The sequence below is a fragment of the Delphinus delphis genome, chromosome 13 (assembly GCF_949987515.2).
Source record: "Delphinus delphis chromosome 13, mDelDel1.2, whole genome shotgun sequence".
Lineage (NCBI taxonomy): Eukaryota > Metazoa > Chordata > Mammalia > Artiodactyla > Delphinidae > Delphinus > Delphinus delphis.
Window position 1 is genome coordinate 334,478 of NC_082695.1, and position 63,176 is coordinate 397,653.

The window sequence follows — 63,176 nt, forward strand, 5'->3', positions numbered from 1 at the left end:
AACGTACCTATACTACTACTTTGATTTTATAAATTACTTTTCTCTATGATCAAAACTGGAGCACATTGAGGGGTTGGGGGGAGCGCAGGCTACATCCCACCGTCTGAACCGGGAGCCCCAGGCAGCCGCAAAGAGGTTGGCACCAGTAAACCTCACCCCTGTTCATCAGGGAGGCGTGCCGCGGAGCCCTCTGGGAAATGTAGTTCTAAAGCGAACGGGGCTCCGGGAAATGTAGTTCTGCGCGGACACTCCCGCGGCCCGGCCGTGTCCGCCTCGGCGCCGTGGGCCAAAGGGGTAAGGGTGTGGGGGGCGGGGACGGGACGGGGGGGCTGCGGGCTGGCGGTGGCCTCAGCGTCCGACCGGGGCCGCGGTGACCCCGGCGCGGACCGGCTCGGGGCTAAGCCGGCGTGCGCACGAACCGGCTCCCGGAGCCGGGTGCGGGGAAGGCGCGAGAGGACGGCCCTGCCGCGCAGGCGCCGATTCCGGTCCAGGTCGGGGGGCGCTGTGGGGGAGGGGCGTGGGGCGGCAGAGGGGAGGGGCCGCGGGGGCCGCGGGGCGGCCGGGCAGCGGGGAGGCGGGAGGGAGGGCGACGGTGGGGAAACGCCTGGGGGACAGGGGTCTGGAGGGGCGGGTGTGGGCGGCAGTGATGTGGGAAGCAGGAGGGAGATTTGGGGGGCAGGGCAGGGCCTCCCGTGGTGGTGGGAGAGGAGGGGCTGTGCGGGGAGACGGTGGGGCTGATGAAGCTGGGGACACTTGGCGGGCGAGGTAGTGGAATGTCTGTGAAAATCAGTAATTCGGGGCCAGGGAGGGGTGAGTGGTTGTGAAGCCGGCGGAGGGAATTAAGTGGATGGTGGAGGCCTCTGGGAGGGGCCTTTGGGGGGACCTTAGCCTCGGGGGCTGGAGGCAGCAGGCCCTGGGGGTGAGGGAGCCCGGAGGCTCCCCTCGGGAGTGAGTGGAGGGCTGTGCGGGGCCGGCGTGTGCCCTGGGGATGTGGGTTCGGGTCTGTGTGCAGCAATAGTTAAGGCTCTAGCCATCCATGATTTGCGTGCTTTTGGCTTGGCGACGGGGCGCGAAGGGATGAACGACGGGGCTCTGTGGGCGCGTGGGGGGCATGTAGAGGCCCCGGAGTGGTTGCACTGAGGAATTCGTCGGCAGGAGGGGCCGCTGGTTGCTGCAGTGTTGGACTGTACCTGAGCCGTGTGCTCCTGGGAAGATCCCCCCCTCCTCGGGTTCCGGGAAACAGCTGGCTGCAAAGAACCCCCTTCCCACATGATGCCCTTGTTTACCTGTGACAAGGCCGTAGGTAAATATGACGCAGCCCCTCTCATCTTTTGCCTCATCAATGATTAGCTGAACTGTTTGTTCTCACTGATCAGAACGCTTAGAAACCAAATTTGGTTCAGCTTCTCTCCTTCCTGCAGTTCCCTGAACTCTGGGCAGTAGACTTGAGCAGCTGCAGCCCGCCACTGCGCCCAGAACTGGCCGACCTCCGGTGAGATGTCCTCTCGTCTGCTGTCTGGTCCCCCGCCCTTTGATCCAGCTTCCCCACACTCTGCGGAGATGCTGTGCCTCTTAGGGCCGCAGCGTCCTTCCTCTTCCAGCATCCCTCCCCCCCACCCAAGAATAAATCCTCGGAGTAAAACATTTCTTTGCTACGTCTGTGTTTGGTTTGACTTGACAGTTTGATGGTAGCTTTTTCGGTGGAGGGCAGTGACCGGGGCGGCCCGTGTTTGGGGACCTTGTGGCTGAGGTATCTGGTCGGAGGCCGCGTGTCAGTGGCTGGGGTCTGCACACAGGTTGACGAGTGGCCTGTTGGGGGCTGTGAGGGGGAAGTGGGGGTGGTAGTTGGCGCCGTTGGAGGGGCCGGGGGTGTTTGTGAGGAGCTGGGGGCCCTCGCAGGGTGATGAGCTCCGGGGGCGTCTGAGTGGCGGGTGAGCATGGCGTGGGCTGGAGAGTGGGTATCTGGAGGTGAGTGGCTGGCAGCCCCGTGTGATGAGGGCCTGGTTTAGGGGGCGGGTGGTGGCGGGCTCTGTGAAGGTGAGTGGGTGGGCACTGCGAGAGGGAGGGGTTGGAGTTCTCTGGGGGTCCTTTGGGACTCAACATTTGGGGTTCCACTGACTCAGTGTCTAGTCAGTGGATAGACCGTGGAGGTTACCGAGTGGGGTTTGGAGGAGCCAGTGGTGGGGTTTCTTGGCCTTGGCATTGAGAAGCCTGTGGAGGTCAGACGGCTCTGGGGTCATAATCAACCAGGTGGTCCGTAAGGCGGCCTGTGGCTGGTGCGCAGGGCTGAGTGACGGAGAGCCCGCCGTGACCGGGAGTCAGGGGTTCTGTGGGTGTCTGATCGTGGGTTGGCTGTGGAGAGACTTTGGGGTTCTTTGATTCACACACTTCTGTGGATTGGTTTTGTCACTGGTGGTTGGTGATGGGGGGGGCCTTGCTAGAGGAGCCGATGGGGACTCACAGTGTGTGTAATTGACGGCCCAGACCCCCTGGGGGGGCATTGGGCACATGGGCTTTATGGAGTCGATGGTTGTGTGTCCTGGAGACTCGTGTGTCCAGTGATCTGGGGGCTGCGGGTTCTCGGGGGATCAGTCAGTGTGATTGAGGCGGTCTTTGGAACCGCATTTGAGGGGCTTTGGGTGTTGGTGATTGCGGGGCCTTTAAGGGTGGTGTTTTGGGGTTTGGGTGAGTCCTTCGTTGGCCCAGGCAAGACAACGTGGTGACTTCCGTTCAGTAACCGTGTTGTCCTTTGCTCTTTGGCCCCTCTCACCCGGCGTGTGCACGGCTGTGTTGGTCAGTGATGGCTCCTTTTACTTGAACATTGCCTTGTTGAAAAGTACTCAGAGACCCCACCAGCTAGGAGTCCCCCCCACCCGCTTGCTCCAGCCCTTTGTGTCGATGCTCGTTGCCGGGCGTGGCTGGCCTGTAGCCTTCCAGGGCCGGCCCCGCCTCCTCAGAGCTCGGCTCAAAGTCATCTGCAAGGAGTGCCCTCCACCCACCCACTCCTCTGGCGCATCTGAAGTTTCTTCTGCGCGCTCTCACAGTCTGAAATTATTTTACTTACTTGTGTGTCTGTTTCCCATCCTAAAGAGCAGGGACTGTCTGTCCTGTTTAGTGGTCTCCCCCACGTGCCCGGAACAGGGCCTGGTAGTAAGAGGCCTTCAGCAAATTGCTGCTTTCCTGGCCCGTAAATGAGACTGTGAGTGTGTGTCTAGGTCTGCATTAGTGTGTGAGTGGGATCTGACGTGGATGTGAGAGCACAGTGCAGGAGTACGTTGGGGTCCTGGGGGAGGAACCAGGGTGACCGTTTGGGGTGTTAGTACAGTTGGCACGTCCCCTTTTCCAGAGGAGAAGCTACAGAAGGTCTCCTGTGCATCAACCCAAAAGGGGTCCAGACAAGATAGAAGCTTCCAGGGCAGGTGGGCCTGTGTCTCAGGGGGCCTCAGGTTTGGAAAGCAGTGACTCTGGGCTCACTTTTCACTGGGCCTCCTAGACCATCGGGACCTGCCCGTGCCCAGGAGCTCCCTGTGCATCTCGGGAAGAGGCGCTTCTCCCTTGGGTGTCGCTCTCTGCTCTCCCAGGACGTTTTTCGTGAGAGACCTGTTCTCGTGCACCACACTGTTCACTGGTCTCAGGAGAGTCCGGTTTCACTCAGGGAATCTGACCTTTGTGTCTGCTGCCCCCCACGCGTGGGCAGAACACATGCCATCCTTCTCCATTCCCACTTGTAGAGGTCTTCCTGCCCTGGACGCCCTCGCTCTGCCCTCTGCTACTGTTTCATGTCAAATTTCAGAATCCAGCCTGTCTGTCCAGATGGGCTGGTTCTTGACTCTCTGAAGGATCTTCAGCACCTGGGGAGCACTGGGACCTGCCCTCCCTCCCTGGCCTGTGTCCTCCCTCGGTTCGTTAAAGGACGAAGAGGGAGATGTTTAAGGCCCTCGAGAGACGGTGCCAGGAGCTGGTCCGTGGTCCGCCTGGCGTTGAGTAGCATTCCTGGGTTTCCTTTCCTCTTTCCCTTGCTGACCGAGGGTGTGGGGCTCCCGAGCGGGTGGTCTGATTCCAGCCCTCAGCCCAGCTCTAGGGGTGGGCAGGAAGGGCCTCAAAGGGGCCAGTGTTCTCTCCACTCTTGTTAGCTGCCCGGGAGCAAAACCTGGCAGTCTGCTAACACCAGGGCGTAACTTGCTTCCCTCATTTGTGGAGGACGAGTCCAGCCATCTCTCTTTGTTCCACTGGGACCCTGAGGATACCTCCCTCCTCTCCCCCCATTCTTTGTTAGAACAAGGGGCTCCTGCTCTAGATCTCCTGTAGCTATTACGTTCTCTCCTTGCTCAGCTTACTTCGCGGAAAGGTGCCCACTGGCCATCCACCATGTCGGCCTTCCTCTCAGCCTGTCCGCCTGTGGGGACCAAGCCGGGAGAACAAATTGCCACAGGTCTGGACCGCAGCGCTAGGCATCTCGGATGGGAGGTGGAGTTTGTCCCTCGGGCCCCCAGGCTTACCGGTAACTGTATTTTTGGATATTTCCTTTCAGGTGTACCCTCATGAAGGAAGTCACATCCCTGTGTGACCCTGCTGTGAGCCCGTGGAGTCCTTGACCCTGATCCGGTATCCGGCTGGTGTAAGTGCCTGGTTCACTCCACAGCGGTGGAGACATTGAAAGTGTAAGTATTTGTGTGCATGAAGGCGTCGTGTTTTTTGTGACTGTGCTGATCTTAACTATTGGTTCATCTGTTCTGATAATTCTGCCTCAGGTGATCTCTGTAATGCAGTTTGTGATCTTTTAAAAAGTTTTTAAAATAGTGGTTGTACTCATTTATTTGGTTATTTGGCTCGTTGGGGAAATAATTTCAACCAGTCTCTGCCAATCCAGAAGACTTTTCCACAAAAGTAGAAGAGAAAGAATAGGTGGTGGTTGTTTCTTAATTTTTTTTTTAATTAAAAAAAAATTTTTTTAGCTGCACGCGTGGCATGCAGTTTCTTAGTTCCCTGACCAGGGATCGAACCCGTGCCCCCTGCAGTGAAAGCATGGAGTCTTAACCACTGGACCACCAGGGAAGTCCCTTAGAATAGTTTTATTATTGAATAAAAATTGAACCAGAATTTGATGCCCACCTCAGGCAGTCTGCTAAAGACATTGTGAGAGACAGGAAGAGATCGTGCCCTTTTCTGTAGCTGGGCAGGTACAAGCCATTATACACACGATCTCAAGATAAGTGATCATTTGTCACATGTAGTCCCTCCTAACCTTGCCTGGTAGTGGGGGTGGCTACTGTGTTGGCTACTTGCCTTCATCCAAAGGAAAAATACACTTGTCATACCTTTATGATGGGGGGTAATTTTACAATTTGGAGCCAGGTGCCAAAGTCAGGCTGGTTAGGCTCCTGTCCTCCCAGAGACCCAGAGAGAGGGCTGTACCTTCCTGGATGATTTTGGAGACGGCTCCCAGGTCCTTAAGAAAGGCATTCTTGAGTTGTTAAACTTAGTTTTAGGAAAGATTAACCTACATCCCAAAAGGGCAGAGAAAGACTTTGTAATTCTCTAGAGTAAATACTCTTTGAATAAGGTTCTGGGGAGTCTTTTTCTTTTTAATTTGTATTTGCCCTCACAGGCTCTGAGCTGTATCCCCCTAGAGGTGTTATCTGCTTTCCTACTCTGATAATTGCATTAGGGAAGGGCTGAGGCCAGGCCTTCAAAGTAAAGGGAAGGCAAGGGGCTCCAGGGCCAGCAGTGTGGACCTTAGAGCCACTGGATAGCCCCGTACCCACCACTTGTCTGAGCAGTTCCTCCGATCAGGGATCAGAGACCCTTAGGAAGAAGCAGGTGTGGAGCAGTTTCCTTGGGGTCCATGGGGTGGTGGGAGACAAGTGCCTGAAGGCAGCTGGGCCCTTGCCGTTTCTGTGATTCCTAAACTCAGCAGGGACTTTGAGCTGCCTTCTACTGTGGCCTAGGCTGTTCTGCTGATTTCCGAGGGAAGGGAAGGCAGTATTTGCGCCAATGTGAGCTGAGAAAGAAAGAACTGAAAAGATTTCCTTAGACCTCTCTTCTCGCTGCATCTGCTCTGGGCTGTAGCGCGGCCGGCTCAGCCAGAAACCCACACCCGAGCGTCAGCTTCACCACGGCCTCCATCTCCCCCGGGGTCTCTCCTCTTCTTTTGGCCATTTCTTTTAGTTCCTCTGATCTATGCTTTCCTTTTGCTCCAGGGCTGATTTTGGAGTAGAGAGCCAGCACCCCAGGCCATTGCCTGTTCCCTGTCCTGCCTAGAAGTGAGTGGCGTTTTATTCTGTAGTACCTGTGCCAGTGGTTTCATCTAAGTGCCCCCGGGAAAAGGTGCTGCAGGGTGAGTGAGCCAAGACTGCATTTCCAGGCTTTGTTGCCGTCTCTGCAGAGTGCTTTGAGGTGGTGGGGCTCCCCTGGGGTCTTTGGTTGAACCAGTGAGGCAGGTGGCTCCCGTCGGGCATTCCCAGATGGGAGCCAGGCTGCAGAGCCCAGTGTGTGGTGCAGGCCTGGCCTGGCTGCGGTCGGCTCGGCTGACACACGCCAGTAGCTCACTTTCTATCCTGTTTCTTAGTGCTAGCACATAGCCTGTCTGAGTTCCCAGCTATAGAGAACCAAGATTGAGGTCCCCAAATGAATTACATCATCTAAAATAAAATTCCCACTGCACCTCCAGGCCATGGCCCTCAGGAGCACGAAAACTCATGTGAAATAAGAAAGAAGAGGCCTCAGGACTCGGGGTGCATTCCCAGTCCACAGACCTTTGACCAGAGGCCTTTTTCCAGAGCATCAGGACAGAGCAGAGCAGATTTCCCAGGACCGGGGGAGAATGGTCAAGTCACAGGTGAGTTATTTGTCCTCTAGCGGTTTTATCTGTGGGTGTGATGAGGCTCACAGGCATCTCTACAACTAACAGGAAAGGGCTAAATACATTTAAATTGTAACCGGAGAAAATACAACCTTGGGAAGGAAGATGTCAAAAGAAGTACAAGGTGGATCACAGAATCATACAAAAGTCTTAAAGTTGGGGCACAGATATAAGAGAATTAAGGCCCTGCACTGTTGGAGTTGAGCCGCAAGCTTCCTCACATGTTCCTAGAAGCCGCCACAGAAAGAGAAACAGGAAGAGTTGCATGGTTTCCTCCATCAAAAAGCAGACCATTTGCTCGGTGGGAGCAAACATCTCCTGATGGTTTCCTGTAAAGAAAGCGTTTTACTAGCTGTTGATGTAGATGACGTGGCAGATGACATCCTGTAACGGATGAACACATTTCTGAGGCTGCTCCTCGCAGGTCCTCGGTGGGCGCGGGTGTAAAGAGCACAGCAATGGGCAGCAGGCCTGGGTCCATGTCCCACCTGAGCTCTGGGTTTAGGGAAGAAACCTGAATCATCCGGCACAACTGATTGTTACAAAACCTTCAAATGGCCCCATATATATTCCCTCAGTTGGAATTTCGATACATTTTAGGTAGAACTGTTTTTGCTTCTGCTGCACAGGAGGGTGTCTGCCCAGTTCCTTTTCCTGACCTTTTTTTTGAGGTATAGTTGGTTTACAATGTTGTGTTAGTTTCTGCTGTACAGCAAAGTGGTTCAGTAATATATATAAATATATATACACTGTTTTTCATATTCTTTTCCATTACGGTTTATCCCAGGAGATTAGATATAGTTCCCTGTGCTCTACAGTAGGGCCTTGTTGTTTATCCATTCGAGATATAATAGTTTGCATCTGCTAGTCCCAACCTCCTAATTCATCCCTCCCCCCACCACCCCGACTTTATTGACTCAAGAAACGACTGCGGTGTCCCTTCACTTTTCTTCTTCTTCTTTTTTTTTAATTAATTAATTTTTTGGCTGCATTGGGTCTTCGTTGCTGCGTGCGGGCTTTCTCTAGTTGCAGTGAGCGGGGTCTACTCTTCGTTGCGGTGCACGGGCTTCTCATTGCAGTGGCCTCTCTTGTTGCAGAGCACGGGCTCTAGGCACGCGGGCTTCAGTAGTTGTGGCACACGGGCTCAGTAGTTGCGGCTCACGGGCTCTAGAGCACAGGCTCAGTAGTTGTGGTGCAAGGGCTTAGCTGCTCTGCGGCATGTGGGATCTTCCCAGACCAGGGCTCAAACCCGTGTCCCCTGCATTGGCAGGCAGATTCTTAGCCACTGCGCCACCAGGGTAATCCCTCCCTTCACCTTTCAAAACAATTCCCACCCACCTAGCTGACCTCCTCCCTCTTTTCCTTCCTCTGTTCCTTTCTTTCTTTTAAAAATCCCGTTGTTTACAGCAGCGCACAGCACTGTAGCTTTTCCCCTTCGCTGCTGTGTTCTGTGCCAGGAGCTCAGCAGAGCTGAGAGGGCTGAGCTGCCAGGTGTCAGAGTAGCTGGTGACGGCGCAGCCAGGGTGGCAGTAGCCGAGAGTGCTGGCACGAGTGAGAGCTGGATGCCGCAGAAGGCGCCGACTCCCCATTACCTTTTTCTGAGGAGTGAACAGTGCCCTGGCCACTTGTCAGGTGTGTCAACACAGGTGTTTGCTGCCCAGGGAGCCCCGAACAAAAGGCTCCGGCAGATTTGTGGACTTGGGGGCCAGGAGGAGGGGAAGAGGACGAGGGAGTGGAAAGTACAGGGTACTGGGTCAGAGTGCGGACAGTGTCTTCAGGTCCCCCCTCTCACAAGGGGGTCTTAGAGAGGCACCTGAGAAAGGCTTCTGCCAAAGGCCTCAGGCAGAGACGCAGGCACACGAGATCCTCACCGGCCCCTTGGAGGCCATGGCACGCAGGCTGCACCCCAGGTCTGGGGGCAGGAGTGGGGACAGTGTCCCCCAGGAGCCCTGCGGGGTAACCCTTTGGGCCTGCCTGTGTTTGGACCTGAAGGTTCACATGTAGGTTTTTAACCAGGAGCCAGACTCCTCAGCCCATCCACTTGATTTTTCAGGACCTGAGTGAGAAACAGGCAACCCCATCATGGACCTGAACAGGTCAGACCTAGAGGGGCCGAGACAGGAACCAGGGGGTTCATCCGGGGCAGCCTCTCAGCCTGCATGTGGTCTCAGCCGTTTCCCAATCAGGAGGGCATGTGTCAGCCCATCAGGAGGCTGCTCAAGTGGCCGTGTGAACCTCTGTGACCTGGCACAAGGCAGTGGTTCGCATAGCACAGCTCTGGCAGCAGGCGGAGGCTGGCCTGAACGCCTGCCAGGGCTGAGGCACCGGGGTCACACGACTGGGCGTGCGCACCAGAAGCACAGTCCCAGAGCCTCCAGGCAGCACGTGCTTTCATCAGGCAGTTAGGCTAACGGCCCCAGCGTGGCTTTCCGTTGCCCGGTCTGATTAATTTACTTCAGTCCTTGGTTTCCGAGGGGCTGCCTGGGACGCTGAGTTCCAGGCCATTTGGTTTGTCCAGGCCCTGCCACCTCATGGGGTGCAGACGGCATCGGGCTGTTGTGTGGGAAGCACGGGGGCTGAGGCGCCCTGTGCTGCTGGCCAGCAGCCCCGTCGAGCAGGCAGGCTTCGGTCTACACCCAGAGCGGTCATGGGCGCGGAGAGAAGCACAGCGAGTCATTTTCTTTTGTTTCTTGTGTTTTTTCCAGGCGGAAGGAAAGTTTTCAGGAGTAGGTCTAAAACACAAAGGTCGTTAATGTCTTTCTCCCTCCCCTGTGCCTCCCCTGGTGCTGGGCTTTATTTTCCTTTCTCTCTGGTCATCATCAGTGTGTCCCATTTAGTAATCAAAACTTTAAAAGAAATCATCTCCGTTTCTATCCAGACCCTTTGTCTGGAAAGACACGTTGTCCCTATACAGAGGAACAGATATTTTTACATAATTTAACCAGAGAGATAGAGCGCATGTAAGAATTGCTTAGCAGAAACTCCTGAGTTTTTAAAAGATTTGAAAGTGGATGTACAGGATCTGGCAGTCACTGAGTCTTCAGGACGGGGTCGTAGGGGTGGAGGCTTTCGTGGGGTCTTCCGCAGAACATGACGGGTCAGTGACTGTGAGAGGAGGGCTGTGACTGTGGGCAGCCTGGCCGAGCCCCGGCACCGTGCAAAGGGCCGCTCCCTTCTGAGCTCTGTGCTCCAGGCTGGGGTCGCCATGAGCCTTCCTGTCAGCCCCTTAAGCCTGTCCTCAAATTGTCCATTAAAACGCTCACTCAGCCCCTCTGCAAATACGGGGCTATTATCAGATGCAGTGAATTCGAACAGGAAGTAAATGTGGTCAGGTAAGGCCTGGAGTGTGTGACCCGTGCCTGGGGAGCCCATGAGGATGGCCAGACCAGACCCCAGGAAAGTGTCAGGGTCCAGTGAAACCCTCTGGTTGGGACCAGAGGACCAGTGAGGTCCATGTGTTGAGAGCATTGTGGCCCGCTGGCAAGGGAGCCTGTCCCTGGGCAGTGTTTTGGGTCTCGTCCAGTGTCTGGAAGGCAGGACAGCTTTCTGCGCTGTTGTGGCACCTTCTGACGACACGGCAGCACACGTACATGGGCCCAGCCTGGGACAGTATCGGTCTCTGTGGTGTCTTGTCCTTTGCCCAGATACCAGTGGCACCTTCTTTGAGAAACACTGCTTATTTAAAGACAGACTATTCCAACTTCTTATTCTATAGATAGATGGGTGGATAGGTGAATGAATTCATAATGATGAATATTTTAATAACATTTTTGTTTTCCTCTCAAAGTATAATGCACGACTAGGACATTATATTACTTACCCATTGCTATGTAACAAATTATCCCAAATCTCAGTGGCTGAAAACACAAACATGTATCTCAGTTTCTGTGAGTTAGGGGTCTGACAGCTGCTCACCCATTTGGTTCTGGTGGAGGGTCTCATGCGACCCTGTCATCAGGATGTTGAGAAGGGCTGTGGTCATCTCATGGGGCGGTAGGGAGGTGACCCCCTCCAAGCTCACTCACGTGGGTGTTGGCAGGCCTCGGGTCTTTGCCACATGGGCTTGTGCACAGGGCTGCCTCGCCATGTGGCCCAGGGAGAGCAGGAGAGGGTTCGCAACGTGGAAGTCACATGCTCTTACACCTGATCCAGCACTTCTACCCTGTTCCATTCAGTGGAAGTGAGTCAGTAAGTCCAGCCCATAGTCAGGATGGTGGGGATTAAACGAAAGCATGAACCCCAGGAGTTGGAGATCATGGGGCCAACTAGGAGGCCACCTGTCACTGTAGAGAAGAAAGCCTGTATTCAACAAAGAGAATGACTTCCGATTTAACAGGCATTATGCTTTTTTAGATATCATTTGAGGATGTGGCTGTGGACTTCACGTTGGAGGAGTGGCAGCTGCTTAATCCTACTCAGAAGACCTTGTACAGGGATGTGATGTTGGAGAACTATAGCAATCTAGTTTTCTTGGGTAAGAACATTCTTGTGTGACACAGGGCGCACTCAGCAACTGTGGGACCCCTAAGATATTACGGATTTCGGGTTTAAGTTTCAGATGTCAAAGGATTTTTTGATTGCTACACCCAGTTGAAAGGCTTTTATTTGCTTGTTTTGTTTTTTAGCCTCTGTAGTGAAATCTTCTTTATATTTAAGAGTCCCTCAGCCCAAGCAGTTGGGACTCTCTGTGTTTCCAATTGACAGGTTATCAAATGATCAAACCTGAGGCGATTTTCAAACTGGAGCAAGAAGAGCCGTGGATATTAGGTGAAGAAATCCTAAGTCAGAACTTTCCAGGTGAGAAATAATCAGGTATATGGCAGATAGTGAAAGTTAGGTCTCGGGTTTGGATGACAGGTTGGTACTTCTTAAATGTTATCTGTAAAACCGTGTTTAAAGTTCCTCCGTCCTTAGAGTTGACTCAGGACTAGTGACACAAGTCCTTCCTGACTTTTCATGTGCTCTCCATCCTGGTCTCCATGTCAGGATGCGTCCCCTTTGACGGAGCTGGTGATGAGGTGTGCCCCGTCTTCCGTACCCGGCAGCACAGTCATTTAGGACCTGCCTTCTTGGATACACCCCTTTTGCTAGCTTCCCCAGTCCCACCTGTACAGGTGGGCTTCCTTCCTCTTCTTTAAGAATTCATAGTTTTTTCCTGTTTGAGGTGACACTGATTGCCTTTGAGTTTCCTTTATTAATTTTCTTTTCTTTGCCTAATTGGTCAGATTTCTATTTCAAACCCACATAGAGTAGAAGGTGAGTCCATGGATACAGGAGAAAAGTCTAACGCCTTAAGCACTCTTCTGGCCTCCCTGCAGATAAGAACTTCAGGGTCAGTGTCCAGGGCTTCTTTCTGGTGCCTTTGGTATTCAGCTTATAAAGCTTCTTATTTATCCCTTCAAATAGTCTGCTGGGTTTAAGACCTGCTCTGTGATACTTTAACGCCATTTGTGTTGAAGACCCTCACGGTGTGGCAGCATCTTATCTCTGCAGTTTTTCCTGTGCCCAGAGGTCCTGGTTGACGCCACTCAAAGTAGTTCTTTCCTCATGTCTTTCACGTTTGTTTCTCTGCATGTGGGCCTTTGGTTGTCCTACACTTTCCCATTTAGACACCCTCCCCTTCTTCACTTTAAGCTCTTTTTCCACCTCCAGGGAGTGTTCCCTGACTCCCAGCATTTTCTGAAATCTCTACCCACTGAGCAGTATTGTAGGAACTCGGGTGTGATCACACATTATCTGTAATTCCTTAACCAATTAGGTCTTAAGGTTTTTTCCTACATAGAAAGATGGTGAGTAACTTCCTCTTCTCTGTTCTGTATGGAATTTATGCTGTGTAATTACTAAATACTTCATTAATTGGTTGTTGTGAGGCCAGGTATGGCAGGAGCTTTCTTATTTATCAAATATTTCTTTAGTACAAAGGTTTTCGTCTAAGTAAGTGTTTCAGCGTACCTTAGGAACTACTTCAAATTACAGATGTCTAGGCACCATTCATGCGGATTATTAGGACTGGCTATGTGTAGTTTAGAAAAGCTGTCAAGATAGACTTTATGTTCCCCCATTAATTTAGAACCACTGCTATTTTGTGGAATGAGAGGCGTTGAGATAAAATACGAGTCATGAAATGACCTTGCAGGACAAGAGAATTTTAATTTAGAAGAAAATATAAAACTAATTCAGTGTTTGAACATGAAGCATTTGTGTCAAAATGCGAAGTTAACTCTCAAGATTAACTATATAGAAAGGAATTGCTTTAGAAGTTTAATGACAAGTGAAGAGTACTTATCCTATATGTATTGAGGGCTGATTATGCGCTATGTAGTGGGGGTACCTCAGTGAAAAATACAAACCTGTTCCCTGCCCTCAGGGTTTACATTCTAGTGCGAGAGACAGAAGCAAGGTGATTACCTATTTGATACATGCTATGAAGGGAATAAACAGGGTGTTTGTTAGTGTGCCCTTAAAATAATGTGAGCCAGGAATGCTGGAAGCTGGGCAGGGAGAGCACATGCAAAGGGCCTACAGCAGGAAAAGGCCTTTGGGGTTTGGGATTGGGAGGAGCCCAGTGTTGTGAGAGGGAGTGGGGGCTGGAAGGAGCCGGCACACAGGGGTGCGGAAGCCGTGATAAACGTCTGGGTTTATCAAAGGTTTCTAAGCAAAGGGTTAAAAGGCCTGAGTACATTTTCTAAATATTACGTGTTGCTGTGTGGAGACTAGAGTTGGGAGGAAGCAAGCCTAGAAGTGGGAATATCAATTGAAAATCGGGTGAAATTAAGGCAGAAAGGACAGGAGTGTAATGGAAACAGAGACGGGGAAACACATGTGTACCCGCACCTGAGGTGGCACCAGTGAAACCCGGTCCACGTGTTTGCCAAAGTGACAAGACTTTTTAAAAATTTCTTAAAGATTTTTTGGTACAGTTTAACTTCAATATTGTTTTATATCATTTAACTTATTAATTTGGATATATATCTTAATCTTATTTCCTGATTTGATTTGAATTAAAATTTGTAATTTTTCTTTAACATTTCCTGAAACAATTTTCTGTAAACCATTCAGGTGGATCTCACACTTCTGTGTCTACAGACGACTTTGTTTTTAACCCCCTAACTTCTCTCTCTAGTCTTTAAAATACCCACGAATAGCATTATCATCCACACTCACTGAAGCTCGGATCGTTGAATCCTTTGTTCTCCTCCATATCGGGCTCTAGTTGGTTCTTCCTCTGAAATTCTGGTATGTCTGAGAGTTAGATGTGGATTTTTTTCCCCAAAAAAATATTATCCTGCAGAAAAGGAGCGATAGCCTTACATCTGAGATCTTGCCATATCTTTCATCTTGGGAGTATTACCTCACAATTCCTAGTAAAGAATATCGTGAACTAAACATAAATGGTCATATTGTGGAGATCACAAATAATTGTACTTACAGAGTAAAAAAAAAAAAATCTGTCCTAATGTTATGCAAAGAATACTTGTGGTTTAGAATAATTTCCATCATATACAGATGCAATATATAGATGATCAATTCAACTAAAATGTCAAAAACCTAAATACAAGTGTTGATGTTGAGCTCTGGAGAACTCTTGGATAATTCCAAAAAGTAACTCTCATGATGGTAAAATTACTGATATCAGTGATTCGGGTGAGGATCTTGAATGAGAATGTTTTTTTAATGTACCAATAGTACAGCAAACTGACGTACCTCACCTTTCAGACATGAAGTTGATATCCTGCATTTGCTGTGCATCATATTCAGTGTTTCTTCCTGCCTGACGTTCAGCACTGTGTACTAATCTTGCTCTTCTGTGTACTGTGATTCTCAGCCTTCTCTGATGGGGTTACTTACCTGCCTTCCTCCCTGATTTCTGCTACTCACAGCGTCTGGGCACACAGTAGATGATCAGTAGGTCATTGTGGAATGAGTGCTTAACCACCCCCAGAAATTGCTTGTCTCTTTTACCTCATCGTGATCACTTGAGTATATTTCATTTTTCCTTATTTGAAACTTGTGTTTATAAACATTTGTAATTTCAAAATCTGTTTTCATTTCTATTAAAATTCTCAATGCCTAATAAGTAGACATTGTATTTGGGAGAATTTTTTTTTTTTATGGACTGGGATCTTAGGCTCCATTTCAGAAGACTTATTCAATAAGCATAATCATTGGGGAAATTTACACAGTATGGTTCATTTTTTCCTTTTTAGAAGAAGTCTGGCTAGATAATAATCTCAAAATGTGGCACCAGGATAATCAAGACAAGCTTAAAAGTATGGAGAGAGGCCATGAATATGACGTCTTTGGGAAAATGTTTCATTCAGGCATTAACTTTGATCATTTAGGAATGAGATCCCATAAATGTGGCACAGGTGAAAAAAGTTTGAAACATCCTTTTGATTTTCTTATTCCAAAAAGTAACTGTGAAAGAAAAAAACTTGATGAGCTTAATAAGAAATTACTATTCTGTATCAAGCCTGACAAAACCTGTGGTGGAATAAAATACTCTGATTGCAGTAAATGTAGAAAAGTCAGCAGTAAAGAGCCAGGGCTCATTACAAACCAAATAGCACATACAGGAGTCTGTTTATGCATGGAATGTGGTAAGGTTTTTAACAAAAAGTCACAGCTCATTATACATCAGAGAACTCATACAGGAGAGAAGCCCTATGGATGCCATGACTGTGGGAAAGCCTTCTCCCAGAAGTCATTACTCACTATTCATCAAAGGACTCATTCAGGAGAAAAGCCATATGGGTGTGGTGAATGTCAAAAAGCTTTCAGCAGGAAGTCACTGCTTGTTTTACATCAGAGAACTCATACGGGAGAGAAGCCCTATGGCTGCAGGGACTGTGGGAAGTCCTTTAGTAGGAAGTCACAGCTTCAAAGGCATCAGAGAACCCACACAGTAGAGAAGCCCTATGGCTGCAATGACTGTGGGAAGGCCTTCTCCCAGAAAATAAGGCTTATTACACATCAGAGGACACACACAGGGGAGAAGCCCTACAAATGTAGTGATTGCGGAAAAGCCTTCTTTTGGAAGTCACAGCTTATTACTCATCAGAGGGTTCATACAGGGAAGAAACCGTATGCATGTAGTGAGTGTAAAAAAGCCTTCAGCAGGAACTCACTCCTCATTAGGCATCAGAGGATCCACACAGGAGAGAAGCCCTATGAATGCAGTGAATGTGGTGAAGCCTTCATCAGAAAACCGCAACTTGTCAAACATCAAATGACTCACACAGGAGAGAAGAACTATCAGTGCAGGAACTGTGAAGAAGCCTTCTTTAAGAAGTTAGAACTAATTAGACATCAGAAAGCTCATTTAGGAGAAAAACCCTATGGATGTGTTGAATGTGGAAAAACCTTCTTTGGGAAGTCACAGCTCCTGACACATCAGAGAACTCACACCGGAGAGAAACCTTATGAATGCGGTGCCTGTGGGAAAGCCTTCACCCAAAAGTCCAGCCTGGTATCTCATCAGAGGACACACACAGGGGAGAAACCCTATGAGTGCAGCGAGTGTGGGAAAGCCTTCAGTGAGAAGTCAAGCCTCATTCACCATCAGAGAACCCACACTGGAGAGAAACCCTTCGAATGCAGTGAGTGTAGGAAAGCTTTTGCCTGGAAGCCACAGCTTCTTAGGCATCAGAGAATTCATACAGGGGAGAAACCCTATGAATGCAGTGAGTGTGGGAAGGCATTTGTTCAGAAAGTACAGCTCATTAAGCATCAGAGAAATCATACAGGAGAGAAGACCTATGGATGCAGTGATTGTACAAAAGCTTTCTTTGAGAAGGCGCAGCTCATTATACATCAGAGGATTCATACAGGAGAGAGACCCTATAAATGTGGGGAATGTGGGAAATCTTTCACTAGAAAGTCGCACCTTATGAGGCATCAGAGGATCCATACAGGAGATAAATGCTATAGATGCAGTGAATGTGGGACAGCCTTCCACAGGAAGGCACAGCTCCTGATACATCAGAGAAGTCATATGCTGTAGACACGGGGCGGGTGCGGTGAGTATGGGGAGTCTGCCATCAGGTGTGAGGCCCCTCACACTCCAAGGACACGTACAGGAGAGAAACCCTGTCACTGCAGTGACTGTCTCACCATACAGAATTCAGAAAGAGAACTTTTTTTAAGTAGGCAATATAGGAAAGCCTTCTCCCAGAAAACAAAACTTATTACATATTGATGGCTCCTCAGTGTGGAAATCTTATCAGTATTGTGATAAGTACAGACCTTTCAGTCAAAAGTGACAGCCTGTTAAATACTTAGAAGACCTAAACAGGAGAAAAACTCAATTGTTATAACAAGTAAGTGAAAGATTTCACCGGGAAAGGGTAACTCAGAGTACACTAGAGAATACATACACAAAGGAAATACTGAGTATTATATATTAGAGATCTCATGCAGAGGAGTAGTTCTAATAATTTGAAGAATTTGATAAGCATGATCCTATTAAAATAATTCTAAAAGGAAGATGTGTGCATTGTATATAAATTATTATAAGAAAATAGGCATCTTAAAGTGGTAGCTGTGTTTTACGTGTGAAAACTTCTGCTTTCTGCTATGGTGCTATAGGAAGAACCAGATAAACTCTACTGCCTTAAGCAGCTAGAAACCGTACCATTTATGAAATAGTGGTTTTTTAGACATATGTCAAACACAGGTTTGTGATCCCTGGCAGGAGGTGGACAAGGTGAGGAGAGCCCCACGACTGCCCAGCCTAGACCCTGGGGGCAGCATCCAGGCTGCAGGTCAGGGAGGGGAATGAACGTGGTCCTGCTGGACTGAAGAGAGTTGCCGAGTTGGTGTCTGGGGAGCCCTGGTGGCTAGAATTTGCAGGGAAAAGTGCTGGATAGGAAGGAGCTTCCCAGAGAGGGCCTGCAGAAATCCTCAATGAGTCCCCCCTTGAGTCTGTGGGCTTTAGTGCTGATTCACACGTGTGTGGAAGGAAGCTGAGACCATGAGAGTGGCACTGGGGAGCAGTGAGCTGGGCGAGCCCTGGAGCTCAGCGCAGGCGGAGACAGTTCACGTTCCCACCAGCCATACAAAAGCACGTGGGCATCAAGAGAGTTCCCAGAACAATATTGTCTTGGTGGGGAGGGTAACTAACCCTAGATTAAAAGCTACTCTACCCACAGTGACTGACGTCCAAACACTTACCTGGCATGCCAAGGGGCAGGAACATATGACTTGTAACCAGGAGGAAAATCAGGCAGTAGAAAGAGAAAAGACTGAAGTGATTGGAATTAGTAGACAAGGATGTTCAAATAGCTATTGTAAGTATAAAGTAGAGGAAAACATGAATTTTACGACACATGAGTGGAAGATATATTTTTAAAAGCTCAAATGGAACTTCTCAGGATGAAAACAACATCTGTAAATTAAAAAAAACTGGATGGAATTAAGAACATATTAGACATAGAAGAAGGAAAACAATGAATTTGAACAGTAAGTATAAAAATTATCCAGGTGAATGATACACACAGAGAGAAAAAGACTGGGGGGAAAGGAGAACAGGGAATTAGTTACTGTGGCGTAACACACATGGAATGGGAGGTCCAGAAAGAGAGGAGGGAGAAAAAGGATTTGGATAAACGATGGCTGAAAAATATCCACATATGATGAAAAGTATAACTCGACATATTCAATAAGCTCAAAGGACCCAACACCTAAGAAACATAAAGATGCCAGTGGACATCATCGTCAAATTGATGAAAACCGGTGTTAAAGAGAACGATTGTAAAATGTCTGGAGAAAAAGACACAACACGTTCACAGAACAAAGAATAACAACATACTTCTGGTCAGAAACTATGCAAACTAAAAGACAGCAGAGTGACATCATTAAATTATGAAAGATATAAAAGAAACCCCTGCAACCTGGAGTTCGGTTGCCTGTCGAAAACATCTTCCAAAAGTGAAAGCAAAAAAGACTTCAAAGAAACAAAATCAGAGAGAGTTCCTGCCATAAGGAAACACTGAAGAAAGTTTGGGGTCAGCAAGAAAAGAACACTCTGGAAATGGTGAATGTGTGGATGAATATGAAAGATTTTTTTTCTCATTTAAAAATCTTTCAAAAAGTTAATGAACTGCTTAAAACCAAAGTAATGACAACATACTTGGGGTTATGATCTATTTAGAAGTAAAGTGTATGACTACGATAGCACTTAAGTGTGAATCTGTAAAAATAGTTGAACAGACTGTGTCGTCTGAGACGGGCTCGGGATGACTTGTGTTTGTAGCAACTGCACGATGGAAGCTGTCTGTGTTACGGATCTGTGCACGTCGCCACACCCATTCTCCTTTTTCTGCTCTGCATGCCCAGAGGAAGTGCACAACTGCTTCCTAGGGTTTCTGCTCAGGTTCACACAGGGAGGTATGTGTCAGCCCTCCCTCCCTCCTGCTGGTCTACAGACACCCAGATGGCTGCAGCTCCCTGCTCGTCAGATGTAAGGGTGTTAACTGCTTCTGGGGGCTTCACCATCCCTCCTGGTTGGTTTTCTTAATTGTGAACACAAATCTGTAAATAGTCCCTTTATTAAATGTTCCTGAGTTAATAATTTGAGTGTAACATTTGTTTTCTGTGATGTGTTAAATGATGAACGTTTGACTAAATTTTGAGTATCAGTTACTGGTCCACGGGGCATAGACTGACATCTGTCAAGATTTCTCACACTCTGGGCTTCCCTGGTGGCACAGTGGTTTAGAGTCCACCTGCCGATGCAGGGGACACGGGTTCGTGCCCCGGTCCGGGAAGATCCCACATGCCGCGGAGCGGCTGCGCCCGTGAGCCATGGCCGCTGAGCCTGCGCGTCCGGAGCCATTGCTCCACAATGGGAGAGGCCACAACAGTGAGAGGCCCGCGTACCGCAAAAAAAAAAAAAAAAGATTTTTCACACTCAACATCAGTGTTTTCTCTTTGTGTTTTAATAATTCAGTAGAAATTATAACAGAGTTCTTTGTGGTTTTTGTTTTGTTTTGCTGCAAACGTAAATGGCTCTGGAGATCATTACCATCTGCTCCATATGCCAGTGGTCTTGCGGTTATTACTAGACTTTCTTCACGGATAGAAACCGAAATGTTTATGAGGTCTTTATGCTGCCTCTGGGTTAGCTGAACGCCTTACAAGAAAGCGTTGTTATTTATGTTAAATGTGTACAGACAAGAAAAAGGTATCCCATTACTGAGTGAAGAAAGAAAGGAATGATGTACTGTACTTCCGTGTACTCTCAGTTTAAAAACTTGTGCTGCACAATTAAAATACTCTTATTCAATATTCTGCTGTTTTTATTATAATTCACGTAATCTGTCACCCGTAGACAAGATTTCCCATCTCAGGAGTCAGAATCACCCCAGAGAAGCTCTTCAAAGTCTCCACACCAGTTCCCATCACAAACACCATGCCAAATTGAATATCAGCTTTTCTAAGATTAAAACAGAGGTGCTTCAGGTATAACCTCATGAAGCCTAATAAATTAGGTGGAAGTAGACTGTTAGAGAGGCCCGGTGTGGACCACACTCCCCTGTCATTTATCAGACCCCCCCCCCCCCCCCCCGCCCCGTCTTTCTCTCCTGCTGACATGCAAACCTCACTTGAAGGGAAATAATTGCCGTTAGGCTACACAGCGGCATTTTCTCTAACGGTTGGATTTGCATGTCAATCTGCATTTTGAAGAAGCTCTTCCTGCAGGTTTTCCATTTCATATAACTCCAGGAGGTACTGTTCACAATGCAGATTGTGTTAATAAACTTGTATATCACTCTGGTCCTGTCTTTATGGAAATAGCTAGTGAATGAAATAAATCTTTTGAGGTTTGGGCATAATTGGAAAAGAGCATTGTGAGTTACCTGTAATAGTTTCTCTGTGTTCTGTTTATGATGTAAAGTGGCTTCCACCATCGGAATTCTCCCCTGGGCCCTTATTTGCCACATGGTGAAGGGAAAAGCCATCCTCACTCTGATAATCTTAGAAAATTTCATTTGTCTCCTGATGTCTGTCTGCAACTTAGAAGCAGGCAATGTAACATGTCATGATCAGCTCAAAAGAATGAAATTTAACTAAGTTAAAGTAAGCTTTTCTTCCACACAGCACAGATCCTTCCCAACACCACACACCCCATCGCCACATCACCTCACCTGAGTAGTGGATTTGTTCTGGGGCCAACTCTGCAGATTTAGTGATACCATGTATTCTGTCTTTTCTTTGCGGGCTCTTTACAGCTCGTTTCACAGTTGTTACACAACTCATCTGGGTAGTCTTGACACCTTGTCATTGAGACTCTTATTTTCAGAACGCTAAGATGAAATAAACCAGGAACACCAAATTTATTTAATACCTAAATGCCTAAATCATTTTATTTAGGTATTTAACAATACCTAAATCGTTAAAGGTGCCCAGCAAAGAGAATGTAGCTATGAAGCAGTCACTGGTGAAATGAGAGAAACACAGGTGACATTTGTAATTTGAAGTTCTCAAAGCACTAGAGTCATTAAAATCATTCATTAAAAAACACATCAAGCTCAGACTCACAAAAAGCTGGGGGAAGGGGATTAACCCCTAATCCTCTGAGGTTTAAAAGAGTAGGATACTCATAGCTGTACCAAGAGCATAACTTTCAAGAAAAATAGAGATGAGACACAGAGTCTAAGACGGTTTACCCACACCTGCCCTGCGCCTTCTGAAGAGGAGGGTCTGGGCAGGGCCGTAGACAGTTCATGTTGGAAACTCCATCAGACACCAAATCCACGTCCCCACGAAACACAGGGGCAGTGCTGCGAGAGCGAACACAGCCAGGCCTCGATCCCACACCCCACGTCCGGGCTGTCACTGTGAGAGACAACAGTCCTCGGCTCCTGTCCTGCCTCGATGGTCCACTAGCGTCAGTCAGGTCCCGTCTTTGACTCATGCCTGAGTGTGGGTGTTAAGTCTCACGAGTTCGCCTTGTTGAGAGGCTTCCCGATGGAAGGAATGAGAAGTCCCCGGGCGTGGTCAGTGCAGTGCTGGTGGCAGGTGAGCTCTGTGCCTGGCACTTCCCGTGTTTCTCTTACTGTTTGCTTGCTTAGTGTTTAGCTCCACGCTCACTCTAAGCTACTTTGGTACCAGGGTCCCACCAGGTGGCAGGGCTGGGTTTGAACCCCTCTGTCTCCCTAGAAATGAAGTGCTCTTTGTTACACTGCTGTTAATTATGCTGTTTTCATCACTGTATAAATCAGCTAATTTCTTTAGATATCTCAAAATCCTTACCGGCATTTGTCACAAACTAAAGCTGGAAAGACTGGGGGTCTGAAAGAATTAGGATCACAAAAGGCATACCTCATTTGCATTATTAGCCATTTTACTATTGCATAGGTTTTGACAAATTAAACTTTTTTGAGCTCCAGTTTCCAATCTGTACAACTAAAATGGGGTTATGTGGTCTTGCGGTGTCTGGCCAGTCCATTCATCCTGTGCTGGGGGGCCGGAATCCTGCCCCCCCCCCTCACTGCAAATGCACTGCTCTGGCCTGCCTGACCGCGGCCATATTCTGTCCTGTCAGCCAGTGACGGCCCAGGTTTTGGGCATGTGAGTCAAGAAGTTGTATTTACCAAGACCCTATAAACGGGTGCCAAGTGGTGGCCTCCCTTGGAGGGTGGAGCTGCTCTGTGCATCCTCCCTACCTGGAGAACCCGATCTTCAGCCGGGGTGGAGGGTTCTAGACTTAAAATGAAGCAGAGACATGACTAGGAAGGTCCCAGTGATGTCATCTGAGGTCTGGACCCACTCGTCCCTGAGGGAGCTACACTCTCAAATTCTCTGTCTCCTAATCTTCTACTTTAGTTGCATTCTGTCTCTTGCAATCAAAAGAGTTTTGACTAAAGTAGGTATTACACCTGCCTTAGCTATTTGCAAGATTCTTCATAAGATCAAAGTAAGAAATAAATAATGCATAGGCCTCTTTTTATTCATTTTTAAACACTGTGCTAACATGCATATAACATAAAATATACCACCCTATCTTAAGTGTGCACTCCAGTGTGTTAAATATATTCATAATATTGTGAATATATTACCATCATCCATCTCAATAGCTCTTTTTATCTTGCAGCACTAAAATTCTGTACCCATTAAACTCCCTGAAGCCCGTCCACCAGCCTCTGGTTACCAGCTTTCTACTTTGTCTGTACCTCATACAAGTGGGATCCTACAGTATCTGTCCTTATGTGACTGGCTTATTTCACTGAGCATAATGTCCTCAAGGTTTATCCATGTTGTAGCAGGTGTCAGAATTTCCTTCCTTTTAAGGCTGAATGACATTCCATTGTATATATACATCACATTTTGCTTATCCTTTCATCCATTGATGGACACTTGGGCTGTTTTCCACATTTTAGCTGTTGTGAATGATGTCACTGTGAACATGGGTGTACAAACGTCTCTTTGAGACCCTGCTTTTAATTATTTAGTTATTCCCAGAAGTGGAATTACGGGATCATGTGGTAATTCTGTTTTAAATTTTTTGAATACATAGGCCTCTCATCATTCTGAAATACACGTTCTCTGCCTTTCCCAAGCTGCAAATCCTTCTGTCACTGGTAACAACATTCCTCCAGTCTCCCATTCTAGAAATCTCAGCCTTTTCCTTATTCTTGTTCCCTGATGTATAGTCTGGAACCAAGTCCTGTTCTTGTTTCAGTACATCGTGTTTAATTTCATGTGCATTCCCTCTCCCACTCCCTCTAATAATTCACTCGTGTACAGTTGCTGTCACCTAAGGAGCAGGGCTAACAGAGGGTGGTGGTTCAGATGGCTGGTCTGCCTGGGCTCAGGTCCTGGCCACGTCACTCAACATATAACCTCAGACATGCCTTCTCAGCTCCTCGGTTTCCTAACACATGAGGATGATCATAATAGTACATGCTACGTATGATTGTTAGGAGGGCTGAATGCAATAGGAAGTGGAAAGCCTTGTATATAGTGAGGGCCCAATAAATACCGTTATTAATGAGCCTTATTGCTACTGCCCGTTTCCCCTAGTCCTGAATGTGAGTCAGAAGGGCCTCTTAGGGCCATCCAGTTTAATCTTGCTGTTATGTAGGTAGGAAACAGAGGTGGTAACAGATGTCACTGGGGAGCCAGGACGTGAACCTTGCGTCCCAGTGCCCGCCTGTGCTCTGCCGTGTCCCCCACATGGACCTTTCAGTTGCGCCTCTAGAATCATACCTGGTCTTCATTCCCAACTTTTAGTACCTTATTGTAACTTGCTTTCTACTATGATCTGAATATTTGTGTTTCCCCCAAATTCATATGTTGAAATCCTAAACCCCAAAGTGAAGGCATTAGGAGCTGGGGCTTTGGAGGTGTTTAGGCCATGAGGGCGGAGCCCTCCTGATTGGAACCAGTGCCCTCATAAAAGACCCGAGAAAGCTAGATCATCTCTTCCCCCAGGTGAGGGTACACGAGAAGTCAGCGACCTGCCGGGGGGGGGGAGGGCTCCCAGCAGAACCCGACCACGCTGGCACTCTGGTCTTCGCCTTCCAGCCTCCAGAACTGTCAGCAATAACTCCTGCTGTTTATAAGCCACGCAGTCTTGGTGTTACAGCAGCCTGAATGGAGTAAGACCATCCAGACTGCCGCTCTGCTGTCTACTCAGCCACAGCTGGCATAGACTTTTCCCAGCCAGGTTACTGTTGGTATTAATCTCCTGCTCAGTCAGTCCCCAGCGCCCCTACTTGCAAATCTACTCTCTTCTAATTTAAACCTTTCCCAGCTTTCAAGTTCCACCTTAGGGCCATTCCCTGGGAATCTCTCCCTCCCTTCTCAGCCCTTAGTGATCTCTGACTGAGGCTCCACATCAGACTCTCACACCTGGGGCAGCTTTTTTCTCTCCTAGTTTCCCATCTGGTGTGTTTACCTGCAGTGGGGATGTAAGCCTGGTCCTGGCCACAGCCTTTCCTTTGGGGTCCTCCACGCCTGTTAACTTGTTTCCTCCTTTTTAACCCTCCTGCTTTAGGACAATAAACAGCAGTCATTTGGTTCATCCCCATAGGCCGTTATGTGGGTGCATTTTTCAAAGCTTTGGTAAATGTAATTAGAAGTTTCAAATAATATTAAAAGCTAGTGAGTTTTATTATGGTGGTAGGTATGTAATTACGCATTTGTCAAAACGTACACACGTTGATATAAAAAGAGTGACTTTTAGTTTATATAAATTATATCTCAATAAATCTTTACTTAGAAAATACCTAGTGGTATTCCTATCATTTGGAGTGTGGTTAGCCAACTGTACCAGTGCAGTGGATGTAATATGATTTCAACTGCTTGTCCTAGAGGAGTGTGATTAAAGGCAATTACTTTCTTTTTTGTATGTGTCTATTTTCTACATGATGAACCATGATCACATCTTGTTATAATTTGAAAAACAATCATTTTGTTAACAATTAAATAATTCTCCTTGTTCTTAATCACTGGAAAACAAAAGTGCTCAATGAAAAGGTGCAATTAGAACAACTGAATTCATTCACACTTACCCTAAAAGGAGCAGCCAGGGCCAAGGAGAGGGTTGAACAGAAGCTGGAGTCCTGGGGCTAGTAGGTGAGGCCACACGGGGACAGTAAGGTGCTGATTCAGGCTCTGGAAGAAACGGAGAGACAGGAACTAGTGGTGGAAGGGAAGGCTGAAGCTACTAGTAGTGGGTGTTGAAGATTTTGCCCACAGGCTTTGAAATATTTTTAAACAGCACATTAATTAAATTAGCTAAATGAGAAGAACAGAGAGAAAAATCACTGATATAGAAAAATAAACATGTAATAGAGATTATCAACAAAATTATTAACATTCTTTGAAAATGCCAATTAAATGATGAATCTCTCAAAAAGGTTGAGAAAAATAAAAAGTAAACAGCATCTAATGAAAAAAGAGTTTTGAAAAATTATTAGAGGAAACTACAAAATATGAAAATTTAGATCAAACACTTTTTTCAGAAAATATAGAGAAGAGATCAAACTCACTTTGAACATCAATAAAGAAATCCAAAATAACTTTAGCAAACTGAGTCTAGCAATATATTAAAAACAACAGTGACAAGTAAGTTCACACTAGGATTGAAACAGTTAACTTTGGAAAAATCTATTACTACTAATTAACACATTCAGATGAATAGATTTAAAGATAAGAAATAGAAGAAGTATGTGATAAAATTCAATTCCAATTCTTTCTTTAGGAAAAAAAAATGCTTGGGATAGAAAGGAGCTCCCTAAATCTGCTCCCAATCTGGCGTTTGGTGCTCATCAGATGTCAAACTCAGTGAAGAAACCTAACCTATTTAAAATCCCTTTAGTTAAAAAATTTAAACAAGACAAGAACTATCACCATGGCTTTAAGTTTTTATGTTCATCAAACATACGCATGCTGTTATGCACTGAATGTCTATGCCCCCCACCACCCAAATTCATGTGTTGAAGCCCTAAGCCCCAAAGCGATGGTATTTGAGGCAGGGCCTTTGGAGGTAAGGTGGTATGAAATCAAGAAGGCGGGGCCCTCATGATGGGATTTGTGCCCTTCTAAGAAGAGGCACTGGAGGGCTTGAGCTCTCTCTCTTCCCCGTGAGGACACAGTGAGAAGGCAGCCATCTGCCGACCAGGACCCAACCACCCTGGCTGGAACCCTGATCTGAGACTCCGAGCCTCCAGAACAGTGAGAAGATCAGTTTTCTTGTCTAAGCCACTCATTCTATGGCATTTTGTTACAGCAGCCCAAGCTGACAAAGACACATCATGCACTTGGTTTATGGAGGAGATCACCATGTCAGTTATGGGACAACGTGCTTTACCTCTGCTGTCCATCCTGCTTCTGTGATGAGGCACCAGCCATAGGTTTGTTATCAGGGTGAGGGGTTGGCTTCCACAAGTGCACACTCTTCCCACCTCCTCGTGCTTCCAAAGTAGTACCTTGTCACTGTGGTCAGGGCAATATTCAGCATTGATACACTGTGATTCTGTAAGCACATTTTCTTATGAGTTTGAATGCATTGCTCCATGATCTTGCTTCCAGCAGGAAGCTTTTCTGATTCCTAATCGTTTGTATGTGACCTTTTTATTCCTGCAAGCCCATTAGATTTTGATTTTGTGCCCAGTGTTCTGGTTTTTCTCAATGATATGCATTTGTTTTGACCAACTTTTTTCTTTTTTGGGGAAAAAAACCCATTTTGTTTGGAAATAATTTCAAACTTACAGAAAAGTTGTAGGAGTGAGAACAGTACATAGAACATCTGAATATCCTTTACCCAGATTCACCTATTGTAAACAATTCACCCCCACTTTTGCATTATTGTGTTATGTATTCTCTTTCTTTCTCCCATATGTGTATGTGTGTGTGATGTTATTTGAGAATTGCATAAATGTACCTTTACCCTTAAATACTTCAATGTGTATTTCCTAAGAAAAGGATATTTTCTTACATAACCCCCTTACAGTTATCAACTTTTAATAGTGATACAATTCTGTTAATCTATTGTACATGTTCAAATTTCGTCAAATGACCCAATAACAAACAAAAATATGTACACAGAGATAAATCTAGATATATCTTATTGGTTCTGTTTCTCTGTTTCTCTAATACTCAACCCAGTTTAAAAATGGGCAAGAGACCTGAACAGACACATCACCAAAGATGATATAGAGATGGCAAATAAGCATATGAAAAGCTGCTCAGTATCATACGTCACTAAGGAAGTGCAAATGAAAACAACAATGAGATACCACCAGGTACATATAGAATGGCTAAAATCCAAAACACTGAGAACACTAAATGCTGGCGAGGATGAGGAGCAACAGGAACTCTCATCAGTGCTGGTGGGGATGCAAAATGATGCAGCCACTTTGGAAGACAGTTTGGCATGTGTTTTAACAAAATTAAACATGCTCTTACCATGTAATCTAGAAGTCGTGCCCCTTGGTATTTATCCAAATAAATATGTCCAAATGAAATTTCATGAATATTTCATATCCACATGAAAACCTACACATGAATATTTATAGCAGCTTTTTTCATGAGTACTGAAACTTGGAAGCAATCGAGATGTCCTTCAACTGGTAAATATATAAACAAACTGTGTGCATCTATATAATGGAATATTATTCAGAAATTTTAAAATGAGCTGTAAAACGACATGGAGGAATCTTGAAAGCACATTGCTAAGTGAACGGAGCCAATGTGAAAAGGCTACCATATGATTTCAACTATATGATTTCAACTATATGACACTCTAGAAAAGGTGAAACTGTGGAGACAGTAAAAAGATCAGTGGTTGCTGAGATTTGGGGGGGCGGTTCTAGTTATGGAGAGAAGTGCAAATAGGTAGAGCATGGGAGATTTTTAGGGCAGTAAAACTAATCATGAGACTGTAATGGTGGATACAACTTTGTCAAAACTCGGGGAATGTAGAACACAAAAAGTGAATCCTGGGGTAAACTATGGACTTTAATAATAATCATAATGTATCGATATTAGTGCATCAATTGTAACGAATATACCCCAGTAATATAAGATGTAAATATAGGGAAAACTGTCTGCAGATGGGGGAATGGAGTATAAGAGAACTCTCTGTACTTTACAATCCATTTTTATGTAAAACTGACACTGCTCTAAAAAAAATGGTCTATTAATTTTAAAAAAACCAAAACTGAACATGGGCCATAAAAAAAAAATTTTACAAGTTGGTCTTACTCATGGATATAGATTTTTAAACCCTCAATTAAATGTGAACAAAAGTGGGGCTTCCCTGGTGGCGCAGTGGTTGATGCAGGGGACACGGGTTCGTGCCCCGGTCCGGGAAGATCCCACATGCGGTGGAGCGGCTGGGCCCGTGAGCCATGGCCGCTGAGCCTGTGCATCCGGAGCCTGTACTCTCCGCAACGGGAGAGGCCACAACAGTGAGAGGCCCGCGTACCGCAAAAAAAAAAAAAAAAAAAAAAAGAACAAAAGTGAATCAGGCAATATACATGTATCTATAAATATGTGTTTTTATATGTACACAATAGACATATTTTTATGGACTTACATTTGATCATTTGGGTTTATCCCAGTACTACATAGGCAACTGGACATTAGGAAATCTTTTAACATAATTCACCAAATCAACAAATTATAAAATAGACAAGAACTGTATGACCCTCTTAATAGATGCAGAAAATAACATCCTAAAACTTTTGATATTCAATGTTAAAAAATGAAAAGGAAAGAAAATTATTTTTCAAAGTAGGAGTAGAAAGGAACTTCCTTAACCTGAAAAGGTACTTGTACTAAAAGCTTGCAATACATACCATTCTAAGATACAGCCTTTCCAGTCAGGAAAAAATCAAATCTGCCTGGTAGCACTGCTTCTATTCAACACTCTTGAGAAGAATTTCCCGTGCAAGTCAGAAAAAGTATTGTTCACAATAAAAAGTGATTAACAAATGTAAATATATTAAAATTCAAATTTGCTGTACAACAAAAAAATCACCATAAGCAAAATAGAAAGACTAGCATCACGTCAGAAGGAGCTTAACAATAATTACAGGGAATTAGTATCCAGAATACATTAAATAAAGACCTCCTGTAAATCTATAAGCAAAAGTCAGAAAACTAAATAGGCAAAAGCTTTTCACAGAACATGTGAACAGGGGAGTAATGGGAGCCCTCATCCATTACTGGTAGATACGCGTCCACAGGAGGACAAGGAAATATGTGTAGGATTGTTCCTTGAAGTAATGCTGAATCAGTTGCAAAAGTAAAAATTACTTTGGATCAAGAAAGTAAACACTGGGTTTCCCTGGTGGCGCAGTGGTTGAGAGTCCGCCTGCCAATGCAGGGGACGCGGGTTCGTGCCCCGGTCCGGGAAGATCCCACATGCCACGGAGCGGCTGGGCCCGTGAGCCATGGCCGTTGAGCCTGCGCGTCCGGAGCCTGTGCTCCGCAACGGGAGAGGCCACAGCAGTGAGAGGCTCGCGTACCGCCAAAAAAAAAAAAAAAGAAGTAAACACTGCCCCCCCCCCAAAAAAAAGAAGTAAACACTGCCCCAATTATGTCTGGAAGGACAGACATAAATTAAGGCACCTGCAAAGTTAACAGGAAACAATGTTTCTCCCTAGGACAAGCTGTAAATTTTCATCAAGCCCTCTTACAGTGATTGCTGCTTTCTTCCTCACCGAGAAAACTTTATCTCTAAAATCATAAATCATCGTAAACTGTGCCCTTTGAAAATATATCAGTAAAAATGAAATATCTCACTCTTGCCTGGGGGATCTAAATGACTTTGACTCAGAGAAGCAAACTCTTTTCCAACCCAGGGGCAGAGCTTCAGGTAAGGGGTGTCCAGACACAGCCTTCCACAGTCATCTTATCTTTGTAGTTTCTTAGGAAACCAGACCCTGGACCCACTTGGCATTCTGGACCTGATATTGTTCCCTTTACACACAGCCTTGTTGTGCTATCAAAACACTGCTTCATGTAAAGTTCACCCAAATTTACCTTTCACCTAAATACTTTCATTATTGATCTCTTCCTTTGGACTGATGATCCATACGCTTTCTCAGGCGTTTACCTTCCCTCATTGCAATGAGTCAATAAATTGAACGTTGTTGAACTACAGATGTGCACCTGGTGAGGGATAAAGTCTCTAGGCTGAGTAGGCTAGGAATAGTAAAACCAAACAAAACTCAAAACAAAAAAAAAGCACCAAATATCTAACGATCAGCATAAATTATGGTGTATTCATAAACTGAACAGTATACCATAGTTTAAATGAATGAGCCGTATCTATGTTCATCCATATAGGTAAAACCTAACGTTGAGTTTAAAAAAAAAATGAATTAAAACAGTGTTACATCTTACCTATCATTCATATGAATTAAAAATAAAACAAAAAATAAATAAAACAAAATATCTGCTGTAGACTGACTGATGTGTCCCCTTGAAATTCATAAGTTGAAACCTACTCCTCAGTGTGATGGTGTTTGGAGGTGGGCGCCTTTGGAAGGCCATCAGGTCATGAGGGGGAGCCCTCGTGAATGCGATTGGTGCCCTTACAAAGAGGCCCCAGGGGTCTCCCTTGCCCTTTCTGCCATGTGAGGGCACAGAGAAAAGATGGCCGTCTGTGAGCCAGCACTGGGGCCCTAAGGAGACACTGAATCTGCTGTGCCTTGATCTTGGACTTCCCAACCTCCAGAACTGTGAGGAATATACTTCTGTTGTTTACAAGCCACCCAGTCCACGGCATTTTGTCATAGCAGCCCAAATGGATTAAGACAACATCACTACATGTAGTCTGTGTAGTAAAGCTATAGATGCTCTGAGTAGAAAGACGCAGGATGAATTAGAGCCGCCTCTCCTTGCGCTGGGAGGGATGGCTAAAGGGAGTGGGACTGATGTACTGGGGCTAATGAATAGCTGATAACAATGTTTTCTTTCTTTTGTTATTATTTTTTTTTTTTGCGGTTCGCGGGCCTCTCACTGTTGTGGCCTCTCCCGTTGCGGAGTACAGGCTCCGGATGCACAGGCTCAGCGGCCATGGCTCACGGGCCCAGCCGCTCCGCGGCACGTGGGATCTTCCCGGACCGGGGCACGAACCCGTGTCCCCTGCATCGGCAGGCGGACTCTCAACCACTGCGCCACCAGGGAAGCCCGTGGGGTGCTTTTGACAATGCAGATTTCAGGCTTCCCACTATTTCAGACTCTCCAGGGGGTGGGCTCAGGGGAATTTTAACAAGCCCTTCAACTCCTAATTTATCCCCCCCCCCCATCTTTCCTCTTTGGTAACCATAAGTTTGTTTTCTATGTCTGTGAGTCTGTTTCTGTTTTGTAAATAAGTTTATTTGTATCATTTTTTAGATTCCACATATGAGTGATATATGATGTTTGTCTTTGTCTGACTACTTCACTTAGAATGATAATCTCTAGGTCCATCCATGTTGCTGCTAAATTTTCAAAGAACTAGATTTATGTGATACATAAGGACTGATTTATGTGCTGCATCGTCGACTGAAAAAAATGCACAACCTAAAAGTTGAGAGTTATGTCTTATTTGGTGGACATTCTGAGGACTTCAAGCCCAAGACACAGCATGTCAGATAACTGTGAGAGACTGCTCTGAAGAGGCGAGGTGGGGGGCGCCAGGATACATAGGAGTTTTTGCAACGAAGACCAGGTAGATGGAACATCAAAAGATTACTGTTGATTAAAGAAAACCAGATACTTCAAGTTAAGGGATTTAGTGCTTTTCTGTGTATGGGAAGATGCAAGAGTCTGAGGTCACTGAAGTCATTCCTTTGATGTGCACCTCAGCTCTCTGGGGCCAGTGTCCTGTGTTTTCCCATCCTGAGTCCCCTCAGGGTGCACTGTCAGGGGTGGGGGGTGGCTGCAGCAGGTGACTGCTAGATGGGGGGCATCCTGTTTCTAGCCTGAGTTCCCTCAGGGCTCACCATGGGGGCAGCTGCAACGTGATGGCTTGATGGCAGCAACATCCTTTGTTTACTGTTATGGCAGGCAATATCTTTCTTTCACACATTTATTTCTTCTGCTTCCCAGACGTCTATTTTGTTTCTTCCCAATGTCTTTACTGCCTAATTCATTTATTTCCACGTTTTCCTGTTAAAGTAGTGGGATACTCCACTTTGCACTATGTGATCTAAAATTCTTGCAACAATACACTCAGGAGGGTGTTTCCTCTTAGTTTCCCCCCACCACCGTCACTCTCTGTGCTTCAGGTCAGCTCCATCTCAAGACCCCCGGCGTCTGACGCCAGGGGGGTCAGACGGGCTGACGCCAGGTCCAGACATCCATCATCGCAGCCCGCCCACCCGCGCAGAGGAGGCAATGGGAGCTCCCGGCCAGATGCGCCGCGGAGCCCTCTGTGAAATGTAGTTCTAGAGCGAGCAGCGCTATGGGAAATGTAGTTCTGAGCGGACACTTGCGCGGCCCTGAGGCGTCAGCGTCGCGCCCCGGGGGAGAGGTCAGGTGTGGGGGGCGGCGTCCGCGTTTGCGGGGGTCCCGCTGCGGGCCCGCAGCATAGCCGTGCGGCCGAGTGAGGCGGCCAGTGAGGGTCGGATCCGGGGGTTCTTGGGGTGAGTGGCTGAGGACTGCGGAGACTGGGTGATTCGGGCCCGCAGGTCGCGGGCCTGGAGCGTGACAGCTGCGTCGGGCGCCGTGCGGGCTTGGGGAGGCGAGTACCGGGGCTGCGGGGGTGGGTGATTGGGACGAGCTGGCGTGGGGAAGGGGTTTTAAGTGATTGCGGACGTGCGAGGGCCGGTGTGTGGGGATCCGTGGGTCCGCAGACAGTGACTGGACGGCTGTAGTGATAAATGATGTGGGGTGCGCAGTACTGGTGCTTGAAGGTTACCTGAGTCGGTCCGAAGGCGTCAGTGATGCGGCACCTGGACCTGGGGTGCCTTCTGGAGGTCGGTGACGGCGGCCTGTGTGGAGAGCAGAAACTGGGTGCCTGTTGGGGTCGGCAGAGGGCGACGAACTTGCCGTTTGGAGGAACCATGACCTTTAATGTTTGTGGGGTGAATGATTGGGGTTCTGTATGGTTTGGGGATGGCTGGGGTTTGTGAGAGCTCTGTGAATGGGGAGACCGGATCTCATTGTTGGGGGGAGAATTTTTCTCAGTAGCTTATTACTGTGCCGTAGGGACGAGTGGGTTGGGGGCCCTATGGGGGTCAGTGCTGGGGCGGGGAGTGCGGTGTGTGTAAATTATAGGCTCGTGGAGGAAGCTTATCTTATCCCTGGTCGAGGAACTAAGATCCCACATGCCGCGGGGCAACTAAGCCCACACGCCACAACTAGAGAGAGAAAACTGGCACGCGCCACACCTGGAGAGAAGCCCGAGCGCCACAATGAAAGATCCCGCGTGCCTCAAAGAAGATCCCGCGTGCTGCAACTAAGACCTGAAGCAGCCAAGTAATAATAATAATAATAATAGGACTTCCCAGGTGGCGCAGTGGTTGAGGGTCTGCTTGCTAGTGCAGGGGACACGGGTTCGAGCCCTGGTCTGGGAGGTTCCCACATTCCGTGGAGCAACTGGGCCCGTGAGCCACAACTACTGAGCCTGCGCGTCTGGAGCCTGTGCTCCGCAACAAGAGAGGTCGCAATAATGAGAGGCCCGCGCACTGCGATTAACAGTGGCCCCCGCTTGCCGCAACTAGAGAAAGCCCTCGCACAGAAAAGAAGACCCAACACAGCCAAAAATAAATAAATAAATAAAATTTAAAAAAATACTAATAACAAATAAATAAATAATTTTTACAAAAACATGAAGAAGCCTGTGGGGGTGGATGATTTTGAGAGTCGGTGATGGGAGCTGTTGGTGTACGAGGTAGGGCTGTGGGAGGGCCGGGATGGGCCACGTGGGTCTGAGTGGGAGTCGCAGGGCTGGTTGGGGGCGGCCTTGGTGGAGTAAGTGATGAGGGCCTTACGAGTGTTTGCCCAGGGTGTGGGATTGAGCGAGGGGTCTTTGAGGGTAATGATTGGGTGGCCTCGAATCAGTGATTGGAGACATGGGACACCTGGATATCGCGTGTTGGTTGGTCTGGGGGCTAGTGAATGGACTATGGAGAGAAAGGGGTGGGGGGAGCCTGTGGGCGTGAATCATTGAAGGGCCTCGGCAGCTCATGTTTAGGGAGACCTTCTGGGAGCTGATGGCCGGGGGACCTGGGGAGGTAATGCATGGCAGGGGCTCAGGGTGAGGGGTTAGGTATCATTTGGGGGTTAGTGACTGAGACGGATTGGGTGGCCTCTGATAGGCCAAAACAACAGGTCTCTGAGTATATTTATTGGACTGAAAAAAAATATGTATATAAAAATATGTTTTCACTATATAGCATTAAAGCCAGTTCACAAAGTTAGAAAGACTATAAGATCACGTATTTGTTTCTACCACCCTTTGAGAAACTGCTTACCTTGAAGTAGCGGGATTATGGGTAATTGTTTCTTTATTTAGCTTACATGTATTTTCTGATTTCTCTATAATCGTATTATGCAATAATAAGAGCACTAACTAGCATTTATAAAATGTTTGTGTGCCAGTCTCAGTTCTAAGCTTTTTACACGTATTAACTAATTTAGAACACCCAAGAACATTATGAGGTTAAAATGAACTCTGTTGTATTTTGAGGAGAAACTGATGCAAATTATTCACTTAATGAATTGTTGGATTCAATTTCCTCTTTTATTCATGCCTTTAAAAGTGAAATTGATGTTCTCCTTTCCCATTTGCTATATGTTACACACACACACACACATTCTTTGTCTCTCTTCCTCACTTACTTACTTTCAGAGAGAATGATGGAAAATGCCCAATTTTCCAGGCCACGCACCCTTGTGAGGAAAATCACATTCTTCCAACCTTCCAGAGTGCTGTGCTGTGGAAGCTTGTGTGAGACAAGGGTTCTGGAATTCAGAGGCAGCCTTTCAGAGACCATGCACACTTGCGCTCACCCCTCCCTCCACCCACGTGCAGTCCTGTGTTTGGACCGTGCTTCTTCTCTTGCTCCCACGTAAGGACAGGCCAGGCCAGAGGGCCCGAATCCTCTCCAGCACAGAAAGAAGGGAATGTGGGCCCCTTCGAGCTGAAGAGTTGATGGGGACTCCAAGGCAAAGACAAGATTCTGACGTACACATTCAAGCTCCAGAAACCCTTCTCATAATCATTCTGTTTTCCACTTCTTATCTTAAGGGTCCTTAGTGGGCACTTTCGTGTCCATATCACCTTTAATTCTTGTAAGCATCCCACGTGGTCTGTGTTTCCATCACCATTTAAAACAAAACAAAACACACCAGGCTTAGTGAAGCGAAGTGCCTTGCTTGAAGTCACATGGCCAGCAAGAGACAAAGCTCAGACGGAACCTTATTTGTTTTATTCCATATCTCATGTTCTTTGCCTGAAACACATTCACTCCCAAGCACCTAATTAAATGTTTTGTACCAAGGGGTCTTGAGATATTTGTAGAGGACCTGTTAAGTCTCACAGATGATCATGGAATTCACAGGGCTTTTTGGAGTTTTTGCAGAGCTTTTGGGTTAAACACTGCTACTGGGACTTCCCTGGTGGTGCAGTGGTTAAGAATCCACCTGCCAGTGCAGGGGACACGGGTTCGAGCCCTGGTCCAGAAAGATCCCACAGGCCGTGGAGCAACTAAGCCCGTGCGCCACAACTACTGAGCCCACATGCCACAACTACTGAAGCCGATGCGCCTAGAGCCCATGCTCTGCAACAAGATAAGCCACCGCAATGAGAAGCCCGCGCACCACAACGAAGAGTAGCCCCTGCTCGACGCAACTAGAGAAAGCCTGCTCTCAGCAACGAAGACCCAACACAGCCAAAAATTTAAAAAAAAAAGGCACTGCTATTAATGCTGTGGGGTACCCTCTGCATACTCCAGTCCTTGTTAGCTCTGTTTAGAGTCTATAGAAAACCCAGTCTGGGCTTTAAATGAAGGTCAGTTTCCAGCAAGATAGGGAGATTTAGATGCCAAAGAGTATGCCTCAACTAAAGAGAATTTAATTTGCTACTGATTCAACAGATTCCAGTTTCCATGAACTAATCGGCTTATGTGAGATGGAGGACGCCCAGGACCAGGGATTCATCCTTGGTGAAGAGTCCTGGCCAGAGCCCTCTAACTTGAGCATTATGACAGAGTCCAGAAGATTCACATGATAGGGCAGAGCCTAGATTTGCTGGCCGTTTCCCAAGAGCAGCAAAAAATGACCAAGGCCCAGGTGAGTAACTTATTTATTTATTCCTCAATTGTGGTTTCATACAATTCACCCATTTAAAGTGAACAATTTAATACTTTTTAGTAAGTTTAGAGGGTTCTGCAATCATCTACTTGTGCAGCCACAGTCTAATTTTTTTTTTGAAATGGCACAGTGGAAACTAATGTGCTATTTTTACATTAATTAATTAATTTTGGCTGCCTTGGGTCTTCATTGCTGTGTGCGGACTTTCTCTAGTTGCGGCAAGCAGGGGCTACTCTTCTTTGCAGTGTGCGGGTTTCTGATTGCAGTGGCTTCTCTTGTTGCGGAGCATGGGCTCTAGGCGCGCGGGCTTCAGGAGTTGTGGCTCACGGGCTCTAGAGCACAGTCTCAGTGGTTATGGCACAGGGGCTTAGTTGCTCCGCAGCTTGTGGGATCTTCCCTGGCCAGGGCTCAAGCCCGTGTCCCCTGCATTGGCAGGTGGATTCTTAACCACCGTGCCACCAGGGAAGCCCCTAATGTGCCATTTTTTGTTTTGTTCATTTTCCAGAGCATACAAACTTTTTCCTTTAGAAATTAGAGTGGAGGTTTATCATTCAGGTTTTTTCTAGAGTTGAGCTGAATTACAGTGAGTTCACAATTTAAATTAGCTTAGGTTCACCTATGATTAGCCCACCCGTAGCTGCTTCCACTTACACTGCCTTTTGATCTTTTCAGTATTTGAACTGAGAGGGAGTTGGACTGCAGTTTCAGTTAATTTTGGTTCACCTGTGTATTCAACTCTGGAAGACTCTTGGAATCCAAACATTGCAAAAATATGTAGGACTGTGCAAATTTTCTCTTTCCACCTGTTGAAAAAAACAAAAAGGTTAACATAGTAGGCCTGAGACTGCTGTCTTTGAAAGGGTGTTTGCAAGGCAGGCCTCTGGCAAGTCAGCTTGTGGAGAGTTCGCTGCACTGCCGTGACAGGCTCCCTGACTGATAAAAGGGTGCCAGTGGGCCCACAGAGGCCTTCTCCGAGGTGCCAGACCACCTCACTAAGGCAAGCATTGCAGTGAAGCGAGACCAAAACACGAATTTTTTGGTTTTCAGTGCGTATGAAGTTATGTTTACTCTCTACTGTAGTCTATTAAGTGTGCAGTGGCATTATGTCTCAAAAAACAATGTACATACTTTAATTTAAAAATCCTTTATTGCCAAAAAATGCCAGCCATCATCTGAGCCTTCAGCAAATCGTAATTTTTTGCAATAATCACATCAAAGATCACTGATCAAAGATCACCATAACAAATATAATAATAATGAAAAAGTTTGAAACATTGCGAGAATTACCAAAATGTGACACAGACCCAATGTGAGCAAATGCTGTTGGAGAAATGGTACCAGTAGACTTGCACGATACAGCGTTGCCACAAAGCTTCAATTTGTGAAGAACACAGTATCTGTGAGGGGCTGTAAAGCGAAGCACAATAAAACGAGGTCTGCCTGTACTGTATAAACAGCATGGTGTATGGTGGACACCTGCTTTCCTTTTGGAAGCTGCTGTGTGACCAGCCTCCATGACACATCTTGCATGCTGAGTCTCTACTGGTCTTTCCTGGGCAGAAACATCAAACAGAAGTTGCTGCATTCTCTTTGCTGGGGTGGAGTGTACTCTGTGTGGCCCCTCATAGGAGGGAGAGAGCACAGGTACCGTGCACACAGGCTCCTCCAGCACCTGCCTCTTTCTCTTTCCTCACTGATCTGCTGTGTGTCCCTGCTGTGTTGCTATAATCCATCTTAGCCATGAGTACAACTGTGCCAAGTCTTGCGAGTCCCCCTACTGAATTACCGAGTGTGCGTGTGGCCTTGGGGACCCCTGAAACACCACTCTTTTACCGCTGCACTTTCTTGGCAAAATTCCAGAAGAATGCCATGAAAACCTGTTGGGTAAACCATTTATTCCTGTTAGGGACTCTTCTAGATTCCAGCTTTTCCCATCAGTCCTCACCCATGTCTAAACTTGGTTAATTTCTCCTCATTCTTGTTAAGTCCCTCTGGCTTATGGCACCTTCTCCTCTGACTGACCATATCCAGAACAGACACCTGTCCCCAAGTATAGAATCTGCCACAGTTCTCTGATAACCTATAGAGAGCTTGCTACTCCCTGAAACTGAATTCCTCAAAACTTCCTTGTATCCATATGTCTCCGCTGGCCCTATAGAAAAGTATAATGAGTGTCCAGGTTCATGGGAGCAAGGGCCTTTTGTATCTTTCTACGTGTTAATTCTGTCTCCAATCTTAGATGACTCTTTGGATAGGTATAAAATTCTTGGTTGACAGTCATTTTCTGTCAGTGCTTTAAAGAAACTGTTTTACCGTCTTATGGCTTCTAATATTGCTGTTAAGAAATCTGTCGGTTTAATTGTCATTACTTTATGGGTAATATATCTTTCTCTTTAACTTCCTGTGGGATATCATGCCTTTATCCTTTTGTTGAAATGTTATGATTCCTGAAATTCACGTCTTTCATCACTTCTCAGTTGTTTTACCTTGGAATATTTCCTCTTTCCCAGTTTCTGTTTTTTCTTTGGGAATTCCTTTTGAGGTGAATATTGCACTGTCTCATTTTGTCTCTGTGCCCAATATCTGCTAGTTCATATTCCCAACCTCTATGCTGCATTCTCTGTACATTCTTTGGGTCTGTTTTTGTTTGTTTGTTTGTTTGTTTGTTTTTTTGCGGTACGCGGGCCTCTCACTGCTGTGGCCTCTCCTGTTGTGGAGCACAGGCTCTGGACACGCAGGCTCAGCGGCCATGGCTCACGGGCCCAGCCGCTCCGCGGCATGTGGGATCTTCCCAGACTGGGGCACGATCCCGTGTCCCCTGCATCGGCAGGCAGGCTCTCAACCACTGCGCCACCAGGGAAGCCCTGCCTGGTCATTTTTATAGTCTCTTTTTGCTTATTTACTTTTGTGATTCCCTAATTTATTTATTTAAACCTTTCATCTAATCCTTTTATAGTCTGTATCTGATCATTGTAATATCTGGTGTATTTGGGCCTAAATCTGTTGCTTATCATTTGGGTGATCTTTTCCCTCATAATGGCTTCGTTTTCATGTGGGTTTGGTGATCTTTGTTTGTGAACTGTCAATAACATGTGTTTAATTTTAAGCTGGAGGACTCCTGACTGAATGAATTGGGGAACATTTTCTTCCAGAGACAACTTGTATTTGATTCTGCTAAAGTCCAGGGGGAGGTACCTACTACCTGGGACCCTTCCCACCCCCTTTTGGAATCCTGGTTTATTGTGTGAATCTAAGGTTCAGCAATTTTAGTACTGGCTCAAGGCCCAGTGTTCTGGTTTTAAAACTGATATCATCATTTATATTGAGGGAAAATGCTTTTTCCAATTGCTTAAAGTTTACCCGACTCCAAGATCTGAGAAGAGCAGTCCACCAAACTTACAAGACTCCCTTTCCTATGAGCCACTTCATTAACATTATTTTTACTTGAGAAATAAAATATTGCCTGCCATATCAGTAAATAAATGATGTCATAGTCAATAGCAATTGCAGCCCTCCAAAGGTGAGCAGTGAGCCCTGAGGGCACTCGGGAAGGAAGCGAAGAACACCTGCCGTCTAGCAGCATCAGACTCGACAGCCGCTCCCCAAGGTGAGCCCACATGCCAAAATAAAGAAAACAAATAATAAATAAATATACTTTTTAAATTTTTTTAAAAAGAACATCTTTAGTTTAAAACCAAGAAAAACCGGTTTGGGAAGCCTTATTTGTGGTCTTTGCTTCCCCTCAGTGGGTCTTACAAATGCTAATAAAAACATTAGAATAATTAATGTTACCAGGAAAAAAACCCTGTAAGAAAAGTCTAGATACTTTTTCCAGCAAGATAGAAATTTTAAAAAGGACTTCTCTCAAATGAATAAAGAAATCTTTAGATGGTTATTTAAAATGGGATAAATAAAACAGACATTTATGTGATTAAAAAACAATGTTTTGATATTACACTACCTAAGGTTAAATGGGCCAAAAGGCATCCCTACTGGTCCTCAACATTAAAAGCCAAACAAGTCCACTCTATTTACCCCAGTTTAAATATATATATAAAAATATATATTTAAAGGGCTGAAGAAAAAAACATTTACACTGAGCCCGTGCTCCTAGAGCCCATGCTCTGCAACAAAGAGAGGCCACCACAATGAGAAGCCCACTCACTGCAACGAAGAGAAGCCCCCGCTCGCCGCAATTAGAGAAAGCCCGCGTGCAGCAACAAAGACCCAACACAGCCAAAAATAAATTAAAAAAAAAAAAGTTAAGTGATGGAAGTTTATTGAATAGCTAGGTTATTCACACAAAAAATAAGATACTAAGACATCAGTTACTAAACAGAGAAACTAAAGGTATTTAGGACTATTAATGAATATGTTTGGTGCCGCACTGAGATGTTGTCTATAAGAAAACAAATGTTTTTCGAAATTATCACTGACATTTATGTTCACCAATCTACAGAATCCTAATGTAAAAGTTCATAATTGCTTATTTCTTAGTTTTCACTAGAATTTCAGGTTTTTAAGAGCTGAGGATTCTGATTTAAATATGTAATTAAAACTAATAGAGGCTGCTTCTGGTTTCCAGACAGTCTGCTCCCCTTCTCTCTCTCCGGAGTGTACTTTCACTTGGCTTAATAAAACACTTGCTGCTTAAAACTTCTATATGTCTCTTGATTGAATGCTTTCCTTTGGGAGGACAAGCCCTGAGGAATTGCTGTTCTGCCTATAACGTTTTGGTGCCGTGACTCAGATTGCTGCCAAGATATAGAGAAGCCCTTCTGCTCAAGCTACTTATGGTTTACAATATGGTAATTTACACCTGTGGGTAAAATTAAAACACTTTCTTTTCTCTCTGCCTGGTCCCTCCAGAAACTGGAGACCCTTGAGTTCTCAACAGCCTCATCAGATGGGCAACTGACCATCCATCCTCAAGATTCACCCTTAGGATGTATCCTAAAGAATTGGGCTAAGTTTGATCCCCAAACCTTGGGGAAGAAGCAATTAATTTTCTTTTGCAACATGGCATGTCCACAGTACAAGCTAGGAGGGGGAGAAATTTGGCCTGAATATGGGAGTTTAAACTCCAATACCATTCTGCAGCGTGACCTTTTTTGTCGAAAGTGGAGCGAGGTCCCTTATGTCCAAGTCGTCTTTGCCTTGAGGGAAAACCCCGAACTTTACAGGACTTGCTGGGTAGACTCTGCTGACTTGGCAATGCTTAATTTGCTTACCAAACCTCCTCCCCCTCTCCTGGTGATACGAAGCCTTAGCCGACAATAAGCCTTGTCCATTGGCGCCCTCTTCTGGGGAAAAGAAGGAGCCTCTTACACAAACGGCCTCTTCCCCACTGTACCCAACGCTGGACGCCCCCCCGCCCCGACCCCGCGCCGAAGCTTTGGCCCCTTACCCGGGGCCCCATAACTCAAAACGTTGCCCACTTCAGGAGGTAATAGGGCCCTCCGAATTTCCCATAAGGATCAAAGTTCCTGTTTCTATGCAGGGTCTCAGATAAAACAAGATCTAGGAAAGTTTTCAGATGACCCTGAAAAAAAATCTAGATAAGTTTAGGCATCTAACTATGACCTTTGAGTTAACTTGGAGGGATGTTTATATCATCCTTGCCCGGACACTCTCTCAGTCAGAAAGAACAACCATATACGAAGCCACCGCTCAGCTGGGAGACGGCTACCACGTGACAAACCCCCAACAATTTCCCAGGGGAACTGTGGCAGGCCGTTCCCCAGACGGAACCCAATTGGGACTATAATACTTCAGTAGGGCTGGCAGCCAGGGACAACTCCCTCTTCTGCCTGGTTGAGGGAAAGAAACAATGTAAACTAAAACCTGTTCATTATGGGCAAGGATGACAGGAAAATCCCACTGCCTTCTGTGAGCGGCTGAGGGAAGTCTTTATAAAACACTTAGACCCAGACTCAGAGGCAGGGAAACTGGTTTTAAATGACCGTTGCAACACTCAAGCTGCCCCAGACATAAGGAGGAAAATACAAACGGTGGCCCTAGGACCTAGCACTCCTGTCTCAGAACTCCTTAGGGCTGCCTCCTCTGTCTTCTACAACCAGGAGAGAGAGGAGGAGAGGGAAAAGAGAAAGAAAAACGCAAGGCTAAGAGGCAGGCCCAACTAGTGGCAGCATTACAGGTCCAGCAGCCAACTCCTGGTTGCCCCCAGGAGGCTTCCCCCTCACCACCACCCCAACTCCCCCGGCAACTGGCATCGCTGCGGGAAACCAGGACACCGGAAGACAAACTGCCCGGAGGCCAAAAAACCCCTATCAAGGTACCTGGCATTGCTAGCTGGATCCATCACACAGGGTCAAGCCACGGGTTGCAACTGCTGAGGAGAAGCCCTCCAAGGATCCTCCAGACAACTACACTTGTAAGGCCCTAGAGAACGTGAGGCTCCTCTTTAAAAAACAAACAGGTAAGTAGCTCCTCTTAAAACCCTCTTAACACAACATAGCTGGGCTCCAGTACTGGGCTGCTGCCTGACAATAGGACTTCTCATATTTGTAATTTGACTTCTCTGTCTTCCTCAAGAATAGACCCCAAATTGTCATTTTTAACTTTTGCCTTGCTTCTCAGTTCCTGCCAGTCCCGAGTTCACTGATACAAACCCCTACCAGGGGGTTCTCAAGCAGGCACAGCACTTCCTTGTGGCAACCAGTTCTACATATTCCAGTTACTGTTGGCTATGCCTTGACAAATCTGTTGGGGGAAGTGGATCCGCCTATCTGACAACACCTTGGGGATAGGCTTTAACCTCAGCCAACTTAGACTATGTTGTACACAAGTGCCCTTCTGTCCAGATCCCCGAGGCTGTTTACCAATACTTGTTCCAATCACAAAACCAGCCTCAAGGATAGAGCCTCCCAAGAGTTTCACTAAAAAAAAACCAAAACAAACAAACGAAAAAAACATGGTCTTGGCTGTCCTGGCTCCTTCCTTTTCTGGGGCCCCATGCTTCCATCTTCCTTTTGCTCCTGTTCTGGCCTTGCCTACTAAACTTCCTAACTAAATTTCCCTCCTCTTGCCTTCAGGCAATGACATTTCAGATGGTCCTCAGCCAAGGATATCAGCTCACCAACACTCAAGAAATGACGTCATTCTACATGGGACCTTTGGATCAACCCCCCAGGACAAGTGGACAGAGACCTGACATGACAGCCAGCAAGAGGAGGGACCCTAAACCCCTCTACATCCCTCTTCAGTAGGAAGCATTTTAGTATACAGTAGGAAAGTAGAATGCATGTTTTCAGTAAAGAAGGTATGAGGAATGGAATTACACTTTATTGGGGGAAAAAAAGGAAGTATGTCTTAGAGCTGGTTGGTTTTGGATGGGAAAATAAGGGATGAACTAATATGGAAACAGAAAGTGATGAAAGATTGTGGAAAGGAACCCTGAAGGGGGAAAAAAAAGGTTTTATGCATGATCAGGATTAATTAAATTTAGAATGAAGTTAAGTAAATGGATTTTGTTGTTGTACAAGACTGGAATTTGAACGAAGTTTCTTAGAGTGCTCCTTTTTGATAAGAGGTTGTGTGAGTTTCTGTCCCCTTAAGTGACCTGTATTTGTTTTTTAAATCTTTTTGTGATTTTGGTTAAACGAATAAGTATTGCTTCATAGAGACCTATGATCCTGTTGTGTTTTAAAACCTTTTTGATATTTTTAACAAATTTCCCAAATATCAAAATCTAACTTTTAGCCTCCAACTGACTCTGGGATGCTTTGAAGGAACCCTGAAACATCTCAGAGAGAAATGCTAAACTCATTAAATTTATTTGTTATGTTAAAATACTTGAGAAGCATTGTCAAGAGACTGGAGATGAACCTTAGGTTACAGTATATGGATAAATGCCATTAATATAGATATCCCAAATTTTATATGGAATTCCTAACATCTGATACGCCCTGATATAATGTTATCAGTCATAAGTCTAGTTATTATCCTACAATGTTATATGTCACAGAAATATCCAAGTTTCTTGCCAATTGCATTGTACTCCAATCTTTAACCATGCTATTTTAAGTTTTGTCCTTTAAAGACAATCATTATTTTACACTGATGCTTTTACAAAATGAAGATCTTCAAGAAGACTCATAAAACAGATTTTTTTTAAACAAATATAAGTTTCTGATAGCCTCTAGATAATACCACTGAACTAGGTAGCAGTTCAAATAAACTGCTTTAATGACAAAACTCTAATGGAAAACCTGATGACAAAACTCTAGTGGAAAACCTGATGACTTCATCCAGATCAACAGAAATTAATACATGGGACAAAATGAACTGATAAATATGGCTTATAGCTTTATGACTACTTGGAAAATACACTAGCTTTAATCTTTGTTTTCCAAAAAAACCTTTCCTGTCATGCCATGACCTACAAGTTGTATTCTAGTGTCAGTGCAATGTACGATGTTAATTTGAGAGATTGCTCATCTGAAGAAGGTTTACAATTACGTTGCCTGGATAGAAATAAGCTTAATTAAATATCGTAAAAACACATGAGAAATTCTTCAGTTAAAATGTTAGTATAAAATGTGGGTGATGGCTAAAGATTTGATTCTATTTTGAGAGCTATTTTTTGTTTCACAGTTTTCCTTGTTTTAATTCATCTAGGGAATTCCCTGGTGGTCCAGTGGTTAGGACTCCACACTTTCACTGCCAGGGCCCAGGTTTGACCCCTGGTCAGGGAACTAGGATCCCACAAGCCATGTGGTGTGGCCAAAAAAACAAACAAAAAAACATAATTCACCTAAATATTTCACTCAGCGTGTTTGTGTCTGATATATATACATATACGTTATGTTCTTTAAGATATATACATACACATATATAAATAAACAAATTATATATGTTATACAGAAATAAAATAAAGACCAATAGTGTACTATTACACTTAAAGAATTAAAATATTTCATCATGAATATTACTCATAATTAAAATTATATGGGAATAATAAATTTTTTACATTCTGTTGGATGCCCAAATTATAAAAAAATGATTCATAGATTGTTTCATTGTAATTCACATCCACATTAGTATTTTCATGTATACAGTAGGAACATTCAAAGTTGTTTGTCATATGATACTTCTGCATTTGTTTGAAATCATAATGTAGCACTAGACTCCTGAAAGCCATCAGTAAGATAGCTTTAAAAATCAGTCCTCACAATAAGAATGGAAAGAGTCTCACATTTACAGATTTCTAGAGAGTAAAATCATTCACCAGTTTTTGGTAATTGTTTTAATCTGTGTCCTCTGGGAAGAGAGACTAGGAAGGCATCTTTTAATAACCCACAGGTAGTTATCATGTTTATAATTAAGTGCATGAAAATATTTCAGAGCTATTCACTGAATTTCACAACATTTTGTTTGGTCATTATATACATTTTTAAATTGATATATTTATTTTATTTTTGGCTGCGTTGGGTCTTCATTGCTGCGCATGGGCTTTCTCTAGTTGTGGTGAGCAAGGGCTGCTGTTTGTTGCAGTGCGCGGGCTTCTCATTGCAGTGGCTTCTCTTGTTGTGAAGCACAGGCTCTAGGAGCACGGGCTTCAGTAGTTGTGGCACGTGGGCTCAGTAGTTGTGGCTCACGGGCTCTAGAGCGCAGGCTCAGTAGTTGTGGCACCTGGGCTTAGTTGCTCCACGGCATATGGGACCTTCCCGGCCCAGGGCTCGAACCCATGTCCCCTGCATTGGCGGGCAGATTCTTAACCACTGCACCACCAGGGAAGTCCCTTGGTCATTATATTTTATATGCACTAGACTGCATGTGAATAGTTGATATTAGCAGCTAAAGTAAAAATTTATATATAAAAAATGACACACTCAAATTGCATGTAAGTATAGAGAATTTAGAACAAAAATGGGGCATCAAGACATTCACAGCCTTCTGAAATCAGCCGTTCTGCCTGGGTTTGCTCTGCTGGACACAGTGGGCACATCTAGAAATCACAGACAATTTTATGCTATGTTAGGCCATATTAGTCTACAATATTCAATTTTTTCTGATGAAGTAAATGAGTGAACATTTGAAAAAGGTTGGATGCATTCAAGGTATGTTTTAATATCCTTTCATTTCCACAAAATAAAAATACATTTTATGTACCCTATATTTATGAAGAAGTTTTCAATATTTAAGTCATTTTCAAATTTCAAGTAATTCACATAATTAATTGCATACCAAAACTATATTTGTCCCTGGTTAAAAAATACTTGATTATTTTAGCTACTAAATACTAAAGTTTGGTTAGTATCTACCAAACGTTTTAAATCTAAAACGTGGCTTGCATCTTAGAAAATGTTGACAAGTGTTAATACTATTGATTTTCAAGTTTTAAATGGTGTGTTACATTTCAGTGTACACTTTTCCTTTCACAGAACTGTGCAGTGTTAATTATTTTGGAAAAATGTCTCTGCACATGTGCTTATCCAGTTAGACCCTTTATGACCGTTCCCTTAATTCTTATCACAAAAATTGGACAAAGAAATTCTGCTATGCAGTTGATAAGCTGGTGATCGTATAACAGTTTTATAAAGTTGGATGATGAATTGGTCAGGAGCAGTACGACTGTGCAGGTGTGTCAAGGTCATTGATTTGACCTCGCTCTTGGTTGGGTTCGGTCTCTTCGGGGCAACAGCAGATGCCCACCTCCCACCCCCATCTCCCACCCCTGTGCAGTGATGTATCACCTGACTTTCTTGGCCACAAATATCCAGTCACAAATTAGCCTCTTTACCTTACTTGCCAAAGAGGAGATATTGTTCTATAGTATGTGAAGAGCTGCAGGACAACAGCCTCTGAATTAGAATTTAAAATATGTTTTCTTCCTCTATATGGCAAGGCATGTGAATACACCCATTTTCCCTTGAAACGGCCATGTAAGTCAACAGAAAGCAAGAAATACATTTATACTTTTGTTCCATTTGCCTGGTTCTCTACAGTTTGAGCTGTAATAGAATTATTCTAAGATCAGCTTTTGATATAATATTGTTTTAAATTTTAGTAATTCATAGTTAACAGCACTAATAATAGAACCGGTTAGAACCATGTACCAGTTTACTGCTAGAGGGATCATCCCCAGGGTTTAGTGATCACTAATCCCTCTTTCACGTTATCCTTCTTGTTAAGTAACATCAAAGAGATAGAGAAGAAATTCTGGGAAACAAAGAATGTGGGACCTCGGGAGGGTGAGAAAAACCCTCAGTTCCACAAAAGTTCCGGAAGATGAGAGGTGGCTTTCTGAAGATGAAGTGTAAACCCAGAGGGAATTTTTTCCCCAGAGCGCAAGCCCAGGGCGCTCAGGTGAGAACCTGGGGCGCAGGTGGGCACAGGTGGGCGAGGTGTCACACGTGCTTTGCTCACTCATTGTCAGAGTCAGAGCCAAAGTCACTTTGTTCTCAGTTAAACTGCTTTTTCTGTGCTGTGAACATTTCGTATAAAACGCTTTCCATGTTTGAAATTTCCATTTTGTATCCGTCTCCCATCCTCCTGGATGTTCTCCAATGTGACGTGAGCAAGCTCTCGGGCGCCGACGCCAGTCTTTCCTGCCCTAGGCCTCTCCAAGTTGGCATCTGGCCATGAGGGAGGCTCGGCACTTCCCAGCCCCGAGCCCCGTGGGACTGACATTTAAGCAGTGACATCTGTTCCTATGGAGGGGAGGGTCAGGGTCAGAAAGCAGGAGACAACGGGGAGGGGCCTGAAGCCAGGGCTCCCTGGCTGCCTGGACACTGACCCTACCTCAGCTGAAGATCCCACATACCACCAACCCAGGGTCTCCTCATCCCCCAGTCGAGCTCCCTGTGGCTCCAGGATTTTCTTTCTTTCTTTTTTTTTTTAAAAATTTATTTCTTTTTGGCTGCATTGGGTCTTTGTTGCTGCACGCGGACTTTCTCTAGTTGCGGGGAGCGGGGGCTACTCTTCGTTGTGGTGCACGGGCTTCTCATTGTGGTGGCTTCTCTTGTTGTGGAGCACGGGTTCTAGGGCGCGCAGGCTTCAGTAGTTGTGGCACACGGACTCAGCAGTTGTGGCTTGCAGGCTCAGTAGTTGTGGCTCACGGGCTTAGTTGCTCCGTGGCATGTGGGATCCTCCTGGACCAGGGCTTGAACCCGTGTCCCCCACATTGGCAGGCGGATTCTTAACCACTGTGCCACCAGGGAAGTCCCTCCAGGATTTTCTGACAGGTGTTTCCTCCCCTCCTGCTTCTCCCCAGTACCAGATTTAAGAGCGGACAGCACGACAATGGCAGCGGATGGGCTGCAGGCCCCCACCTCACTTCCTGCCCCTACTTTTCATTGAAGCGTGGGAGAAGGAGAAAAGCTGCCACTGAAATGCAGGAGCTGGTACCCTGAGCCTGACTTTCCTGGGGGCCTCTAGCATGTCTACGTAAAACAGTACGTCTATATGCATCTAATCATATCCACAACAGTTTACCGTCCAAACCTTGCTCTGTGTGCTCACGTTTTAAACGTTCTTAAGAAACGAGTCTGTGTTGAAGCCCCAGTGAGGGCTGACACTGAACGGGCAGGAGGAACCCCGGCTGCAGGGCCGACAGCTACCCAAGCCCGAGGCTGTAGGGCTACACGACAGCCAGCACCAGGGCGGGGGTCGGGGTGGCTGCTGGTCCCTTTAGAGGGTCAGAACCGCCTCCTCATCCACGGGACTGCGGTGGGCTATCAGGGGACCTCTGGCTGGGCAGGGGGCCCTGCTGCTGAGGCCTCCTTGGCCCCCCGGGGCAAGTGTCCTCCTGCCAAGGATGCTCTCGGGCTTGCCACTCAGCCTCCAGCTGTGCTGAGGCAGAGGCTGAAGGCCACGGGCAAGCCATAGGAGGCAGTGACTGTGGCACTGCCCGCCCTGCTTCTCCCTCGGGGAAGCAGCTCAGCACAGGGGTCACGAGATGGCTGCCCCTGCTGGCGCCCGCCACCAGCCCCAGCTGCACTCCGCGGAATGAGGAAGGGAGTGGAGTCCCTGCAGTCTGCTCGCACAGGCTTGGGGGGCTGGGAGGCAAGGGTCTCCGGTCCCTTTGCCTCTGCTGTCGCGGAGCAGGGCCTCCAGTGCGTGGTCTGGGCGTTCACAGCGACTCAGCTCGGGCTCAGGGTGGGCGTGGCCCCCAACCTGCAGTGGGTTAGAAGTCGGAAGACGAGCCCTCACAGTGAGACCTGCAGGCTGTGGTCGCCACACGTGAAGAACTGGAGGCCAGCACTAGCCCACGAAGCTGCCACCGCCAGTCCCTCTAGCACACACGCCGGGGGCCCGCGTGCAACGTCTTGCGGGCCCCACTGGAGCAGTGAGAGGCTGCGGACCCCACCCCGTGCCAGCTCTCCCACCCGGCCGGTCTGCGAGCCGGGCGCCGAGTCTGGAGAAGCTTCCCCTTCTTGCCCAGCCCCAGCGCAGTGCTGAGACCCTCAGGCTGCAGCTCCCGTGAAACGAGAGCAGAAGGGCCATTTAGACGTCTCAGAGCGAGGGTGGGGACTCAGCTTTGTGGCTTCACAGCTTGTTTACACCCCACTTCCACTGTTCAGACTGGTGCTGGAGAAAGACCACAGGGTCACAGGTAGGTATGGGAGCAAAGGGGGCAAAAGAGACCCCAGGCTGCCAGGATACAATCCTTTGTTCTCTTAGGGAGGAAGTAGGGCCCGGAGAGGGAGTGACTGGTTGAGGACCGCAGAGCAAAGACCACAGAAAAACATCTCTGAGGGGTGTGGCCACCGTGTCGGGCAGCTGTGCCGCGCTGACCCTGCCCTCGTGTGTTCCCTGCTTCAGCCAACCCCTCTCCAAGGGAGGCTGGTTCCTATCAGGGGCGAATGGGATTCATCAGTCTCAATATGGAGGCTGGTGTGCTCGTTGCTACTGAGGTATCATTAGAGCTAGGCTGTCTTAATGGACAGAGCTAGGAAACAGACACACATAACCTCGTATATGTGACCATTATAAATCCCTGCTATAACTAATTCTAATCTAACCTCTTGCAACTGCTCTCCCCTTCCCTCCTCAGTGTCTGTATCTCCTTTCTCCAGTGGGGAAAACTGTGGGTCCCAATAATACTAATCACTGCTCAGTTATTTAATCATGTATTCAGTTACATAATACAAAAATAATTCTAGAATTCTACACCATACTACTGCAAAAAACAACCTACTAGTAGCTTTCAGAATTCTTTGCAGTTATTTCTGTCTTTGGCCTAAGCACATATAACAAAAGTATCGTATTGATATTTCAATCTACTTGGCCTGGTTCTTTTTATTTCTCCTGTGTGACTGTAGTGTTCATTTGAAACACAGTGAAGTCCACGCCCTTATCTTTGTATTCAATTTTAAATGTTTTAAGCCCAACCTTGTTTATTTTGTTTTATTATTGAATATATAAAAAGTTCCCAAATCACAGCTGTCCAAAATGTATACTCAGATGAGTTACTCTTCCTTTTATCTTTCCACTATTTCAAACCAGACCCATCACTGGCTGATAGAGCTCACCTCTCTGACACCCCTGTCCCCATCTTGTGAGCCCAAGGAATCTCATCACAGCCAGCCAGGTTTCTGTCACTGAGCTTACCGACCACCCACTTAAATTCCAGCCCGTGGGAATGCAGCACTTCTTTCCCAAGAACATAATTAAAAGTAAAATTAAAGCAGAAATAAATAAAAGCACTGATTTCAGTGTTCCTGGGAGGTCGCTGCTCCTGCCTTCTCTGTGCAGTGATCCCTTGGCATCCCGGTCCTCGGGGCTCTTCGGGGATAAACCCGGGTCTGGATGGGGGTGGCCTGGGGCAGAGCGGCTGCCAGATCGACAGCAGTACATGAGCGAGGCTGAACAACACTGAAAGCCTAGTGGGTTTAGGAAGGCAAGCAAAACTTTTAAATCTGGCTCACAGAGAATATTTTCTTTCCCTTTATCAACGCTCAGCTAGTGCCTTCTGGGTTCCATCCTCCGCAGGCGTGCTACGTAGAGACCGGTTTCAGCTTAGTAACTGACCGCTCACGTTTTCCATTGGCCAGGGCGCCCACGCCCCACTGGCGCAAGACGCCATTGGCTAAAATCCTTGTCCGTCTGTTGGCCAATTCCGCGCCTCTGTGTTGCCGGGAGACAGCATCCTGCCCAGCAACGGGAGGCGGACAATTGCCGTTGGCCTAGGTGCTGAGGTTGGCTGGGGCGGTTCCCGCTGCGGAGGCGGCTCCCCTGCCGCGCTTTGCCTCAGTCCCCGTCCCGGGTCCCAAGGGGTGGAGAGCTGGCGGCGCGGAGGGCGGAGGATCTGCAGGGTCCGCCGTGTGGGCGCCCCGGGGGCGGCTTCGGGCTGGCACCTGTGCCCCGCAGCGGGGGTCCGCCGTTGTCCCGGGCTCGGGGCGGCAGCCCTTCCCAGCGCTGACGCCGCACCGCGAGGGTCTGTGCAGCAGGGCTCGGGCTGGGGCGGGTGTCGGCCTGCATGGCCCCTCCCCCCGGCCCCAGCAGGATCTGTTGCCCACTTTCTTAAAGATAGGAATCCTTCCGCCACTTCCCTGGCCCCTCGGAGTTTCCAGGGTCTTTTGTGCTTCTAGCCACCTATGATGGAAATTCCTGTGTCAGGCCAAGTCCGTTCCTGGGTAGCTTCCTTCCTCTGCCTGATCTAACAGATGGGTCATTTGTCTTCTTGGCTTTGTTTTCCCTGTTATTTTGTGATTTTTGCCCCATTTTCTTCCTCAGCTTGCAATTGACATGTAGGAACATACGCCACCAAATTAAAAATTTTCACTGATGTATATTGAAATTTTATTTATTATTATTCTCACCTACAAATTTTTTTAATATATTGTCTCTCAATTCATGGTATAGCAAATTGGCAGATTTTCATTTCTAGAGGGCATTTGACACAATTTGTACATTTTTTCTTACAGGAATTGATTTACTTACTTCTAAATTTTTCTCACCTATATTTCATCACCTATTGTCACTTAAAGAAAAGCTTTTGTGCTTCTTGTAGGATGGCTGGGCTTTTCTCAGAGACTGGGTAGGGCTGGGGTAGAGGAGGTTCGAGGTGGGAAGTGGCATGTGTACATTCCCAAAACGGCTTTTATAAAAAGAATAGTTAAGAATCACTAGTAGAAGTGGAATATACATCAGTAATTATTGAACTCAGTGAAATACCATTTACCTGTGGCTTCCCTTTAAGATTAAGGAGTCTGTGTTGCCATGGTATCTGGAATTTATCTGAATCCTGTGTTGCCTGATTTTGTAGTCTCTGGATTCTCCCTCAGTGTCTCTGGTCACTCAGAGTTTCTTGTTTTCCTTAACTCTTGGACATTCACAGGAATTTCTCTGGAATGGGGACACTTTCCTCTCTGTTACAGCAGTATTTTCCCAGGAGTTTCCTGATTCTATTTTCACAGGTAGGTCAATCTTTTCCTGATTTGGGTTACTTTTGTGATTTTATCTCATTTTCCACCTCAATTTATAATTAGATTTGGGATACAAATGACAAAGTATACACTTGTAAGTAAATATTATATTCATTAGAATACTAAACCACACTGACAGTAAACAGGTAACAATCTTTTTAATGGTTCCATTAAAATTAAACAGAATCTCTTCAACTAAAACTTCCTAGCTATCCTCAAATAATGTTAAAAACCATCCCATCCAAATATGAATTACCTTAAAATGTATGCTTTTTTAAAAAAAAATATTTATTTACTTGGCTGCACTGAGTCTTCGTTGTGGCATGTGAGATCTTTGTTGCGGCATGTGGGATCTTTAGTTGCGGCACGCAGGATCTAGTTCCCTGACCAGGGATCCAACCCAGGCCCCCTGCATTGGGAAGCGTGTAATCTTAACCACTGGACCACCAGGGAAGTCCCAAAATGTATGTATGTATTACTATTTTATTTTATTTTATTTGCGGTACACGGGCCTCTCACTGTTGTGGCCCCTCCCGTTGTGGATCACAGGCTCCGGATGCGCAGGCTCAGCGGCCATAGCTCACGGGCCCAGCCGCTCCACGGCATGTGGGATCTTCCCAGACCGGGGCACGAACCCGTGTCCCCTGCATCGGCAGGCGGACTCTCAGCCACTGGGCCACCAGGGAAGCCCTGTATGTATTATTAATAGTAAGATTTTGGTAAGTCAGTGGTGTTGGTGAATGTTGAAGCTTGGTGTATTTGGGAAATTGGCTTCTGAAAAATGTGTTTTCATTGCACTGATCAGAGATAACATATTGTGTTCACTAATTATGATGGGAGTGGCCTTCTAGAGCAGACGACTGCACTAATACAATAAGCATCTCTGCAGAATAAGGAGGCGATTTTTAGATAATCTTTAAAACTGGAACTCTTCCTTGGAGCGAGGGTGCATTACTCATAGAGTGGGAGCTCTCCTGCCTCAGCTCTGAGCACTAGAGTAGGTATTTCCTACCTGTCTGGCATTTCCTACCTTGCTTACGGCCATGTCTGACCTCAAGTGCAGTTGACCATTCTTGAGGCCAACTCTTACCCTCCCCACTCTGGGGTCACACAGCCTCAGGACCATCCAGGAGTCTCTGCTGTCTTGGGTGCCCCCGAGGCCTCTGTTCCCACTGCCTGAGTTGCGGTTGCTGTGTGCACATGGCTTGGCCTCTCCCGTAAAGTCACAGGCTCTGTGGGGAACAACAGCATCTTGTCCACTGTCCTGCCTTCCTGGTAGCACAGCTTCCTGACGACCACTCATGCAGAGTGTCTTCTGTAAAAGCAGAGTATTTGGCTTGTTTTCTCAAATGAATAATTCCTTGGTGGGGAGGATGCACAGAGGTAAACTCGCCCATTGATTTTACCAGGTGGTGGGACCTACATACAACATCTGGTGTTGATGGCCTATGATTCTTTGTGAGAGTATAGCCAGGCTGAAACCACCCTATGGGTAAACATGGAGTTGGCTATGAACCCTGGTCTCAGTGACAAAGAGTAGACAAAGATAAATGTCTCCTTCCTCGAGGTGTCTCTGATTTCTTTCCGTCTTCCAGATTCTCTCTCATTAAACTTTTCCTCAGAAGGAAAAGTATTTTTTCTCAGTCAAGCCTCTCACTTTGTAAGTCTTATACATGAGTGAATTTTAATTTCACCCTGTATAGCCTTCAAAATAACTCTTAGTTTTCATTCTGCAGTTTTTTTTTTAATTTCTTAGACTGTCAGATATTAATCACCTGAGGCATGGTTTCCTCGGCCCAGTCTAATCTAATCTAGGTATCGGCATCCAGTTGCCCGATGTAGAAATGACCAGTTAGTGACAGGATGGCTCTGCCTTTGTGTGTGTTTGGCCCACATCTGCAAGAGCCACTGCTTCCTTTCAGACAGTGTGCGTTTCCCATCCATGCTGAATGCATTTAGATATTTTCCAATGGCCTTAAGCCAAGCAGTCTGCGAATTTACTAATGAAACACCAGATTCATTAGTATGTAAATTATGGGTTCATTTTTACGCCCAATTGTAAGTTGGCTTATAAATTCATAAGCTTAATTCTGTTTTAGAAAGCTATTATTTTTTTGTCAAGAAAGTTAAAAGCTCTTACAGTTTGAGTCAGGTTTTTTTCCTACTGCTGTGTTGACCTTTAAGTGATACACAGATACTGAACTTAGGTTAAACCTACAATTTGTTGAATTTTACATATGTATATACCCATGAAAATATTAAACAAAAAATTTTATTGGGGTATAGTTGCTTTACAATGTTGTGTTAGCTTCTGCTGTACAACGAAGTGAATCAACTATATTTACACATATATCCCCTCCCTCTTGGGCCTGCCTCCCACCCCCCCACGCCACCCAGCTAGGTCACCAACTGAGCTCCCTGTGCTATACAGCAGGTTCCCGCTAGCTATCTATTTACACATGGTAGTGTATATATGTCATTCCTCATCTCCCAATTTGTCCAACCCTCCCCTTCCCCCGTGTCCACACGTCCATTGTCTATGTCTACGTCCCTATTTCTTCCCTGGAAATAAGTTAATCTGTATCATTTTTCTAGATTCTACATATATGTGTTAATATACGATATTTGTTTTTCTCTTTCTGACTTACTTCACTCTGTATGACAGACTCTAGGTCCATCCACCATTGGGTCTCTACAAATGACCCAATTTTGTTCCTTTTCATGGCTGAGTAATACTCCATTGTATATATGTACCACATCTTCTTTATCCATTCATCTGTCGATGGACACTTAGGTTGCTTCCATGTCCTGGCTATTGTAAATAGAGCTGCAGTGAACATTGTGGTACATGACCCTTTTTGAATTATGGTTTTCTCTGGGTATATGCCCAGTAGTGGGATTGCTGGGTCATATGGTAATTCTATTTTTAGTTTTTTAAGGAACCTCCATACTGTTCTCCATAGTGGCTGTATCAATTTACATTCCCACCAACAGTGCAAGAGGGTTCCCTTTTCTCCACACCCTCTCCAGCATTTATTGTTTGCTCTTCATTTTCTAGTTGCCTAAGGTGGTATCTTAATGATTTTGGATCTTTTTTCTTTTCTAATATATTCATTCAATACTATAAATTTCCTTCTAAGCACTGCTTTCACTGCATCTCATAAATTTGTTGTTGTTGTTAATTTTTATGTCAGGTTCAGCAGCTGAGAAATAGCATACTTTTATATATATATATAAAATATATATATTTAATTGGGGTATAGTTGCTTTACAATGTTGTGTTAGTTTCTGCTGTACAGCAAAGCGAATCAGCTATATATATATATATATATATATATATGTATATATATATATATCTCCTCTTTTAAGTTGTACTTTCACTTTCATTTAGTTTGAAATATTTAAAAATTTCTCTTGAGAGAGTTCTTCTTTGACCCATTTGTTATTTAGAAATTGTTTTGCTTGTTATTTAGAATTGTGTTGTTTAATCTCCAAGTGTTTGGAGATTTTCCAACTATCTGTTGGAAAATTTCTAGTTTAATTCCATTGTGGTCTGAGAACGTATTTTGTATGATTTACTTTCTTTTAAATGTGTTCGACTGTTTTATTGCCCAGAATGTGGCATATCTTGGTGAATGTTCCACATAAACTTGAGAAGAATGTGATTTCTGCCCTGATTGGATGATGTAGTCTGTAAATGTCTATTAAGTCCAGTTGATTGATGGTGCTGTTCAGTTCAACTATGCCCTTCCTGGATCTGCCCATTACTGATATGCAGTGTTGAAATCTCCAAATATAATACTGGATTAATCTATTTGTCCTTGCAGTTCTATCAGTTTTTCCCTCACAAATGTTGATGCTGTGTTGTTAGTGTATATACGTTAAGGATTGCTATATCTTCTTGGAGGTTTGAATCCTTTAGCACCATGTAATGCCTCTCGTTATCTCTGATAATTTGCCTTGCTCTGAAGTCTGCTTTGTCTGAAATTTATGTAACTACTCTCACTTCCTTTTGATTAGTGTTAGCATAGTATAACTTTCTCCATTCATTTACCATTAATATATCTGTGTCTTTATATTGAAAGGTTTCTTGTAGTTGACACAGAGTTAGGTCTTGGGTTTTTCTGGTTTTCTGTACTGCTTCATGGTTTTTTGTTTGTTTTGTTTTGTTTTTAATTCACAAGGACAGTCTCTGTCTTTTAACTGATGTAGTTAGACCATTAACAAAGTGATTATTGATATAGTTAGGTAAATATCTACCATATTTGTAGAATGTTTGTTACTGTTACTGTTACATATTTGTTACTGTTTTCTATGCATCGCCCTTATTTTTTCCTTACTTATCATATTCTTTTCTGCCTTTTTTATTTTAATAGAGCATTTTATAAGATTCCATTTTTCTCCTCTCTTAGCATATCAATTATACTTAAAAAAATTTTTTTTGTAATGGTTGCCCTAGAGTTTGCAACAAACATTTACAACTAATCCAAGTTCATTTTCAAATAACACTGTACTGCTTCATGGTAACACAAGACTCTTATAACAGAATATTCCCAATTCCTTCTTCCTAGCTCTTATTACAGCTATAATTACTGACTACATTGTTGCTCTTACTTTGAACTGTTACCTCTTTGAAGAATAGAAAAATAAAGGTTTTTGTTTTACCTTCACTTATTCCTTCTCTAACTCTTCATGTAGATCAGAGTTTCTAACCTTTACCCTTTCCTTTCTCTCTAAAGAACTTGTTTTAACATTTCTTGCAAGGCAGGATGACTGGCAACAAATTCTCTCAATTTTTGTTTGTCTGAAAAAGTCTTTATTTCTCCTTCACTTTTGAAGAATAACCTTGCAGGGTATGGAATTCTAGTTCAGTGTTTGGTTTTTTTTTTTTTCTTTCAATACTTTCAATATTTCACTCCACTCTCTTCTTCCTTGTGTGGTTTTTGAAGAGAAACCTGATGTAATTCTTATGCTGATTCTCAATAGGTGAGGTGTTTTTGGCTTTTGTTCCTTTTCCTCTTACTCACCTCAGGATTTTCTTTTATTGTTCTGTTTTCTGCATATATGACATGTCTAGTTGTAATTTTTTTGGTACTTATCCTGCTTGGTGTTCTTTGAGATTCCTGTGGTTTGGTTTCATTATTTTGGAAAATTCTCGGCCATTATTATTTCAAATATTTTTTTCTGTTTTTTTCTCTTTTTCCTCCTGTTGATATTCCCTTTACATGTTAGTCCATCAAAGTTCTTTGATATTCTCTTTCATTTAAAACTTTTTTTCTCTTTGCATTTCTGCATTGGAAGTTTCTGTTGGCATATTTTTTCAGGCTCACTGATTCTCTCCTTGGATGTGTACAGTCCGTTGATGAGCCCATCAAAGGCATTCTTGATTTCTGTTAATGTTTATCTCCAGCACTTCATTTTGATTCTTCCTTAGAATTTCCATTTCTCTGTTTATATTACCCATTTGTTATTGCATGTTGTCCACTTTTTCCATGAGGCCCCTTATAATTCCAAAATCTCTGCCGTGTCTGAGTCCGATTCTGACACTTACTCTCTTCAATCTGTGTTTTTGTCTTTTAGTCTTCCTTGTAGACTTCTGGTTGAAAGTGGAACATGATGCATTGGGTAAAAGGAATTGAGGTAAATAGGCTTTTAGTGTGAGGTTTCATGTTTATCTGGCTAGGAGGCAGGTTGCTTATTGTTTCCTATAGGTGTAGGTGATGATAGAGGCTAAAATTTCCTCTTTGGTGTATTTGTTTTTGTCTCCCCTTTTGTCCTTGGGTTTCCCTAGAGACTACTTCTTTTCTTTCTTTTTTTCTTTTTTTTTTGCAGTACGCGGGCCTCTCACTGTTGTGGCCTCTCCCGTTGCGGAGCACAGGCTCCAGACGCGCAGGCCCAGCGGCCACGGCTCACGGGCCCAGCTGCTCCATGGCATGTGGGATCTTCCCAGACCGGGGCACAAACCTGCATCCCCTGCATTGGCAGGCGGACTCTCAACCACTGCACCATCAGGGAAGCCCAAGAGACTACTTCTTAAGTAAGGTCTGAGCTCTGCAGTTCTTGCAGCTGTACCCCCTCTTATTATACAACGTCCCCATTGGTGTATTGTTAATGTGTGGGGCCGGGGAAGCAGTCTATCTGCTTATGATTAGGTCTCAGTATTTATTTAATCTGTACTCCTGGGCTGTGACCTTTACAGTGCTTCTCAGATTGTTCTATTCCAAGCTCCCCCACCTCAGGTGAGACAGGAAGGCTAGAGAAGACTGGAGTTGGGTATTGCCCTTCCCATGTGTGGCAGGCAGGCTGGAGGAGGCTGAGTTGGGTTCTCTCCTTCCCCTCTGTCAAGTAGGCTCCAATAAAACCCCAGTAGGTTAGGTTCTGGTGGAATAGTTTCCCTTGAGGGCAGACTTTTGTGAAGGAGGACAGAATACTCTGGGTATATTCAAAATTTTTACTTTTCTCCTGCCCCTACCAGGAGCACAAGGGGGTGTTTGGTTGCTGGGAGTAAAATTAACAAAAGTGTGAGGACCCCTCTAAGACTGGCACCCCTGGAGTTTTTAACTTTCAAGCTTGTCCACACTGAGCCTCTGGCCATTTTCCAATTAACGTGTAAGTTTTAATATCCTGGTACTGGCTCCAGTAGTGGCTTCTGCTCCGGTAAGTTTTGATTCCCTGTATTTTTCTGTCTCTACAATTTTGGGGTCAATTATCTGTTAGATCTGAGAAGAGCTGTTGATTTCCAGCTTCTTCAGCTTTTTTCTTGTTGTGAGGCTGGGAGAGATAACTTGAAGCTCCTTACACCTTGGACTGGAATCTGGGAGTCAGTTTTTTGTTTTGATAGTATATGGGTGGGCATGACAAGTTTGCCTGCAGGTCAGATTGCCAGCTACAGCTGTTGAATCAGTGCTGGATGAGGGGGCAAAAAGAGCACTGGCTGCCCCATGAACTCCCTGTACCTCCCAGGGTCTAAGGGTCACCCTGCTCCAAATCACCAATGTTGTTGCTCTCTCTCACTGCTACACAATCAGTGTATTCAGAAGTTACAACTTTATCTTTTCAACAATTAACCCAAATTCATGCCCAGACTTTTCACATGAAGGTGTGGATTGGGACAAAGGCATTTTTCCAAAAATTTCAGAGACTCACTGTATCTCCCACTTTGCCCTATGTGGGCCAGTGAAAGGGAAATCAGAAAGCAGTGTACCCAGCCAAGTGATTATTATTCTCATGATTCAAGACTGTGTCACTGCAACAAGAAAATTCAGCTGAACGAACCAGAATTAAATTTTATTTTCATCCCTTATGATTCCTTCTGGATAGCCACCTGCAAGGCATAACACTCAGGCTTGCCCGTTGTTGCTCGAGGGTGAAACAAGGAAGCACCATGCCCAGGAATGGTCAAGGTGGATACCTAAATTTTTAAAATAGTCTGTATAACCTCACATATCTCCCTACCACTTTTTCTTGAACATTATCCAGGAATCAGGCAAATGGAGATGATCCCTATTTAGAAACAGCAGAGTTCGGTAACTGGGGTAGACAGAATAGTGGCCTCCAACTATGTCCACTTCCTATTCTCTGGAACGTACATGGCAAAAGTGACTCTTCATACGTGACTAAATTATGAACCTTTAAATAGGGAGATTACTCTGGATTATCCAGGTGGGTACAATTTAATCACAAGGATCCTTATAAGCGAAAGATGGAGGTACTAGACAGTAACAGAGATACAGCCTGGTAAGAAAGACTCAGCGGGGCACTGCTGGCTTTGAAGATGGACGAAGAGGCCATAAGCCAAGGAATGCTGGAAAAGACTAGGAAACGGATTCTCCCCGAGAGCCTTCAGAAGGAATCCATTCTGCCAATACCTTGATTTTAGCCCAATGAGACCCATTTTGGACTTCTAGCCTCCAGAACTGTTAAATTTGTGTTGTTTTAAGCCACTAATTTGCAGTAATTAGTTACAGCAGTAATGGGAAATTAATACAGTAACCAAACAACCCAACTCAGGTGAGTAGAACAGGAAATGATGGAGTTTGGCAGGTCCCTTGATTACCTTGACTGTAAGGCATTGTTGTATAGACTTTGTTACAAAAGCTGGACCACCGTTAGGTGGCAAATGGGCCAGACAATCAAAAACATGATGAGAGCTTAGTTTCGTTTCATTTCAAGGGCCAAGTCAATGTGTCCAGAATTAGCTGGTAACACGTTCTGAAAACGTGTCAGCAGTGGTGAGACATCACTGGTAGCCCTGAGAAGGGGTCAAAGGACAGATATAGTTTTCCAGGAGTAAGGAGATCAATGCCCCAAATAATGTGTCCTCTTTTAACACAAAACCAAGGGGCCAACTTTTGGCAGGAGGTACAAGGCTCCCTCAGTGGACTAGGCATAAGGTTTGCCACCTCCAAGTTACCTGCTGGCTTCTACATCAGGAGCGTAAAATCCTCCACTTCTGCCAGTCCATGATGGGGGATACACGGGAATTTCCATTGTGATGACTACTGCAGGTGGTAGTCAGTGATCAGGGAGAGGCAGGCTTCATAGCTTAATTCTGTTTGTTTCCATCAAAGATGGGCGTCTATGCAACTGACCTAGACAGTCTGATAGGCAGCCACAATTTGTTTTTACAGTCTGCAGCCCCAAAGAATAACGTCTTTAATCTGTCAGTCAGCACTCTTCAAAGTGACAGACCAGACAGCTAGACCACTGGCGGCAATTCAAGGGCCAAAAGATCAAAGTGAGTGTTGGCCAGAGCTATGAGAACGGCCTCAGTTCTGTCCGCTGAGGAGACTACATCTGCTCTCGTATCTACATACCTGGAGAGCCACTGTGGCCTGCTGGACACCGAAGCCAAACCATTAGTGAGTTAAGTCCAGCCTTTAAGGGAACATCTGTGAAGCAAGGACCCTACTGACCCAGTGAATGTGCCTGAGGTGACGCAGAGGGGCAGAGAGGATAAGGTTTCAACCAGAGAGTAGCTGCCAGTTCTTGTAAAGCTGAGCTGCTGCTGGGGCTACACCAGCTGTGATCCCAAGAACAGGGCTTCCATTTGAACAGAAAGGCCTGATTAGCCAGGCACCTACTGCCCCCAACACCCAAAGAGTCTGCTAGGGTGCTGTGATTCGCTTCTTTTCCCCCTAAACCAAATTTCTTCAGAGGAATTTTAAATTCTGGCCTTTCCTGTGTCCTGAATCTGAGACGGACAGGAGAGATGCGCTTTTTTAAGACTAAGTTGACATGGGCCTCTGGCCTGAGTTAGCTCACTGTCCCCGAGGTCTGGAAGCCTGTCACCCAAGAAGCCTGGGCTGTTCCTTCGGCTCAATGTCATCCTGGTTCCGCAGCAGGTCGGCCTTGTGTAGACTAACACAGGCCCTCCAAACACTCCTGATGCCAGGCTAGGCCCTGGTTCAGAGAGCAAGTGCAATAACCTCAGTCCCCCACGAAACAATACTGAAAAACAGCCTCAGAGAAAGAATGGTTACATTTTTTTATCTGAAGAAAAAAAGGTAAAAATTACAAATGACGTTTAAGTTACACAAAGGAGTACAGAGCGAAAGATGTCTCCCTCACTCCCTTGACTTCTGCTCTCTCACGAGGCAGCCACTGCTATTTTCTGTCCTTTCACATTATTTTTATGAGCGCACGAACACATCTGTCCTTTCTACTTCCATCTCGAGGTCCCCGTCGGTCAGGCATGGCCTTGTTACTCTGAACCGCGCGGCCCGGGGCCGCACGGCGCCCCGCCGCGACTCGGTATCTGGCCGACCCGCACCTCCACTCCCACGCGCCCGGCACGGACGACCCCAGGGCATCCTCCCCGGGCACACACACCGCAACGCCTCTAGACCCCAGGAAGCGGAATCGCTGAGCCACCGAAACGCGCGTTTAAAACCGAAAGACAGCATCACCCCCTCCAAGAGGTGCAGACCCGCAACCGAGATGCTCGCGCTCTCCAGAGCTCTCCCAGGGCACTACCAACTTTCCGATCGCGGGGAAACTGGCACCCGAAAGTTTCGACTTGCGTTTACCTCGTCATCTGTAAGGCGGGTCGTCCCTTTGCATATCTAAACGCCCTCTGCACTTCCAACACCGCTTTGGGAATTTGCTTCGGGGCCCAACGCCCAAATCACTCCGTCCCTTTTGCCCCGATTAACATG

The 63,176-nt window shown here is 45.7% G+C and overlaps 1 protein-coding gene and 1 long non-coding RNA gene across 9 annotated transcripts; one reads left to right on the forward strand and one right to left on the reverse strand.

Annotated features, from left to right (window-relative positions):
* Positions 1–231: 231 nt before the first annotated feature.
* On the forward strand, positions 232–20,147 carry ZNF605 (zinc finger protein 605). Of its 8 annotated transcripts, XM_060027799.1 has the most exons (8): positions 717–765; positions 4,333–4,432; positions 4,532–4,661; positions 6,201–6,337; positions 6,671–6,838; positions 11,216–11,336; positions 11,567–11,659; positions 15,070–20,147. In XM_060027799.1, exons 5-8 carry the CDS (start codon positions 6,824–6,826, stop codon positions 16,863–16,865), a joined length of 2,025 nt encoding a protein of 674 aa, XP_059883782.1. In that variant the 5' UTR covers positions 717–765; positions 4,333–4,432; positions 4,532–4,661; positions 6,201–6,337; positions 6,671–6,823; the 3' UTR covers positions 16,866–20,147. The 8 variants fall into 8 exon arrangements, 4 of the variants coding, with proteins under 4 accessions (XP_059883783.1, XP_069397400.1, XP_059883785.1 ...); XM_060027800.1 differs by lacking the exons at positions 717–765; positions 4,333–4,432 and adding an exon at positions 232–294; XM_060027802.1 differs by lacking the exons at positions 717–765; positions 4,333–4,432 and adding an exon at positions 331–491.
* A 647-nt stretch (positions 20,148–20,794) lies between these two features.
* On the reverse strand, positions 20,795–27,412 carry LOC132435785 (uncharacterized). Its single transcript, XR_009521656.1, has 4 exons — positions 26,682–27,412; positions 25,381–25,483; positions 21,010–21,168; positions 20,795–20,877 (listed from the first exon to the last, which is right to left on the reverse strand). It is a non-coding gene; the product is annotated as an uncharacterized lncRNA (long non-coding RNA).
* Positions 27,413–63,176: the final 35,764 nt, after the last annotated feature.

Coding starts and splice junctions, on each gene's coding strand:
- ZNF605 (XM_060027800.1), top strand. Junction 11,337..11,566: donor TAGCAATCTAGTTTTCTTGG/GTAAGAACATTC, acceptor TCCAATTGACAG/GTTATCAAATGATCAAACCT. Junction 11,660..15,069: donor CCTAAGTCAGAACTTTCCAG/GTGAGAAATAAT, acceptor TTTCCTTTTTAG/AAGAAGTCTGGCTAGATAAT.